This window comes from Clinocottus analis, unplaced genomic scaffold (genome assembly GCF_023055335.1).
Source record: "Clinocottus analis isolate CAN_PGR_092001 unplaced genomic scaffold, fCliAna1.0.p SCAF_23, whole genome shotgun sequence".
In the NCBI taxonomy this organism is placed as follows: domain Eukaryota; kingdom Metazoa; phylum Chordata; class Actinopteri; order Perciformes; family Cottidae; genus Clinocottus; species Clinocottus analis.
The window spans coordinates 5485044-5545067 of NW_027175965.1; the positions used below are offsets into that span (position 1 = coordinate 5485044).

General features: G+C 40.5%; 4 protein-coding genes across 6 annotated transcripts; 3 read left to right on the top strand and 1 right to left on the bottom strand.

Annotated features, from left to right (window-relative positions):
• Positions 1-5555: 5555 nt before the first annotated feature.
• si:ch211-262h13.5 (uncharacterized protein LOC571127 homolog) lies at positions 5556-11021 on the top strand. Its single transcript, XM_068590060.1, has 7 exons — positions 5556-5786; positions 6878-6988; positions 7446-7533; positions 8236-8402; positions 8840-8947; positions 9479-9565; positions 10464-11021. Exons 1-7 carry the CDS (start codon positions 5556-5558, stop codon positions 11019-11021), a joined length of 1350 nt encoding a protein of 449 aa, XP_068446161.1.
• A 2868-nt stretch (positions 11022-13889) lies between these two features.
• On the top strand, positions 13890-30212 carry LOC137793470 (G-protein-signaling modulator 2-like). The gene is made up of 15 exons (XM_068589644.1): positions 13890-14021; positions 19837-20058; positions 20230-20365; positions 20759-20898; positions 21501-21624; positions 22845-22960; positions 23806-23961; positions 24854-24962; positions 25203-25368; positions 25788-25885; positions 26360-26545; positions 27441-27603; positions 28297-28482; positions 28564-28679; positions 29318-30212. The coding sequence occupies exons 2-15, from the start codon at positions 19838-19840 to the stop codon at positions 29483-29485; spliced, it is 2085 nt and encodes a 694-aa protein (XP_068445745.1). The 5' UTR covers positions 13890-14021; position 19837; the 3' UTR covers positions 29486-30212.
• Positions 30213-30508: 296 nt separating this feature from the next.
• mcoln3b (mucolipin TRP cation channel 3b) lies at positions 30509-36620 on the bottom strand. The gene is made up of 14 exons (XM_068589645.1): positions 36573-36620; positions 34613-34836; positions 34360-34527; positions 33905-34058; positions 33713-33788; positions 33525-33621; positions 33061-33160; positions 32774-32886; positions 32159-32308; positions 31955-32056; positions 31633-31755; positions 31018-31224; positions 30731-30861; positions 30509-30548 (listed from the first exon to the last, which is right to left on the bottom strand). Exons 2-14 carry the CDS (start codon positions 34832-34834, stop codon positions 30509-30511), a joined length of 1683 nt encoding a protein of 560 aa, XP_068445746.1. The 5' UTR covers positions 34835-34836; positions 36573-36620.
• Positions 36118-52867, top strand: dnai3 (dynein axonemal intermediate chain 3). 3 transcript variants are annotated; one of them, XM_068589642.1, is made up of 23 exons: positions 36118-36239; positions 37254-37357; positions 37470-37502; positions 40037-40221; positions 40678-40782; positions 41193-41333; positions 41439-41638; positions 41911-42027; positions 42402-42598; positions 43078-43208; positions 43931-44020; positions 44193-44279; positions 45732-45851; positions 46942-47015; positions 47312-47453; positions 47583-47682; positions 49427-49551; positions 49653-49713; positions 50105-50235; positions 50472-50679; positions 51578-51669; positions 51923-52042; positions 52718-52867. In XM_068589642.1, the coding sequence occupies exons 2-23, from the start codon at positions 37276-37278 to the stop codon at positions 52829-52831; spliced, it is 2655 nt and encodes an 884-aa protein (XP_068445743.1). In that variant the 5' UTR covers positions 36118-36239; positions 37254-37275; the 3' UTR covers positions 52832-52867. The 3 variants fall into 3 exon arrangements, 2 of the variants coding, with proteins under 2 accessions (XP_068445743.1, XP_068445744.1); XM_068589643.1 differs by lacking the exon at positions 43931-44020; XR_011078223.1 differs by lacking the exons at positions 51923-52042; positions 52718-52867 and having other exon boundaries at positions 50105-50281.
• The last annotated feature ends 7157 nt before the right edge of the window (positions 52868-60024 follow it).

Sequence of the window (60024 nt, forward strand, 5' to 3'; positions counted from 1 at the left end):
TTGCCATTTTTTCAAATGAAAATGTCCCAGAATAGTGTACTGTTAACAGGCTTCTGCTGCAAGACACAAAACAGCATGAACACAGAAGAAAAGATTCAATATTTGACGAACATTAAAGAGAGGGAAAAAAAAATGCTAAGTGATTTTCAAAGACCGGGCTGGGACTAAGGTGGGTAGCGGTAAGATTAAAAGATTACTCCAAAGAAAGTGAAAGCAAAAGATAATTGAAATGGCGTAATGCCAAGGATATGCCAAGCAGCCAAGTAGACTAAAGCAGTCTGAGAAATACAATGTAAGCTATCAGATCAGTGGCTTGTTGACAGAACAGGCACAGGTACAATATCTATACTCAACAATCTGTCCAATTGCTATTCAGGTTTAGACTTGAAGATGAATTATTTATTTTTTTTAACCTAGATGCAAAAAATTGTCCGGGCAGAATTTAAATGTGTGAAAGCGTATTAAAACATCTCACCGCAGAAAAAAAACAAAGACTGCAGACGTTCAGACTTTGGAGCAGATGGACATAAAAGGAAGGAGAGGTGTAAAGTCTAGAAATATCAAAGTTTAAAAAATGGTTAGTCATCAAGAAGCTAAACACGGACAGCGAGCATGCACATACACACGTCCATGCGCACACACGTGCACATATTCTCACACATACACACACGGGCTGAGACATCCAGAGCATCCTCTGTGTGCCAGGCTCTTCCTCCAGGGTGAGTTAGTGGTGCTTTTAAGTGCCGACATCAAAGAGGCTTGTATGGGTGTATAAATAGGCTTCGGGGCTGAAAAAAGTTTTAGTTGTCACGAGTTTGATACCCAGTCGGTTAGACAAGGTTATGCATTGACTCAGTGACTTCTCCCTAACCCCTCTCTTTCTTATACGCACACGAGCACACACACACAGGAAAGAATCCACGGCTACATAGAGGGAGACAGACACGTCGACCGCCAGTAAACACATGCATTCTCACACATTCGAGCATTTACACGCCTGAAACATAACAAGTCCCGCCGAAGACCTTTTCCCAAACAGCCGCAAATAAACCGCCAAATAATGATTTCGCTTGCCGGCGTCTAGCTGGTAGTGACGTCCAGCCGGCAGTGGGTAGCAGGTGACTGGTCGTGAAACATCTTAGAGTTGGCCGAGGAGGTAGAATGAGGAGTGGGCCATGCATCACGAGGGCCAGACTCTGGAGTACCACACACGGTACTTCAATCACAGTCAGTGATTGAGCCGGTCTCTCACACTGTGCGTCATCATCCCGGCTCTGGGTCTCGATAATACACCCTGACGTGACTATGTTCCTCTGTATTTTCTGTCTGCGGCTGCAGCTCTGCTTTCACCATCATTTAATGGCCATGCAAAGCATCTGCGCTCCATGTGTTGTTCCAAGTCGCTTGTTCTCGCTCTAATTTATCTTACAGAACATCCCGTGAATGATTGGGCCCCATAAAATCAAATCGGCATCACTTCATTTGTTTTTTTTGTTTTAACGCGGAATTAAAATGAATACATGTGTGAAAGAGGGTTACTCAAAGTGACATTACCACAGAGCATAATCACCTCATTGTGCGGTCTCTTTTAGCTCATTGTTTTGGCTTTTACAGCACGTACACGTATGATTGAGTTCACTGCTCAACAACACAATGTCCTTGTTCTCAGAAAACACGTTCCGATAACACCACTGGAGAGGAAATCCAACATCTGGCCACTTAAGGCGGCCCAGTGTACTGGATGATTGTGAACGTCACAATTTGCTCCAATACCAGCATTTAGTGGTGATACAAGTAGTGTGCCCGACTGTAAATGCTTGTTTGGCGGAACAGCGGAGTGGTGGGGGGTTGAGTAACGATCCTGCCTTCATTGCGTGTGACTGATGTTTCTGTTCTGTTGCACATACATTATGCAATTGAAATAATCATGATGATATCGCAGAAGCAATATTTTTTGATTTAGTACAGGTTTAAAGTGTTGGCACTCATTCTAAACCAGGGTTTTGCAGAATTTCTTAGACATAATAGTACTGATACTCTAGATTTAAATAGAATATAATGTAAGTGTATGAAGTAAATAAGTAAGAGGAGGAAAAATAAGTTAGTATAATAATGTCACCAAACACAGATACATACAGTGATTTTTTATTATGGAAAGTAATATAAGGGAATGTAAAAAAAGAAAAACTGCAGGTTGTTGAAACGGTGCTGTTTTGAATACCTAAACCCAAAAAAACAATTTTACATTGTTTGGATCGTTAATAGTTACATTTAACATCATGACTATTACCTTAAAGTTCATCCATAAGCTATGAGATGTTAGGAAGCATCAACTGTTTTTATCCAAATAATTACAAATAAAACCATTACGTGAAGCTAAAAGTGCACTAGAGTGCAAACGGTTTGCAATGTAGTATTCTACGTGAAACTCCTTGTTGTTGATAACTCGTGTTTCAGTGCTCATGTCCTGCTCTCATTCACTTCCTGTGGCTTCCGAAAGAGAAGCTGAATCCATGACGGGGAAATTAAGAGTCTAGAGCTGACTACTTTATCCTGATGAAATGACAGGGATTTGTGACCCCTGCTGCTGAGAATGCCAATCAACTGTGAGAGCTTTGTTAACGTGAGCTCAAAGCTTGACCAATTACAGGGAAATCTAACGGGTTTAGCATCAATGTCCATGTTTTGGCCACAACAGTGTTGGAAGCAGCTTCTTCGGGGGAGAAAAAGTTTGAAACCAATTAAATGAGGGAATTATCCCTCTTCCTACTCTCTCTCCATCCAAATGTCTTCCCTTCTCTGTGCAGACTGTGACCAATAAGATAAGAAAGAAATCCCAGCAGCATCTTGTGAAAAAACAACAAAAAACAACAACAGTGAACAGAGTGAGTGAGCAAAGGGAAGACAAAGGCAAAGATAGTGTGTGTGTGTGTGTGTGTGTGTGTGTGTGTGTGTGTGTGTGTGTGTGTGTGTGTGTGTGTGTGTGTGTGTGTGTGTGTGTGTGTGTGTATGTGAATAAAAGTAAGATGGAGATAAGGAGGATGATTTAGAAAAGATAAAGGCCGGCGGCCATCTTGTAATTTCGGTCTTTTCATTCATACATATCTGTGAGAGATGGACAAAGTAATGATAAAAGGCAACATGTAAACACTCAGACTGAGAAGCCCAGGCAGAATGTGATGAGAAAGAGAAAGTGGAGAAAAAAAGGGGCTTATTTTTTTCTTAAATATGCAGTGCAGTAAAGAACCAATTCTGTTTCTATCCTCCTGGCAGGTGATGTTACACAGGAGGAGATTTCCGTCAGTATTTCCCCCAGAAATGTTTTTATTGTTGGCACGGTGGAAATATCTGTGGAACCACATTTAAAACCACGCTACACCGAAATTCCCCACTGAAAACAATACTAATGAACTTCCCTGAAACAGCATTTAGACCAGCGTGTCAGAGTGAAACTGACACTACGAGTAACTCCAATGAAACCTTTGAAAAACGCATTTAGACCACTTCAAAAAGAAACATCCTCTTCTCACCCCGGGTCCATCACTGCCTGATGTCGAACAGCAAGGAGCCCCATCGTATCTGCGCCTGGCCATCGCTACAGCGTATAGCATCTCTCCGCAGCAAGCAGAAGGGGAGATTACTCTGTGCTCGCATCAAAGGAGGTTTGTCTAACTTGGGTCTGGCGTTGTGCTGGTAGAGCGAGTCCTTAGAGCAGCCTTGTGGTTCTTATCTCTCCCCCACAGACTCCTTCTGCTTTCTGCTGCAACACAACTAGCTGCCGGTAACACTGGCGCATGCAATCATGGCTCTGCACGGTCACATGTGCACACAGACAAACACTGGTGCACATTCTCTTGTATGGGATCGCGCACAAGCTCACGTACACAAAGACACAACGTTGTGGCTGCTCTTTTTTTTTTTTTCTTCTATTAGCAGAATTTGTTCTGCTGTGTGAGTCTTTAACTCCTCCAGTGTCTGTTGAGAGCTGGACCTGGCGCAGTGAATATGTGAAATGGGTTAAATGATTATCCCCGGACAGATGCTCTAAAAGGGAACACTCATACTAGAATGTACTGTAGGTGATGATTACATTTGCAGGTATTCGGTCATCATCCAAAGTATTGAGTAAACTGAAATGTTGACCTAAAGATGCTTTCCTAAAAGGTCAAGGGAGGACTGAAGTCCTCCAAAGTTTTTACAAGTCAACCTTATGAGGACATACATGTATGTATCAAATTTCATGGCAATCCATCTAATAGTTGTCCAGATATTTCATTCAATAAATGTAAACGTGCAGTTGGAGCTAGAAGTCAAGGGAACAAGCCATTACATCATTACATCGTCTGGAAATCATGAATATATGTCAAAAAATGTTGGTGCCAATCCATCTAATAGATGTTGAGATGTTTTGCTGAATAAATGAAAACTTAGATCTGCTACAAGAATGATGGGCTGCAGGGACCAGAATGTAGCAACGATCCATCTGGTCCAGTCTACATGGAAGTGGCTGGAGCCACATACATTTATGTAATTTGTTTCACACTTCAAATTTGTGTAAAAAAAAATCTGAATCAAATTTGGCAGATAGATAAATTGTTTGTGTGTGTGTGTGTGTGTGTGTGTGTGTGTGTGTGTGTGTGTGTGTGTGTGTTTGTGTCAACTGTCGTCACAGACAATGGAACCCATCTCACTGCTCCAACAGTGTGAACCCCACCCATAAAACACGCAGTCGAGCCTGCTTAAACTGCTTTGAAATGATTTTAAAAACAATATTTACACAACATCCCATCTATAAAAAAATAATCTGTTTTCATTTTCGGATACAATACACTGATTTAGAACAGCAGAAATAATTCCCATTGCTTATTCACCGTAGTAAAGTAAATTCAGTCGGATTAATGGTCACTCTGAAGCTTAAATATTTATCTTTCAGTAAAAACAAGACACAAAACATAAATATCAGAGTTACGAGGTTCTAATACAGCAGCAAGTCTAAATAAGTAATTAAGTAGGTAACAGTGAATCATTAACCCAGTTCTGTCTGGTGGACCAACAGTTTTACCAGATTTCCCTACAGTACCGTACACCATACTAACAGTGACACCTTGTGGTGGGATGATCATATTGCAGCCACAAAATATGGCTCAATGTAATTCTTTGTTACAAGTTATCATGTAAAGAGGGACTATTGCTTGAAACTAGGCCTCTTGAACGCCCTACGTGCATCTTTACATCAGGATTAAACAGAATACCCCCAGGACTGATAACAAAAAAGCCTTTATTCATGTGTTTGTATGCATATAAAGATTATGAATTACATATCCACTCTGTTTGTCGGATAGGAAAGAGTGCTGCCCAGGTTACAGGAATCACTGGAACCATTCACAAGTCTCAGCCCTCTGACATCAAATAAACTTTGTCCTTGGCATCATTTCAACATCTCCGTCCTGTTTTCATTCCAAAAGTCACTGCAGGCACCGAACGCAAACACACGAGAACAAACGTACCTTTACACCAGATCTGTCTTTTAGCCCCTGTGTGGAACCTCTGCCACCATGACCAGATCTATCTGCGCATTATTGCTGCTATTATCTCTATCTATTCACACTCTGTGTGTGTACGGCGAGGGATTTGCACTGTCGCCTATTGAACTCGCTCCCATACCTTGTAATGACAAACCAGTGGAGAAGCTGTCCCGTCTGGCTGTCACTTATATCAACGAGGATCGCACCGACGGCTACAAGTTTGCCCTCAACCGCATTGCAAATGTCCACCTGCACGCTCAGGTCAGTACAGGGACGAATGTCCCGTAGGAAACGCTGCCTGGGGTTGTTGTAATATTCTGTCAGCCGGTGATTTGTTCATGTTTAACAAGGGGGGCTGGGGGGGGGGGCAGTGGGTTGGAAAGGTTGTTTTCCCTTCTGTTGTGGTTGTTATATCAAGACATGTCTGTGAAAAAAGGAAGTCACACACTGATAGATTTAACCAACCGTGGCCAATCTGGATGTCGGTGGGATCCCATTTGAGAAGATTTGTGTTTTGTTGTTACAAATGACTGTGCACAGTCACACTTTTAATCAAAAACCTCTCTCTTGCATTGTCACAATGTGCTGTTTCTCACTCTGGGGAAGTGATAATGAAATTAAACTCTCTTTTTAAAGGACTTATTGCGGTCCCCAGACCCTAGTTTGGAAACCGCTGAAGTACATCAAAGGCGGGAAAAAATAGCAGCAATTACATTAGTGTGCAAACACTAAAGAATGAAAACAACAATAAATAGTTGTTGTTTGCACTTTGTGAAGAATGACTCATCAGCACATGTCGCTCATGTAACAATAAAATTGAGGTACCAAATTTTATGCCATTAAATGAGAAGCCGCCCTCTTTCACGGCTCATGAAAAAAAGGCCTTTAGGATTGAAGTGAGTGTAATAAAAGTCCAGGTCATGTCGGTACAGGACGGCTGGGACAGACTTACACAACAGGCTTCATGAACTTCATGCTGTCAGTCGCTGAAGGCTGCTGCAGCCCGGCTGTGGGATGGATCAGGTTTTAAGAGTCTCGCTTTAACTTCATGACCTGGAAAGGCTGCTATTACACCTGCTCAAATGGTTGAGATGTGTTTTCAGTGCTACTGCTAAAATCAATATTGTCCAAAGTATCCTGGAGGATTACACACAGCCGCTCCCAAATGGTTCCTTAAAGATGTAACTGACCAAATGAATGTACTTGAAAGACTTGAGCCACAGATGAAGTGTGTGTAATGCTTCTATTCAAACATTGGTGCATATATAACACACTGTTAGACATTCTGAGCACACGGTGATGGTTTTGTACCTCTACTCTCTTATTGCTTGTGTTTGCATTGTGCCTGTTAGGGCCCAGCAGGCAATGTGTATTACCTGGACCTGGATGTCCTGGAGACCAAGTGTCCCATTGGCAGCCCAAAACCATGGAAACGGTGTGACGTCAGACCATTCATGGAAACAGTAGGACACACATACACACACACGCACACACGCGTACACGTGTTTGCACTTATACTGTCCTTATCAGAACTCTTGCTGACTTAATGCCGTCCCTTCACAATGCAAAAAAAAGGCAGTTTTAAGACAGACACACTGTAAAAACACCTTTATCTAGAATTCAGATTTAGATTTTGATACAAGCGTATTTCTTTTTAGCGGTCTAATTCTAACGTTAAACCTTAACACCAAGGCCTTACCGCACAAACATTCCTTTGGAGAAAGAAAACCAAACACCGCCCAAAACATACTTACTCCAAAGGTCCATAATTTAGGTTATGGCAAAGATAGAAGCACAAGAGCACACACATTTAAAGTCACTTGAATTAGAAATGTTCTAGGTATGTCACATGTTGCCAAATCTATGTTAAATCGTGTTTATTAGTACAACTGGAGTTTCTTTATATTTGATTCTTTTCAGCAAATCTCTGGCATCTGTAACACCACCATGCTCCTCACAACAGAGGGATACTCCTACCTGTACAGCTACGACTGCACTCTTGTCCCAGGTAACAATGAACGTATCAAAACGATAGTAAAAGGAGCTTTGATACCATTAAATTGTTAAAGTGGATTATCTTATTTGATGTATGACCTATTGTATGGTTTTGTATCTTAACGAATTAATGTTGCATCTCACTGATCTTACAACGACTGGTGCTGGTTTTAATTTCACTTCAAGTAATACTTTGCTCAGTGTGCGGGGCTTATCAAAAATATAAGACAACATCAATAATGACTTACTGGCACAAATGGAACAGAACTTTTGTTCATATATTACACCTGTGCATTTCCCACGATGACAAACTTCAATATCGGGTATAATAAAAATGTCTATTACTCTAAATTCAGTTTATTTTGCCCAAAATCAGATAAACACATTTGCTTCAGAGGGCTTTACAATCAGTAGACATATGACATCCTTGTCCCAAGACCTCACATCGGATCAGGAAAAACTCCCCCAAAAATAGATAAAAAACCTTTAAAGATGTATTTCTTATATGACATGAAGGGCTTGAGAACCTACACAAAAGTTTAAGTTAATTTGAATGCTTAGATCTCTGCTCAAACTGCAAATGTACTTAATACTTCTTATAAGTGCTTTTATTCATTGTCCATGCGTTTCGGCCCAACCCATTCTGCACACGATAACTTATTGTTGTAATTCAGTACGGGTGCTGTATAAAGTTCTCTGTGTCTGATCCCTTTAGATCCACCAGAGAAGCTCCAGCAGACCTGTCCGACCTGCCCCACCCTGCTCCCAGTGGACAGCCCACAGGCTGCGACTGCTGCTCAGGTCACTCTGGCGACCTACAAGAGACAGTCACCCGTGGGTGCAGGGCTGGGAGTGAAGAAGATCACCAGAGCTGCAGCGCAAGTACGACCCCGTTATTAACTCTGATTGGAACGAACAACACTCCGGGGGGGTGATTTTATTACGCAGCAATGTGTTGAATGTGACGTTTATTGGGAAAGGCCACTCAAGAAAAATCTTTGGGCATACATGAGCAGATGAAACAGTCTACCTTTGAGCCCCTGTGTGCCAGATGAGCACCTTTACTGCACAAATATCATAATGATACAAGGTTGCAAAACGTTACGGAGGGCACTTCAAGCCTTTTTGGCGAGAAAATGAGAAACTGAATAGTTCGCTTGGGGATGAAAGCTCAGAATATTGCTATTTAATTCCCCCAAGGTAACATTTTTTGGTGCTCGAAAACCAAGATGATAGCCTTTACATACAACAACTATATTACGCCTTTGTTTTTTTGTGCAATTTCCCCTCTTTTTACCATGTTATTTTCTATGTTTCAGGTTGTACCTGTGGAAGCCAGCTTTGTGGAGTACATTGTCCAAGAGTGTCCAGAGGGAGTGACAGACAGAGGCACCTGCCAGCGGCTGACGCTCGAGTCTGACACCGAGGTACTCAACACCGACAGGAAAGATAAGACATTGACTAAACACAATATAAGTATAATGCTAAATTAGTGTTACACTCTGATCCACATAGAAACCAGAGTTGCATATCATTCTAATCCTGTTAGGACACAGAAATGTTTCTTCAAAGAACAACAACCTTATCTGAAGGTGCTCCATTAATTAAAAAATGGATTTCTGTATTTACAATCTGACACTGTTTGACGCTAATTAATGTTGTTCAGAAAACTTGAATACACATCAATCAGCCAGCATATGGTTTACTATCACTGATGCAGCTCCTGGATATATTACTTGATGAAATAAATGAAATGAAATGTATTTCTAATTTTAACCATAAAAGGCTGCAGATATTGATTCTTTAATCAAACAAGCCTGACAGGACCTGTCCTCCTTTTTTTTAATTGATTATGTTGTTATTATATAGATCTTTTTTTTCTCCGTGCTCTTTCCTTTTGTTTTTTTACTTCACGTGACCCAATATCGGTAAATAAATTAATACAATGTCTCTCTCAGACTGCAGGTTTTTGTGCAGGATCTGTGCACGGAGACATGGAAGTCAATCCTGATGTCCAGGTGTCCTGTGAGATGTTCAAAGCACAGGTACAGGAAGCTGTTCAAAAATATTCACCATCAAAATCAGAAACATATAGCATTCAAGGTACAAAGTATTTGCTTTGGTGGTGCTGTGCATAACAGTCAGAAGTATGTTTTGGACCAATACATATCTGAGTGAATTAAGCCAGTGGCAATTGTAGTTTGAAAGTTGTGTGACAAAGTTACAACAAAGAGGCCAGCATGGTTAAACTCCATCCTCTCTCTACCTGCTGCTAACATATTTATAGTTTCCTGAGCTTTCATGTTCTTTCTTAACAAACACACAAAGTAAATCAAATTCTCTGGAATACTTTGACTTAATGTGAAATCTGACTCAAAGACTACCAAATACAATTATTTTTCTTTCTCTCTGGCAGCACTTTAAATATACAGGAAAACAGAGGCAGAGAGGTTTAGCACTTACAGCCCAAAAAAAAGAGCAGAACATTCAAGTGCATTAAACAATGCGAGTCAGTCAAGTGAAAATAATTCAGTAAAACGTATAATGAAGTGGCAGACCCTTCACTCTGTGGGACGAGGAACATAATAACGGAATGGATGGGAAATATTTGATGAATGTGTTATGCGGTTTTGTTTCCAGTTTTTACTGAAGCAACCTTTAAAATTATAATTCAACTTTCTGAATGATTGCCACTGGCCATATAATTACTCTGTCATATCTGGTGTTGTGTCTTCAAATGTATGTTGTGCTTGTGTGTGTTTGAACTGATGTGTGAGATTTAAAATTGGATGTTTCTGTGCTATAATTACATTGTCTTCTCACTCCTTTTGCAAGCTGTGATGTGTCAAGTAATACTGCCTGACTCAGACTCGTTTTCGCAGCCAACAAGGGCGGGTTTGTTAAAAATATCAGTTGAGTGGGATCTCATCTCTTCGTCTACAGAATGTGGACTTCCTCAGGCCGGTGCGGCCTCAAGGTCACGACCTCCCCGAGGACCCGGCGATCCCAACCTTCCCGACTCTGATCGACGACCCGGGGAATGATCCTCTGCCTGTTCCCTCTGACCCTACACCACCCCCTACTGTTCAACCAGAGCTTTTTGACCCCACGCCCATTCTTCCTGAGCTTTTTGACCCCACGCCCATTCTTCCCGAGCTTTTTGACCCCACGTCAATTCGACCGGCGCCGTTTGACCCCCCTGTCGTGGTTAACCCCTTTCACCCCTCAACCTCATCTTCCAGTGAGTCTGATGAACATCTAGTGAACCAGCAACGGCGGCCACCAGGTGCCGATCCTTTTTCTTCATCCTCTGAAGAGATCGGCGGCCCTGTGGCAAGGCGACCACCCTTTAACTTCCGCTACCAGAAGCGTGACCGCAAGAAACGACAGGCCTTGGTGGAGACTTCCCCCTCTCACAACCCCACCTTCCTGTCTGATTTCCCCAGTGGGCCCTCTCCTTTCCGCTCCTGTCCTGGTCCGGCTCGATACACTACAGTTTAACTAGTGCTGCCAGTGAGGGGGTGGACCGTTAAACTGCTCCACTCCCTCTTGCTGAAGGCTTGTAATAATTTGTACTAATGAGAGGAATACCATCTCTTTTCATTGGTCATTAAATTACTTCTCTGCTGCTGCTGTAATATTGCTCCCAAAGCAGCCAAGGCTTCAACCATATGTATTTGAAAAAGGCTATTTGAATAACTATTTGAATAAATCTTGGTTTTAATCTTCTGTCAACTGCTTGATGAACTTACATACTTTAGTTAACGGTCTGATAATACCTGTAGGGTTTCTATTTTAGTGATAAAATGACCATGAAATTTTGGAGCAGCATTTCTTAGAAGCTGAAACAATAAGTTGATTATTTGTGTTAGGAAGACCAGGACCACGGGAGGTTGGACCCAAAAGCAGACACGAGAGACCAGGATGTGGTTGCAAAAAACAAATGATACACTGGCACGAGACAGAGGGTAGACACAGACTAAATACACAGGGGAATGAGACACAGGTGGAAACAATGAGGGCGGGGCTTGCAATCACACATGAGGCTGGCACACGAGGGGGGAGGAGTCTGAAACGAGAGACAGAGTGAGTGACAGCCAACACAACAAACATTGAACACAAAACTACCCAGGTCTGGGCGTAACAATTTGATTGAAAGAACATATATTTGTGTCACAAACTGTGACAGTCATGTGTTAAATTGATTCATTTAATTTAGTTACAGCACTAAAATATTTAGGTGAAATTTATTCTTACGACCCATGTCCTGAATTTACATTACATTATGCCCTGACAATGAATATGTTTTTATAATTTTTCTTAATCTACGGGACACAAAAAGTGAACTACTGTTGCGAAACAAGGCAAAAAATAATAAAGATGATAATAAGAGAAGACAAAAATTTCTGTAAGACAAGCAAAGTGTATTGTGAAGGGGTGCACAAGTATTATGAGGGAGTTCAAACATATTTCAATGATGTGAAAAAATACATTCACTGGAAAAAAAAACAATATCATGGCTGTTCTACAATGATACATGATCTGCTGACATAAAATGTCTGAAAAGGTTCTTGAAAGGTAAGACATTATCATATACAGTGCTATCTTTAATCGCATAGAATTTAATTCATGCATGTGACGATTCAGTTATGACCTTCAGCTGCCGAGAATCTGAGCAAAATTGCTAATTTCTACAGGTATTTTTTTGTGGAATGTTTCAGCTTTGAAAGGAACATATTCTTCACAATCGAATTCTCATCATCATTGGCAAATGCTCAAAGGTATAACATTGTACAGACAACAGAGGAAAAGTCAGGCTTCCTTAGGATTCTTGAGCAAAATGCCGATGCTTTGTCAGATAGCATTGAGGCAAAAGAAAAGTGCAAACATCTAAGGAAAGTTTGAAAAGCCTGCAGCCACCCAAAAAATGTCTTTGTTTACCCAGAAACAAGAGCTATTGGAAGGAGCAGACGGACACAGACGAGACAAGCAGTGGAGAGGCAATAAGTCGGCCGGTGTGTGGCTGGAGTGTCACTCAGTCTGATCATTAATAAACAAAGCACCCCTGTGTTTCTCAGGAACTTGCCCTCTAAAAGAAAAAAACACTCTCCAAACATAAGCAGACAGAGCACAGTGCAAAGCAATGACAAATACAGAGATGAGACCTATTTATCAGGACATGAAACATATAGCCAAGATAGAGCAAAGCCCACAGGTCAAGAAGCAGCAGTCTGTCTTCATTTAAAGGAAAGTGGAAACTCTTTTGGGGACAGCAGAGCACACAATTTTGACAGAGATGACAGGGCGGTTTGAAAGATGAGTGAAAAAGGCGAAAATAACTATCTTGAAAAAAAGTGAAAGGATGTGACACTGCTGTTGTGCTGCCCAGACATCTATTCACAGACCACACTTTCATGCCAAAGCCCTGATGAGATAATGCTCAGGTTTTTTATAACCACAGACAGGCAAATTAACATTGAGTAAATTTATAATTCCAATTAACATTGGTCAAGTCAGGAGAGGAAATGTGGCTTGTAGATGAGGATAAATAAGTGTGTGTGCGTGTGTGTGTGTGACAGTTGTGGGTTGTGGACTCTTGAAATGTGCTTCCATGGGGTGAATTGAGCAGTGTAAAAAGTGTATAATGGAAAACAAACAAGAAACGTTGGGATTAATAGTTAATTATTGATCTTGGACAAAATCAATATGGTCAACTCAGTAGCTGGTATCAACCTTTTGATGTCATAATATCTTACTCAACATATTGTTTTTAACATAGTATTTTAACAGATTCAACTGATACCTTATTAAATATATGTATATAACTTGCCTCTGTTGGGTGCTTTTGTAGATCAAAGTTTTAGAGTTTGGCACTGAGGCTTTTATTTTGACATTTTAACAATTTTAACCTCTAAAATTTTAGTTTACAAGCGTTTCTCAAAATGTCCCTCATCAAGATACATACACTCATATGGCAAGGTCAGCTGTTTAATTAATCAAGGGGCTGGAGCTATATTTTGGAAACACAAGCCACTTTGTGCGACAGAGGGCGGGAGAGACCTTCAAATCTGTCACGTCTTACAACTTGCTGCTGTATTATTCCCGGTATTTTCCACATGTTGCTGTATAAAAGATAACTTAAAGTCACCAATAAGTGGTTAAAAATCCCCCCAACCTCTAAACGCCACATATAAAGCGTATTTGTCACATATTTGATCGATCGATTGTTTTTAAGTAGCAATGATGTCAACATTTCCAATGGAACCTGAAGGCACCAAACGTGAATCCTAATTGGAGTCAGATTTGCAGCGCGAGGAGTGGCTTGTTCAACTTCTGCTTCCCAGGCAGCGGAGTCATCTTCCTAGTAGTTGCTCGAGCGACTAGTTCAGTAAACAGCTGCGCGAAGACGTTCGTTCAGACGATTTTGGTGGAAATATTTGGTTGAAATATTTTCTGAAGCTAAAGCCATGTGTGTGAAGTGTTCGCGTGCTTCAGTTTGAGGTAGGTGAAATGAATACCTGCAAAGTTTTTTTTTTTTTGGTGTCAGTCATGTTGTCGCGCTCCCCTTTTCTCGTTAAAGCGTTAACACGTCAACGTGAGGTCACGTTCCTATCTGCGTATAACTTTTATTTTATTAAGTTTTTCTTTGGTTGTGTATTTATGTTAGCAGACCAAAACGTCTCCACACTCTGCAAAGTTTTCTGCCGTTTAACGGGTCAGGCGAGCGTGTGCTGGCATGTTCCTGCTAAACGACTCATTTTCAGCTTTCTACTATGTCATTTCCCAAACAGTCATCATCATAAAAGATGTGTCACCGTGAGACATAATGCTAACTGGTAATAAGTTGAGCAACTTGCAAGCTTATGTATTTTTCCTCTAACAAAACAACATGTAACGACATAACCTGCTAGTTTTAGGTCACAACATTGCAAGTATTAACTTAAATGTGCTCTCTAAAATAACTGAGTAACTTTTTAAAAGTTATTTTCAATGTTAATTCTTCTTTCATTTCTTGATGAAGCACACACAGTCATTCCATAAAGGCTATTATGACAGAGTAAAAGCCGTCAGTGAGGGTGTTGCAGCAGAGTTTTTATTAATTTATGGAATTTTACTTCGCTTGTGACCTCTTTTCCCACGCAGGGTTAGGGTTGAGTCTCTAATGATAGTTCCTTTTTAAATGAAGCTTTGTTTAAAAGAAAATATGGTTTGCACTTTCGAGAGCATCCCTTAATTTAACAAGGATCATTTGGATGTCTGCATATTGAAATGGTTATGGTTTATCTCTAGCATATGTGACTATATGACGACACAGAGCTTCCCAAGAGTTGTTTTTCCTTTCAGTAATTTTCAATTGTAGCTTAAAACTAAACATCTAAAGATAATCAAGTAACAGCATTTATAATGTGATTTAGACTTTTAAAAAACACTGCAACGAACAGCTCTCACTTCATTTGCAAAATACCTACAGATCATTCCTCTCAGCAATTCAGATATCTAAACTAGCAATAGTCTTAACTTAACAGATGTATTATCCCACAACATTGACCTAAAGATACATTCACATAGATCAAATTAAAAGTGAAAGGGTTTGAAAGTGGTACTTTCTCTTACTGTTTTGTTTTTACAACAGGGGGATCTCAGTTCCTGCTGAATTTGTTTGTTTAGAGAAGCTATTGTACAATACTTAGTGGTTGGAGGCCTTGCAAATGAACTGTGGAAATGCAACAGCAGCTTGGCCCAGTGTTGTTGATATTCTTGTTTCATCATTATTTCCGGCAGCTTTACCCTGTGTTTACCAGGGGATTGTCAAGGACAGCTGCCAGCATATGATACCTTTCTTTTACTTTCCTCTGATAGCTACCTAGTACCCACAACACCACAGGAAAAAAACAATGTAAAACATGCAGACAGGTCAAAAAGTTAAAATATTACAAAGGACTTTGAACATGGTGAGTTTCCAGACTTTGTGGTTGATGCGCCAGTAACTGCTGAACCCTTGGGGTGTTCATGCACTATGGTGTCTAGAGTTTACAGGATGATGCAACCAACAAAAATGATGAAGTCAGCTTGAGGTCTTTGGGTGAAAGCGCGTCAGTCAGTGAATGAGATCATAGAACAGTAGACGCATTCAAGCCAATTGGGAGGCAAACAACTCCAGTACACCTCAGTGCAACAGTATGTGCAAAAAGATCAAAACAAAAAGCTCACAGTGAGCATATGATCATCGAAATAGGAGGTGTGGGGAATAGATAGACTCCGTTTGTGGGAGTTTGGTACACAGGATTAATCCCTTCTGCACTGGTTTGAAGGTGTGTGTGTTTTATTTACACTCATTCGGCACCATATAGCAGGTTGAATATCACTGTGCCGGTTTATCTGATAATGTGTACATTATTTGCCATTGTCTAAAATAGCTGAAAACTGACAAGGGCTGCAACTTATGAATATTTATCATTGATTAGTCTGTACATGTTTTTTTCTCAATTTATCTTTAATAATTTGTTCTTCAAAATGTCAGGTGTTTTATAAAAGTAAATATTTTTTGGTCTATATAAGAGACTAAGAAAACCTTCAAATATTCACATTTTAGGAAGAAAAATCAAGTATTTTTTAATTAATTTTTTTGCAAAGAAGTTTACGGAAATAATTAATTACTCAAACTGCTGCCAATACATTTTCTGTTACTTATAATGTCTGCTCTAGAACAAACAGCTTCTACGTTTACGACAACTTAAGCATCAACGAATGAATTTAAACCATAGAGCATTGTTTAATGCAAATGCTTTTCCATTTGTATCCACGCAAAAAGACTCGTATTGAATGAATGAAATAAGATGTTTCTGGTGGAAAGACATGATGGTGTGTGTCAGTGGATGTTTACTCTGGCTTCGAAGCTCAAGTTTCAAGATAAGAGGCGGGACAAAGATAGTATTGTATGACAGTTAAAGTCTTGCGTTGTCTTTTGCAAACCATGCGCGGCAGTTTTCAGCCTTTCCCAGAGACGAGTCTTTGTCAGTCTCCAGATTTTTTAAATCTCCTTAGCGTCACAGTTGACTGGGATCCATCATGTGGTTCAGTCTGGCTCTTGTTGGGACTTCCAGGCTGACTGTCATGTGTGGCGGCGTTTCTCTGCCCTGTGTGCAGGACAGGGAGCATTTACTCCATGTACGCCAGAGGTATGCTGCATATTCAGTGTCACATTAACTGTATCTTTGTGTACTTTCTGAACATGAGATGAATGCTATACTATCTTTTTTCATTGCTGGCTATTTAAAGACAGTTACATATGTTTGTGCTTCATAGTCTGTGATTAAAAAGTCTTTAACTTTGATGATTGACCTCATAGTATTAGATTTGAAACGTTTAGTTAATTCATCAATTTCATCCAACATATCATTAATTAGATTTTTTTTCAAAATATTTTTTCAACCAAAACCTGGTTACAGCTGCTTGTACGAGCAATTGATTGGAACAAATCATTGGCAGTTTAATCCATAATACAAAAATATTTTTTATTTGCAGCCCAAATTAATTAAAACAAAATAGCAGTCAATATCTTTATTTTAATCTGCTTGTGCTTGATTTATTTATGGGTATATTTACAGATTTGTTTGTCCACATAGCTGTGAGGTGGATAGAAACAACAGTTTTTCTGTGGCAGTAACGCGACACCTTATTAGCAATCTGATGAAGGATGCTGAGCAGACCACAGGAGGTCTTTACTAACCTGAATGTAAATATTTCATGGCATGACTGAAGCAATTGTGAGATCAGCACCTGATTGCAGGCTACATTGTCATTGTAGGGTAGAGTTGACATATATTAACAGTACATAAGTATATGCACCAATTTGATATCAGGTATTCATATAATGTATCAGGTAACATGCAACAATGCTTTGAAGGGATTGGTGGGATTTGCCCCAAGATTTCATTGAGAATGATTGATTGAAATCCAACAACAATTAATGCATCTCATTAAAATGGATGCAACATTATTTTTGACCGGTCGACAGGAACATTCCTGTCCATTCTGCCTGCGGCTGAATGCTCTTTTGTGTTAAGCAACTATCCCTCCGGGTTCACTGGAGCCACTTAAAGTAGCTATAATTACCACTGAGATCCGGCCTAATTGGAAGTGACACACACCATCAGGTGGCTTAGAGATGCAGGTTACCAGTGGCTAAGTCATAGAGGAATACGACAATCAGCTAAACCATTCTCTCTTTGTTCTTTTCTGCTTGCGGACAATTTATTGTTAATCTGTGCTCTCAAAAACAAAAGGTTTCTAGCCCCAGCTCCGGACCATTAAGGTCAATGTGAACGCTGAGCGGATTAAGTCCTTTGTTTTGCTGTTACCACGGGTTAGCACGGCGCTTTGACAGACAGGAACAGATCCAAGGGAGCCCCGTTTTCATTATTTTTATGAAATTGGTACACCGTAGCTGTGTGCGTTATGTGTTTGCACGTGAAGAAAGAGAAGGTAAATGGTCTTGTGCAGAAAGAGCTGTGTTTGCTCCAGAAAGTGATCGGGAAACTTGAAATGTCCGTCGTGTCAAACTGTCTTAAGTGCATCAGAATGGGCAGAGGTAACAGGTACGTGGGCTTAAGGATTGCTATGTCTCTTTGCATTGACTCAAGGTAATGAATTGTTCTGTTGTCTGGAAGCATGGTAATTTAGACTACGAAATGAGTGACTTGTGTGCAGCCACAATTGGCAATTTCTACATAAGGTGACAGGGTAAGAAATAAATAACTCATGCAGGAAATGCAACATAGTTTTTCTTGTTTGTTTAGGCCGGCAGACCTTAACAACAGTAACCATTAATTTCCTAAAGAATTTAGTTTAGGGGTCAGGAGACAGACTGGGAGGAAGTGCGGTCTGTCTAGGAGCCCTGACTTTGGGTCTCTCAGGGGGCTCATAGTCCACATGGAAGGAGAGTACTCTCGCTACCCTTTGAGAGCTAGCTGTCTAACCCATTCTTGTTTTGATGAGTGTTAAGATATCGAAAAACAAGTCAAAGTCATAAACCTGTAATTAGTCAAATGGGAATTGATGCTGACAAATGTAATTTTGTTTCGTCGATTTTAATCTTTGTACGCTTACTGTAAAAGAAAAGCGATTTCATTTAGTTTCTAAACATACAACTCTTAACTCAACTCAAATGAAGTGAATGATGGTTGTCTTGTGGACCCATACATGACTGGATTTGTTTTACAATCCTATGATGCAATCCTGTTTCTTTTTTTTTCACACCGACAGTTTGATGTTGACTAAAACGGGTGATCTTGTTTTTTTCGACGGGTGTGGAAACTATTTAATGGTAGTCATTATCACAGACACATAAGAGTTGACTTTGTGTTCATAGTTTAATGTAACCATCTTCATTCCTGGGTAATTTCAGAGATTTTAGGCCAACTAAAGACAGTAAATGCTTCGTTCTATTTTGGATTTAACGTTCTTGTCTGTGACGTCACATGGTCTGGTTTTCTGCTTAACATTTGCTGTTTGTGTATCTATATAGTTATTGAAGGCAATATAGAAATTGGCAATAAGAGGTCAATTCATTAATAAGTTGATTGACATAACAAAAAATAACGAAGGCTTTAATAATTGTTGTTATCCTTATAAGTTGTCAGACAAGCATTTGGTGGTTCTTGTCTCTCAAACATGGAAGATTTGCTGACCTACTTTGACATTTTAATGTGATGTAAAGTATTATTGAATATCTTTGGGGTTTGAACCCCTGCCAACCAGCCAGAATTCTGGCTCCCTCAAACCGGTTAGATTATTCCTCTCGCTTTAACAAAGCAGTCCGAATCTCAACTGTTACCTGCATAAAATACACCTGTCCAAAGAATCAATCAATCAGATTCTCACCTTTTTGGACAGACCAAATTATACAGCAAACAAAGGAGTGGCTCAAGAAGAAGCACATTAAAGTCAGGGAGCGGCCTAGCCAATTATCCGGACCTTATCCGGATTTGGAGGGGATCTGCAAATAGGAGTGGACCAAAATCCCTCCTGAGATTTGCACAAACCCTGGTGACAGACTACAAGAAACGTCACACCCTTGCAATGGTTTCTCCACCAAAAACTGAGTCATTTTTTTGCTCAGGGATCAAATACTTTAACACAATCCAATGAAAAACAATACATAACTTTTATATGATGTGATTTTCTGGATTAGTTGTTAGTTGGATTAGTAGCTATAATTTAGCTACTGATCCTTATGTAGTATCAAGTATTTTAGAAATGTCTTTTGGACACAGAGTTCAAGTTTGTGTCTCACGTAGTTCCCACTTCCCTGCAGGATGGAGGCATCATGTCTGGACCTGGCTCTGGAAGGCGAGCGGCTCTGTAAGTCTGGTGACTATCGTGTCGGTGTGTCCTTCTTTGAGTCTGCGATCCAGGTTGGAACAGAGGATCTTCAAATCCTTAGTGCCATCTACAGCCAGCTGGGCAATGCTTACTTTCACCTACAAGAGTATAACAAAGCCCTGGAGTACCATCGCCATGACCTCACACTTACTAGGTAAACAGTTTCACTTCCTTAATAATTGTTTTATGGAGGACCAACGTGAGACATTTAGGATTAAAGCTCTCTAACGATACTCTCTAACAACTTTCAAACAATATATAACAACACTGCAACATTTTAAAATCGCCATTTCCATGATTTTCTTCTCCTTTTTTGAAATCCTAGAACAATTGGGGATGAACTTGGTGAGGCAAAAGCCAGCGGCAACCTTGGGAACACATTAAAGCTTTTAGGACGGTATGACGAAGCGGTGGTTTGTTGTCAAAGACATTTGGAGATCACCAGAGCCATGTATGACAAGGTGGGCCCTATTTTTGTGGAATTTTAAAACTACACGGAAGTGATTTTAAGTCGCGGCTGAAACATTTCGTTAGTCCTTTTATCTTAATGAACTGACGCTAGATGGCTGTTCTGTAATTAAAAGGGTCAGTCAATGTCTAAAATGCCTGCTTGTTTTGATTAGAATGAATGGATCCAAATTGGTTTTTAATCAATACCACATGACTTGCTCGGCAGCCACAGAATAGTTTTGGTGTGCACGATGACGGCGACGCGCCTGCACAGCAACATCTAGAATAGTTTGCCAGCCCGCATGCAAACACAAGCAGGTCTGGTGTCAGTGTATTTTAAGTATGTAATTACAGCACTGGTCACTCTTGTTTCCGTCTGTGAAAATCTGGTGTGCGTGCTGTAGGTTGGGCAGGCTCGGGCGCTGTATAATTTCGGGAACGTTTACCACGCCAAGGGCAAGAGCATCTGCTGGACTGGAGCCGAGCCAGGAGAGTTCCCAGAGGAGGCCAGGATCGCCCTGAGGAAAGCTGCACAGTACTATGAGTGAGTCGGTATCGCCAAACCCTGGGTATTTGTTGTTTTGCATTTATTTTGAAAGTCCTGAGGAATGACTTCATTTCTCAGACCGAGACCTCAACTGCAGAGTCACAGGTTTGATCCCCACAATAAACGGTGTTAGTTTTTGTTTTTGTCATGACCAACATCTGACGCAACCCACATGAGATTACAAGAATTGTTTTTTTTTTTTTTTTTTTCAAATCATGTATCTTTGAGTAATACAGAAACAAAAGATTGAAAAAGTTACAAAATAAATGTCTATGTTCTTGAATAACAGGGGAACATTCCAGATAAACTGCATTGAGAAGAACTACAGTTTTTCCTGATGAAGTGCTTTCTTTTCCTTATCTCTCAGTTTTCCTCGAGTAAATGGCTAATTTGAATGTTTCATGTGTGAACAGTCAACTCGATCTTTGTGCATTATCCATAAACATACTTTCAGCTGGGCAAATAATGCATTTTAAATAAATGTAAATAATTTTTAGGACCATATTTTATTATCAGCCCAACTGCTCTGCTTTTTGTAAATTCATTAGCCAAATTCTTTCTTTGATGATGATTTTATTTTAAAAAAAATTTTCACACAGAGCAAACCTGTGCCTGGTGAAGGACTTAAGCGATCAGGCAGCCCAAGGTCGTACCCATGGTAACCTGGGAAACACTTACTATCTTCTGGGTGACTTTGAAAAAGCAGCAGATGCACACGAAAAGGTTGGTGGCAAATGTGTGTCTTCAGTGTCTGCTACACATGCCATGCATTCGTAACATTAGTTGATATTGGACACATTGTGTGAAAGGAGCAGTGTGTGACTTGCCTCTAGTGCGGAGGTTGCAGAATGCAAGCAACAACCTCATCTGTCTTTCCAAGCATGTTGCAGAAATATGTTGCCATTCAGGTTGGGAAAGGTATCGCTGGGACTTTACTAAGAGCTGCTCTTATCAATACTCTGTTCTTCATGACGAAATAATTGCTTTTAGTAACAACCAAACTCAGAATAGGATTATTAGTTATTTATGATAAGGACATAACTAAATATTGTTTCCAGCGCAGTGACGGTCGTGTTCACAACAAAGTCACGATCTGAAGTCACTAATAACTGAAAGCAAATCAAAAATGTCAATAAAATAAATAACATCCCTGAGTGAAGTTATTCAATGCTAATAATGAAGAACACAGACATCAGATAGTGTCAGTCAATCCTCTCTGTGTCCTCTGTGGATTAATTGCCTGCAGGTACGCTGGTAGAGAGAAGGCTGCTTTCTCTCAGCCAACAGTTTGTTTCGGCCGATCGTGCGTTCTGTGCTTGTGTAAACAGCGGTGGTGGGTGAGAGGCTGCAGCTCGAGTGATTTAATTAAGTGTTGCTTTTGTTTCCACGTTAATGCGATAAAGTATTGGCTTTCTACTCATGAATGAAACCGTAAGGAGTGTCATCGTTATCTAGTAATCATTACTTCACCCAGTTCCCTTAACTGTCTCCACCGCAGGTTGCATGTGTATGTGTATGCCTTGTGTGCATGTGCGTGCAGTTGGATGAGCTCAGCCCCGACAGACAGCAGAGGAGATACACGCAGCAACAAGATAATATATTACACCAAAACAGTAAAAAGCAATGTTGGTTAAATCTGTCCCGTGGCCATCCCTACCTTCACGTAACGTAAAATTACAAAAGGTTGTCAGTGCTGTAGAAACGCGTCGGTGCAACATGGTAGACATGGATAGCTTAATGGTTCTTTGTTTCAGGTCATATATGCTAAGGAATACGTAGTTATGCATTTTATATTACATCCATGACAATTACAGTTTTCTAAAGTTGTTATTCACATTCCTTTTTTTCCACCCACCTCCATAATTGTAAAGGATTTGTCCATCTTGATTTCCTCAATGTTTTCTTTTTGTCTGAGTAAAGTGCACCCTCTTGTATGTTGGCAGCGGCTGCTCATCGCCAAAGAGTTTGGGGATAAGTCTGCTGAGAGGAGGGCCCACTGTAACCTTGGCAATGCTCACATATTCCTCAGCCAGTTTGAAGTGGCGGCTGGTCATTACAAGTGAGTAAGCAAGTGAGGCTGGCGGCCTTTCTCACATTGTAATGCTCTTTGACGGATATCTCTGTATGTCTCCATCATACACGGACAAATTGTGCACTGATGACATTAATCATTTTCACACAGTCCTGATCCTGAAATACTTTTTCTTCTTTGTTCTGTAAATGTTTAAGCGACAAAAGCAAGAGGATGTAAGAATGGGTTTTCTTTAAAACGCTTTTTTTAATGTCCTATTTAGCATTTATAAACAGTTTATGGCCATTTTAAGAATGGGTTTTAATTCATCAGCGGGTATGGGCACAGTAGAAGTTAACATTGCTGACAAATACCGTAAACTAATTAACACTTAATGACTTATGTTTATTTGAATGGTCGATGCACATTAATAATTAACATGAGCCACCAGATTCAGATTCATTTTTATCTGCAGTCGCTGGCAGGTTGATGGTATTAAAACAAAACCCACAAGAGTACATAAGCACAGACTCATAAATATGTAAGCACAAATAAATGCACACAAGTGCAGAACCATAAGCACAATTAAAAGTGTATAAGCACATGAGGAAATAACAATATCCTTAAATCTGCTTACAAGTGTTATGGTTTTGGTTCTATAAAGAAGACAATGTTTTGTTTACAACAAAGTCTTGTCGAACAGCCACAGACTTGTACAGACATGTTGTTGTTCAGCAGCCATAGTTTATTACATTCCAAAGTTTTAATCCAGTATTTTCTTGATATAGAGGATCTTGGACAATTGCAACAAAGAAAGTAGCAGATGACTATCATTCTCCTGCTCCCACCCTACACATTCCTTGACCGCCTTTCCTCTTCTGTTTCGCCCCCAGGAGGACTCTGCAGCTGGCCAGGCTTTTGAAGGACAAAGCCGTGGAGGCCCAGGCCTGTTACAGTCTGGGCAACACCTACACACTATTGCAAGACTACGAGAGAGCCATTGATTACCACCTCAAACATCTGGTCATTGCTCAGGACCTCAATGACAGGTATTGGCAATTAAAGCCATTTGTTGTCAGCTTTCTGCCAAACTGTCTTCGAAGTGTAATGAAAATGAACAGTTTCAAAGTGGGTGGCCTCTGAACTAATTACCTGCCACAATTTGGGGGTATTACTGCCAACACCCATGAAGCTACAATTAAATGGCAACACACTAAAAAAGCAACACACTAAAAAAGCAGAGAAAGTCACACAGAAACAGCACTTGGCGTCTCTCTTATGGGTTTTAATGTGACTAACACATAACAGCTAGAAAAGATGCAAATGGAACTTTTATGAAGCACTCTTTACTCTTTTTATAGGTTGCATTTTAAATTGGCTTCTTACGTAAAAATGCTGATCAAAATATGTGCCAGCATGACAACTTGTTTTCCTTCACCATACAGATGAAGTCAGTGTTTATAGGCTTTTCTACTATAACATCTCCAGGAACAAAGCAAAGCTGTTCTTGTTATTGTGGGAGGCTGTGTCTATTTTTATAGTTTGAGGAAAAGAAACCAAGATTTATGCTAAAATAAACTTGCACAGCTACATTGTCATTTAAGCTATATATAATGTCTAAAATGAATGTAATAGGAGAGACATAGAGATAGCTATCCAAATTATGTGCATATTGGTTTTGAAAATGTCTATTTATTCGTACAAATATTCATCCCATAAATAGAAACTTATTTGTGAAAAAAGTAATGGAGAATTTTTGTAGCCTCTGTGAAATGTGTGCACATACGTGATATTGAATTTACTCAATATCAACATGTTGAATTCAAGCTGTACCAACTCATGTTAAGATTAGGTTTTTGGGATTGTACTGTATGAAAGTTGCCTTTCCTGTTTTTGTGTAATCTCAGCGAAAGTTGATCAACCTGTTTGTGTCTGCTGCAGAGTTGGTGAAGGAAGAGCATACTGGAGTTTGGGAAATGCTCACACTGCCCTGGGGAATCATCAACAAGCCATGTACTTTGCAGAGAAACATCTGGAGATCGCCAAAGAGGTGACTGTTTACTGTTTACCTACTCCCTAAGGGTGTAATCAGTAGCTACCATCAGGCCACACCCCCCTCTAGTGGTTGCATGGGGAACAGCAATGAGTAGTGTATTTTTCCCAAGCAGTGTTTGTTTGTCTACATTCATGAAGGAATTTTACAAACAAACATACTGAAAAGCCGGTATAAAAAATATTCTATTTTGTCTTATTTTGGAGTCATATGGTTACAATAGCTTTGATGTTGCAGACTGGAGACAAAAGTGGCGAGGTGACAGCCAGGATGAACTTGTCGGACCTACGGCTGGTCGTAGGGCTGAAGTCCAACTCCAACATTCACTCCAACATCTTCCGCAACACCAACACTAATAGCTCTGCTCTGCCAGTCAGCTACCAGGGTTACGCCAGCCTTCAAGGTACATTTGCACGCTTCAAAAAAAAGCATGTAATTTTCAGGAGATTTTGACGATTCCATTTTGAGACGGTATTGCATTACTTGTGAATCTGTGAAATTGCATTTTTAGATGCATGATTTACATGAACTGTAAAATAATCTTTATGCACAAATTTAGATGTGTAAAATGACAGAAAATTAAATGTTTCCAATCTCCAGGAGAGGCCATTTTTTTATTGTGAGTCTTGTTACTGTGTTGTTTTTTTTACCTCTAGCCATGCTATGGATGCACTCACATGTGTACTCAGGTGATGTGGGACACAGTCCTACATGAACGTAAACTCCACAGTGCACTTTAAATACAATGTTCCTGTAGTTGCAGAAGTTGTGTTTAAATATTAAGTGGCCACACTATTGAATTGTGTATCTTTTTTTTGTCAGGAGTCAAGTCCTCAACAAGGATACTCGGCAGTGCAGAGAACCTGAAACTGAGTCCAAGTCCTGACAAGAAACAAACTGGAGATTCATCTGCTCATCCAGTATGTATGACATTAGCTAATATATACATTTCTTAACTTAAAATAGATAAAATTGTCCAACTGTAAGTTCCACTCTGTTTGTTATTATAGATTGAAGTTATTTTAGTTTTTAGATAATCTACGCGGCAAATAATATGGTTATTTTTTTCAACTAGCTGCTGTTGTGACAATGAGAGTGCACTAAAGCGAAGGTTGTAGTTTTCCTGAATTTGGAGCTGCGCAACTGTCTTGGTTTTAATTGCAAGATTAATAACCAAGTCAGCCTTGTGCTTCTGCTTTAGGCAGAAACATGTGGGCCAACATGAGAAGAGACTTCTGTTCTTGTCATGTAAAACATAATACATTTCCCTTTTTCCCCAATAACCTGTTCACCCAACCCACAGTGTGAACATGGTTAAACAGTAAACCTCTGACATGAATCTGTCAGTGATGTTCAATTACAATTGTCAATCTCGATGCACTTTGAATGTACAGGACTGGGAAGAGGACGTATTCCCTGGATCTTCAAAAAACCACACAATCAAGGCTTCTACGAAGCTCTTCCTCTTCCATCGGCTGAAAAGCAAGAAGCAGAAGAACCCCAAATCCTCTCCTAAAGACCAGGATGAAAACCGCACCGAGCACTCTGCTCCCGAGCTGGAAGCGCCGGTGTCCCCGAAGGTGTTTCTAAATATACTAGACTGTCGTGCTCACTCATAACATCCGTGGAACCCACAAGATGAGCAATGATGATTCACACTCGAGACAAAGTTAAATGTGAAACGTGTAACCTATGACACAGCCTCACTTCCTAAGAGTTTTTTCCACATAGGGTGTTATGAGGAAATGTTTCTGTGTTGCAATGGCAGATTGTTTTGGGCTCATCTGTTCCAAAACAATATCAGACTTCAGTTTGTGTGGATAAAACAGACAAGTTTAGTCAATTTAAAATTTGATAGCCAATGAAAACGCCTTTTTTGTATTACAAACTAGAGTGGTGTAAGAAATGACTTCTTTCTGTCCACACACACAGGAATTATCATATTCACTCATCCTCCAGCATAACTATTTGGTTTTCTGTTTTTTTTCATCTCTTTGTATTGCACAGACTACAACTTGCATTTTCTTGTGCAACCCTGTTTTGCAGAATGCTAAAATAAGAAAGCCCAGCTTTCACTTGTTTTGAATTTAATTGAAAATCTTCCCAAAGGTCTAACACAAAGTGGAGTAAATCATTTCAGATCAGAGCAGTCCATCTGTTTAATTAATAACTAAAGGGCACTTTTCCTCTAAAATCTCTCAACTGTCAGAAAAAAGTGAGTAGGGGCCTGGCACAATTTCCAAGTATTTCCCTAAAATCAACTATTTCGAAGCATCCGACGAGAAAATTGTTTTAACCAAAACTAAAAGTGAAGTGTCTTCTGTAACAGGAGTTGAGAGGTGGCTCACGATGTTCATGCTGTTAATCCTTTCCTTTTCTTTCAATTGTTTTCATTAAACGCCTGCTGACCTGATCGGAATAATAATCTAAAGTCTTGTTCTCAAATTAAATCAACTTATTTTTTTTGCACTCTAGCCTGGATCTCGGGACACTATCGGAGAGGATGGCTTTTTCGACCTCCTCTCTCGTTTCCAGGGCAACAGAATGGACGACCAAAGGTGCTCCCTGCTGGATGGCCAGAGCTCCCCCGCTGCTCGCCCCTCTCCCTCCTCCACCCCACCTGTAGCTGAAAGGAAATGTGAGTCAGCCCCTTGTGTTCACACCATATGTAATAGTAGCTATTACAAGCTGTTACAAGCTATTTTCTTATTAAGCTATAAGTTTGTCCTTCTTTAAAGGCAAGCCGATTAGTCTTCATATTTAGAGTCCGCCCTGGTGGCGAGTCAGTTATGGTGTGAATGCAGCGTGTGTCCTTCACGTAGTAAATATTGTGCCATCCTTTGTGTTGTTTGTGTCAAAGATGACTTAAAGTAATAAGCCACCCAAAATCGATGCTTTAAGTATCAAACACTGTGTTTATTGCCATGAAGTGTTTTGTAAAAGGTGTGTGGTGTCATCCTTCACTGAGCATTGCAGCTTCTGTAGACCTTTTTTACCCATCTTGAAAATAGGTATTGATGAACTCTTCTTGTAGTAGCCGTGAATTCAAGCTCATCACAGCATTCATGGAACAGTTTTTACAGCCAACCGTAAAAAGCAAGTATACGAGGGTGCCTCAAGGATAGATTTTGGTTGGAGCGTTGCTTTAAATTTCATCGAATAACATCTCATCCTTCTAGAATTTAATGTCTGTGGTCGTCTTTTTTTTCTACAAATCAGAATAAAATGCTGGTTAGCAGAGTAAACATGCACAACTCACAGCTACCGATTGTAACGCACCGTCACCATTTATAACAAATTCCACCCAGATAATAATCACCTCTGTTTCTAGCTGTTTTGGAGTGCGAAACACCGTTGCAGGATCCTGGTCATTTCCTGGAGCTGCTGGCCAGCTCCCAGGCCCGTCGTCTGGACGACCAGCGAGTCAGCCTGAGCCATTTTCCTGGCTTACGTCTCAGCACATCCAACCCGCCTCGTACACCCTCCACCTCCAGCACAGATCAACTCCCCCCTCAAGGTGACAAAGTATTGCAGGTTTTTTGTCCTCTCCATCAGAACCACTACTCAGTCCGTGGCTAATGCTCATTTCTCGTCCCAGCCCCGATCTCCAGTACAGATTCATCTCACATACCCTCCCTGTACAGTCGCCTCGAGGCCAGTGCTGAGCAGCCTGAAGGGGATGATGTCTTCTTCGATATGCTAGTAAAGTGCCAGGTGGGGGAAAATAAATCCAGTATGTTGCCTCCTGCTCAACCATGCAGCATTTAGTTTTCCACAGTCAATACTCTAATAAATGTTAAAAGATCTCCTGAAAAGAACATAGTTTGGTCATTTGAGGGAAAAAAACAAATAAATATAAACGTTATTCTCTAAGCATGTTTAATGATATGCTTCTCTGTGGACAGGTTTCATATGTGTGCACTGATAAAATCATAAATTTAGTATCAAATTATATGGTTCTTCACTGGAAACGTCTTGGAGATGATAGGCTTGAGCTATATCCTTTACAGACACTTTTTTTGAAAGTCTCAGAGGCTCTCTTGGAGAAAGTTCAGTACAGTTATTCTATTTTCTTTTCTTTCATTTACAGAGTGGGGAGGTGTATACAAGGTTCATTTAAACATTTCAGCACTGGACACAAACACGATGGTGCCTTTTTTAGTATTTATTGCTCACATCCAAATAGGCAGATTTATTTCCTCTCAAACATTTGCAGTTATACATTGTAGTTACATATATGGACCTTATTTAGTAGAGCGTTCCACTGTCAGTGATGTCCATGTGGCTCCTCGTGCTCCTGATATGCATCAGCTCCTACAATAGCACTCATTGCCGTCTCTCGTCTGCTTTAGGGCTCCCGACTGAACGACCAGAGGTGTGCTGCACCACCTTCAAAAACTAAGGGACCGACTGTTCCAGATGAAGATTTTTTCAGTCTCATCCAGCGTTCCCAGTCCAACAGGATGGAGGAGCAGCGAGTCGTGCCACCGCCTGGCGTAGCCCAATCCAAACCAGACTGACTCCAGGAGTGAAAAATCACGGAGTTATTTTTTATTATTTTTTTATCAAGTTTTTTTTTTGAAACCATAATACTTGTGCAAGGCTCCAATAGACACTATAAGGAATCAAGGCCTCAAACATTACAACACTGCGACTTTTAACGTAGGAATGTAGGCGTTCAAGACGTATGGACTTGTTTTAAGAAGTCTGACGGCATCTCTGGGTACCTTGTTTGATTAAAACACCCAGCCTGGGATGCCACAGAGACCTCTACGGGTGGCGTCTGCATCAATCCATGCACACAAACTGGGTTGTGTTGTTTGGACTAAAGGACATAAGCCAAGCTGAAGGGATTTCTGCTTTATGATGATGGACAAGAAATACATTATATGAACCGATCTCAAGCAAATTGGAATCCATACTTTGTGACTCTAAGGCTTAAGAGCAGTACATCTTGACTTGATCTCTTCAAGAACAACTCAACATTTTCTCTAGGGAAATAAAGGTCCAGTCCACCGCTACTACAGCAGTAGTGACTATTTAAGCCATTTATGGTAACTATTGGCCTCCCAATATAGCTTCTCAAGACTTGTACGAGTGGAGTTATTATTGGCATCACCAGAAATGTAATTTTTTTTAAAAAACTTTTTGCAACATTACAATGAATTAATTAATGTGAGGAGAAAGAAAAAAGTAATTTTAGCTTTTGTATTGGAACCTTCTCTTGACGATCGAGAAATAAAATCTGTTGAGTTTACAGTTCACTCATTTATTCACCCTTGATTTATCTTCAGTGTAATAACATTGGGTTCCTTCGAAATGACATGCTTCAAATGTGAGTGTCACAATCTTGTTTTACCATCTGCATATGAGTATAAATAAGTGCATTTAAAAGTGCTCTGTGCGTGATAAACACGAGCTCTGTCTTTTCAGCACTGAAAGACTCGATCAAACCAGAGATATAATGTTAAAAGTAGTATTAAAAAAAAAAAGGCTATACTTTTTAAAATATTACTTTTTTTTTATAGCTACATTAACGCCTGCTATGCATCGGACGTCAGCCCCTCGTGAAGCTGCCGGCACCTGAAAGGAGAAAATAGCTCATCTTAGATTCAGTTATGTCCACCAACTACATGAAGTATTAAAGTACTTTGGCACACTGCGCTCACATCCAAGTTTATATAATGCTGATGAGAGACATCCAAAATGGTTGACGTAACAATTTTAGACTATGAAATGGCCGGTGTGAGCTGCATTATACCTACCTGGTAATGCAGCAGTTCAAGAAGCAGTCTTTCGTCTCTTCAAGTCGGTACATTCCAGAATTGGGCAAATCTTTACAGACTGATATGAATTTTTGCAGCTCTGATGTCGGGATTCCACTCTGCTGCTGCTGCTGAATGAGGAGCAAAAAGTGACAGTTAATAGTTTGCTATAGCGGCTGCAAATCCAATCTTACTCTTCTCCAAACAACCAGCATACAAAGTATCCTCAACATTAAAAAGGTAGGGGAAATAATAGTGGGTTACAAATATCTACGAGTAAACCTCACCTTAATAGTGTCATAGGTGTCTGTGATGAGAGTGATGAAAAGGCTGAGGATCATGTAGATGAAGAGCGAAACGAAGCTGTAGAGGTAGACTCTGCTGAAGATCCACACCAGGCTGCTCTTCTGCTTCATGTTCTTAAAGGTGGGGTACATGTCGTCTCCGTTGATGAGGGAGAACAGGCACTCTGACACCGTATTCAAGGTCCGAAACTAAAACAAAAAGGTCCGAGAGAAGGAAGGGTGTTACTTGAATCTGTCTGGTAAGATGAACCACTGATGGAAGAAGTACCCATCTATTTTAAGTGGGATAGTCCATTTTTTATAATTATGTTATTGGATTATAATCAATGATTCATTCGTATCTGAATTACTTTACTGTTGCAGCTGGTATACGGTGCTAATTTGAACAAACTTATGTACTGCTGCGTAGCTTGTAATATAAGGGTATAAAATATTGTACAAGTATCTCAATAGTACTTAAGTAAATGCACTAGGTTACATTCCACCACTGTGATTAACTACTGAAATTTGAAGATTTAGAATTGAGAATATTTTCTAGTTTCCCTTGTGAAAACATACAGCCGACCCTTTGCTTTCCATTCTGTAAATTATCCTTACCTTCTCATGGTACGGGCCCAGCACAATCCAACCACAGAAGCAGTAACTCAGGTAGATTATTCCAGCGCAGCAGATGAAACGGATTACATTTGGGAACGCTGCCCTCAGTGTCAGGATGAGAATCTGAAAATGACCACAGACAACAGCGGATAGTAAAAAAATCGGAAAAGTATCTGGAATGCCACACACAAGACTGGAGCTAATATTGTACGGGATGCTCTATTGTAAACAATGCGGCATTGGTATTGTTGAACTATTGCATTACATGTTACATACATAAAAAACAAATTAACATGTTATGAATGAATGATCTGGGTCCTACATTATACTTCCTAAAGTAGCCCATGTAGCGGATGACCCCGATCCAGACAAACATGGTACCGGTCCCAAGGAAGATGCTGCAGACATCGTAACTCGTGAGGACCTGAAAGAAAAAGTGGATCTCTGAAATACGACAAATGGACTGTGTAGACGGCTTCTAATATTCCTATGATGTAATAGTCATACTGTATTTAGAATACCTTACCTTTGTCTGGATCTCTATCTTGAGAATGGAGCCGATGATGCTCAATGTGTCGCTAACGATGATGAGGATGTACCAACCATTCAAAAACTCCAACTTGTCCGACCACGGGACTTGATTACTGAAAATGTTCTTGCAGTATTGTGTGTACTCCTGTTTACAACACAATGACATACAGATAGTTGTACTGTTAATATCTGGAATAAGGTTTTCAGTAGATATTTGCATTACCAATTTTTTACGCTACATTAAATGAAGAGTGTAAGTACATGTATTTAAATAAGGCATAGAAGCCCACAATGAATCAAAGAGTCATAAACATTTATTATACAATTGATCATAAAGTTGGTATATTATGCAATGAAAACGTATTGAAAAAAATGTTATGGTATACTAAGTCATTAAAAATGATGAATAATATATTCTGTAATAAAAAGGCTCAAATCCCCTCTGAATTATTAATTTGAAAAAAAAGGAGTGACTAAAATCCTAATGAATGAAAGAAACATGAATACCTTAATCATGAAGATCAAAATAAAATACAGTCCTATAATGAAGAGATATGCATCATATCTTACATATGAGCAATTAAAGTAGAAATCAGTTCAATTAACTTACAAACTGCAGTTGAATCCCATTGATCACTGAGCGTGTGCAGAGGGCAAAGGAGGCGACGCACGTTACAATGATGAGGCAGTCAAACAGCACAGTCAGGTAAATGGTTCTGGCAGCTGAGGGAACAGAGAGATTACAATCACTCTCACCTGAGAACGACGAGCTTCTTCAAACTAATTTCAGGAGTGGCGAAGCCTCGGGCTTAGAGAGCAGCCGTAACGAGACCCAGGACATGAGCTGAAAGCAAGACGATTCATTTGTACACACCGGACTCAGCTCAGCAAACTTACACGCTCCATTTACTTTCCAGTCTCGGCATTCATTGATGTCGACATCGTTTTCCAGGTCAACCTTTATCCTGCCGCTGTGCGCTTTGTTGTCGAAAGTTATCTGTTAACCCGAGTCATGTTTGAGGGAGGAAAGACAATTTTAGAGAAAGGACGACATCCTTAAAGTCAAACCTAACAGCGGAGCATTCACTTTTAAGGTCATGAAGTTTAACATTGTACTGTACATAGAAGGAAAAATGCCTTCATTTGAAGACTGCTCAGATCTGTGTCCTTGGGTAGCTTCATCAAATAAACACAAGTTCCACTGACTCTTTTCATCTTCACTATTAGCATCACAAGGAATCATTGTCGCCGTTATGGCGGCAATGAAGTGGTCAGATGCTTCAAATCATTGCTTTTAAAGACAAAGTCTGGTGTGATCCACTGGTGTTTATTGAGCCACGAACACAAGTCAAATGACTCACAGTAACAGTAAAGTCGTAGCAGTCCGGCAGCTCTCGATGTCTCACGGTCTGTAAATTGATGGCTTTCAGAACAAACGTGATCTTGACGGAAAGCATCCTGGAAGACGGAGCAGATGCATTAACTGAGGCCTTTCACGTCCTGTATAAAACCGTGAGGAGAAGATTTGAATTAAATGCCATGCGCAAACCTTTTGAAATGCAGTTGGAAATGTGGAAGTGCCCCCTGCAATGTTGGATGATACATCGGATACACTTTAAAGCAATCTGTTGGATGCCACAACAAAAAGAATAAAGACAAATTAAAAAAAAGCAAAAACTAAAATTTTAAAACCTGGTTTAGTATTCTGTTGTCCCATGCAGAACTCAGGCATCATACATACCCGTTTGCACCTCTGTATCAATTTCAAAGGTGCCGTTTCCCGAGAAGATGGTACCGTTTCTGTAGAACTCTTGACAGACTAACATGGGGTTGTAGGAAGTACCATTTTTCTCATATTGGTGATTGCCTACTGTGATGTTGTGCAGATGTCCATACTAGAAATGAACAGTAAACACATTTACCACAGTTCAAGGTTAGATTCATGCAATCAAAATCTACAAAACTCAATGACAGAACATGAACAAAGTTCAATCCCATGACGAGTTACATCTTGTCATGGGTGCTTGTTAACACATAGAGGCAGTTATATAATGCCAATAATGATTAACAATAACACAAAAGCAAAAGCAGAATGTGTCACTTGGATCAAAATGAACTGAAGCGCCAACAAATGCAATCATGCCTTCTTAGTGTTCCTCACAAGGAAGAAAACAAAATGAAAGCCATGTCAGTTACCTGTTCCAGGATGTAATCGATGTGATCATAAACCTCAGCCTGTCTGTAGACAGCGTAGGTATCCATGCCTCCATCAACATAATCTTTCAAGAAGAGGTGCTTGAACGTCATCAGATTTTCCTCCTTGAATGTGACAACCATCTGGTTGCTCAACCCAAAGGACACCAACTAAGATGGGGGCGCACAAGTGTTATCAGGATGATGAAGCAGCAACACAATTTGCTTATGTGCAGGTCATGTCTGAGCTTTTTACCTGGATGGTAATAATGGCAATTTTGATGATTTGCAAGATGAGTTTCCATGGTTTTCGGCCGCGAGCGTGGTACTTCTCACAGGGGTTCATGAAGTAATATTTGATCTTCCTCCTGAGACACTCCACATTGTCCAGTTCTTCCAGACACTGATGATCATGGTCTGCCCAAGGAGGGGAGCCATTTTCCTCATGCACATCATACAAGTCACTTGAATCCTCCATATCTACAATTAATAAGACATGGATGATTTACAGTCAATACAAACTTACATTACAATATCAAGATCAATTTAATGTAAGGAAAAAATGCTCAATATATAATTCTTTTATTTCAGACTTCTGAGTCCATATAGCAACAAACAGAACAACAACAATATATAAAATACAATACAATACGAGGACACATGTATAATCATTAATCATATATATGATTGATCCTTTTGTTTTTCCTTTATAGGTTTGGACCTCAACCGAAAAGTGTGGCACCAATAATCAAAAACAACAGTCAACTTCACAAGAAGCTTGAGCAAAGACAGGGTTTAGTTTATATGCACATCTGTAAAATGTAATACAATTACCATGCTATAAATCATTTATGTTTTAAGATTATCATGTTAATTTGTCTATTTTCACTGTTTTGTGACAGATTGTGACTCAACTAATTTATTGAGACCTCAGTGCTATAGTGTTAGACTTCCTCAAAGAGTATGTTTGCAGTCTATTTCAAAACCTAAAGGGAAAAACACGTCACTTCCTACAATTTGCAATCCAACACCCTTGCCCTCCAAACTATGGCCTCAACAAACGGTTGAACGCTGGATAATATTAATTAAAAAAATGAACATTGAGCATAACTACATTTACGGGTACATATTTAGGTTATTCTTCCTCGGTTTTCCAATGAGGAAAATATAAGCTCTAACCGCCCTTAGTTCTACTCTAGTTGTCTTTTCCCTCATTGCCAATAGATGTTCAAGCTGTCTGAATAAGGAATAAGGAAATGAAGTCAGGTGTACCTGCATTGCTGAACAAAACAACAACAGCTCAGATTCTTGAACCTGATCGGCTTCCAGCTCAGGCAATCTATTAAATATGCATTACTAGTCGTGTTGACGTTCAGATTACATTCAGTAGAATAGATCATAACCAAGATCCAACAGTGAACTAGGAAACACATTCAACTTAAACTAAGCCGATAAAGTCTTACATTACTTACCTATGTCGCGCAGCAGGTAAATCAGCCTATTGCTCACCTGTCAATTGTGCTGTGTCCTGAATTACTCGGTATAATAACAATCATACATGAGGATTCTCAAATTATTGTTTTACTGTGAGAATCATGACTGAAGTAAACTTATGAAACTGAGGGTATGTTTTCTTGTGGTCAAATTCCTCACGCAACGAATTGGCTCAGGTAACTTCTTACGGCACTGCAACGTCATTTTACTGCAAGGATCTGATTGGCTCTTGGATATGTCAGTCAATATCCCCCTCCCTCCCAACGAACACGCACGCACGCACGCACGCACGCACACGCCTGTAACCACTGGAAACCAAACATCACGACCGATGAGCGAAGAGGAAAACGTGTGGATAGGAGTTCAAGCTACAAAAGGTTTCACAATCGGTAAACGACATGTTTATTATTCATCATTTAGTTTAATTAGTTGATAAACGGTCCATGTGACGTTCAGGAGCTACATGTCCAGTGGGATTTACGGTAACAGCCAAGATGAAACTGACTCGCAATAAATAAACACTCTTCAGCCACAGTCTCCGTTACCTACTGGTAACGGTGCCCTTGCTAAGCTAAAGCTAGCTGGTTAGCAAGCAAGCAAATGATGCTCCACTAACCTTAAAGTTATTAAGTTAAGTCTTCTTATAGCTGCAATATGATACTGTCACTAAAACAACTGTGGAGTTATACATTCAATCTTAATTAATAAAAACAGACCCTTACATTTGTAAAGTAAACGTACAACGCAGACTTGTTCAGACTGAGCCCAGCTCTCCCCATGTGTATGGCCATGATATTTTACTGTACAGTTTTGGAGAAAATTGACTTTAAAGTCAGCTTCCATGTAATAATGATATTCATAACTTCACAATTTCCAATATTCAAAGGGCTATAAAAACATATCTTTACATTTGTAAAGTAAACTTACAAGCAGGCTTGTTCATGCTGACCTCTGTCATGCGCATGTACATGACCGTGAGAGTTTACTGTACAGTTTTGGAGAAAAGTGACTTTAAAGGCAGCAGAGTGGTACAGTAGGTGTAAGTGCAAACACATCAGCAACTGATGTACGCTATAAACATATATATCAGCCGGAGGACATGGTTCAATGTTGTTATCACAACTCAAGTACATTTTGAGAGCCTCCTCATATTCTCGGATGCTTATTTAAGTCAAAGTCCAAATGACAATTCTCTTTCCCTCCAGAAGAGGTCGCCGCATGCTTTGATAATAATGTTTGTGGCGAGACACTCTTCTGCCACTATGTAACCTGTGTGAGAATTGAAACGTTTACTCTGACAGCGGGTGAATCAATTATAAATATCTATCCATAAAAGTAAAGAGTTTGGTGTTTGGAGGAGAAAGATAACATTGTGTTGTATGAAACTTTCTTTCTCTCCATAGTGGAAGTATTCTAAGAGCAAAGATGCCACCCAAGAAAAAAAGTGCATCACCCAAGAGAAAAAAAAGTGGAACAGGCAGTGCAGCCAAGAAGGGGAAAAAAAAAGGTGAGTGTCTGAATACTAATATAGTATTAATGTGTTTGAACATATGCATGTTTGTATCAGGACGATCAAATGGAGAAACGTGGTGAACTGACTGTTACTATTCCCCATTTAGGAAAAACGACACCTACAAAAGTGGAAAATACTGGTGAGAGAAAGTTATTTACTTTTTTCATTTGTGTATTTACCCAATCCTGATCTGTTACGTAGTTGAGACGATTAAAAAATGCCTTTCTTTATTTCAGTGTTTACTTAAAACACAATGCATTCACATTATCAACTTGAAAAAAAGGTAATAATTTAATTAAAATGGGGGGCATAGTTTTTACTCTGCTCTGTATAGATGTACAGAACTCAGAGTTTGCAAATCCTGAAGGGAATTTGAATGATTATATTAACTAAATCACGTAAATCTCACATGGCTTTAAAATACAGATCACTAAAGCCTTACATTTCGTTTATGTATTTCAAATTGATCAATTTGTATTTGATTATCTAAATGTATCTGCTAGGACAGGGTGCTTTGAATGAACACTATATACCATTTATTCAGATTCTTCTTGGGTTATGGAGGTCACCTAATTCTGACTTTGAAGTAGAGATCTAACAAGCAAGGCCGAACCTAAAAATCACACTTGTCTTTGAGGAGTTAAATTCCTCTGAAGGGATCTTAAGTGTACTGTTGCATCGCCTTTGGACATGCTCTCCACTCCGCTGTGGGTCCCATTGTCGTGGTCGAGTTCACCGTCAGCATACCGGCCCTGAAGACATGCTTTTGATTAAATGCCTCAGCAAATGTATCTTTTTACTACAAATTAGATCACTGGATCTTGTAGGAGTTAAAATCGATGGTGCTAAGATTGGTTCTGTTCTTTTTAATTCATTCATTAATATCACCCATTTCCATTTTTTACAGCCTGCAATATAAATTCAAGCCTGTTAGATGTCCTTTATTGAACACATCCTAAATAGTTTTACTCTTATCATAACTTGACCCTTTTGCTTGTCTTTACCTCTGAACCGGTTTCCCAAGGACATTGATGAAATAAGTGATAGGTAATCTTAAATCCCTATTGTTCAGATGTAAAATAGTATCCCCAGAGATAAAAAAAACAAACTGCTATATTTACAGTGCACTGTGATACATTACACATATCTTACAGTATGCACTCATGAACGCTAGCTGTGAGTGGATTATGCAAGTGAAAAGAAGCCAGACACATTTCAATATCTCTATTTAGCATTGCCAACACATGTGGTTTAATTGCATTCTTTAGGGTTAAGCAACATTGAACATAACACTCTCTTTGTCTCTTAAGCAAATATTTCCCATGAATTCGAGTGCCATTATAGTTGACACTTAACTGTGTGAACTGAAGGGTGTTAGTTTCCACTACAATGATTTGGCGTGAGGCCTATATGTTGTGAGTGGGAAAGGGTGACACACCCAGCTGGGAAGTGGTTTCTCAAGCTGTACTTTAGCATTCCCCGCATCCCTTCAGAAACCCTGTGGACAGACTTTGAAACTATCATTATGCAGAGCCCTGTTTACTGTAGTATGCACCGGACTGAGCACGGACTTAGACGTGGAGAAGCCTGTGTCGTTTGTTTACGAAGAAAAAGTGTAGTTGTGTTGGTGCAGCACTACGCTTTTACATTGTAGCAATCCTGGTTAAATGTCTGTCACTGAGCAGATTATGTCTCCAGTTGCTGCAGTATTGATCTGCCTCTCACATACACACAATGTGTGCAAGTTGTTCACAAGGATAACATTTCATCCATTTGTTGGGTGGTCCTCCCCGCAGGGCAGGTGAAGGATCAGAGGCGTTGTTGTGCGCTGGATCGGAAAAGATGGGGCAAGAATCTGAGTCACAGTCCGTAGCCAGTGGGGACTTTAAAGCCTATCTAGTGTGTGAATCTCGCTTGATAAGAGACGTTTGGGCTCATAGTTACATCCCTACTCATCATGCTTGGATCACTGTTCTCTACAGCTTCATCTCTGCGAAGTGCAGTGTACATTACTCTTCTTGTTCCTGTACTGTATGCCGTTTTTTTTAAACCTTTTTCCTCCATTTTACGTTCAACGTTCTGAAACTGTTAGAGGAAAAACTTGTATATGATCAGAAATAAGCAGTTGATATTTTTGTTTTAACTGGTCTATTTTTGCCACTTTCATCTGTAAGGATTATTTTCATGTGACGAGAGGAAGATAGCTCCTTGATGTGCAGATGATGACAGCAATTTGTTTTGTACAGTCTGCAGAATAGTCCATGACAATTAAACACATATTATCATTGTCAACACCATGCCGCGTCTAATGTCCTCGTTTCTGACAAAAACACCTTGACTCATGATCAGATTGAACCTAAAGATAGACTTTCATGAGGCTTTATACTTTATACTGTTACCTATTACACTATACAGCTGTCAGGAGAGAAGGAAGATAATACGAATGATATGTTTCCTTACATTTAGATCAATAGTGCTTTGCCCAAATTACTTTAAATGTGTAAAAGTATGAATAAAAGTAAAAAGTCTCAAAACATCAAATCACACCAAGTGACCAACTAGTGATGCCACTATTGAGTAATTTGCCCAATCCAAAATCAGTTTGTGATTTTGCATCCGATGTTCCTAATGTCCTGTCTTCACTTGTATAATTTCTCTTACTCTCTCACCAAGGTCATCCTGATGATATCTTCCCCCTGGTCCTGACATCAGCCACCCAGGAGCGCTTTGGTTGCCGCGCTGATGAGGACGTCACAGAGAAGAGCCCTCACAAGCTGCTGAAAAAAGACGACATAATACAGGACCTTAAGACAAGAGCCGCGGTGTCCGATTTCAGCCCCGTGAAGCAAATTGTGCTGGTGAGGCTGATCCAATGTCGTAGAGATCACTCCGACAATACCCCCAAGACACTGTGATGATACTACAGACCCCAAGTTAAAGGCTGTGGGAACAGTTTAACCTCATTCCCCCTCTTTCTGAGCAAAATTAATGATATGAAAACCACCACCTCATGCTTTCAGCATTCTACACACCACTCAAAAAAATTAAAAAATACTCAAACTTTAGACTTAATGAGACCTGTCAGCTTTCTTATTTGGGACTAAGCCAAGGTCTTACCGGGTGATGTACGTGGTTCTCTTTTTTCTTAATTTATAAAGTCAACAAAAGCAGTCCTCAAGTCTGACATCCACATCTCACTCTGTCATCTACTATCTCAAAATCAATTAAAATACTACACAAAATTAATTATTTATACAGACGCGCTGTCATGAAATAGCTGAATGTTATGAATTCTACGTTCTTTCATCTGACAGGACTACCCAGACGATGAGCTCTTGCTGGTTTTTGACACTGACTTCGTCTATGGCCAGTGTTTCTACCTGGTTCTGACACCAGAAGCTAAGGAAAGGATCTCCAACGTAGGTCGACATAGTTTTGGTTTTGGTAACAATCTTCACTTTGTTCTGTTGTTGTTACCCATATTCCATCTATACTTGGTGTTTGCAATATGTCGCATTAAGGTTGCTTCACTAACTACATAATATGACTAATTATGAAACTTAATGTGCCATGTGTCATTGAGCTTGCAGTGTGGCACCAATATATTATTTACATTTTAATTTTGGTTAAATGCTGTCAGCAGGAATGTTCACTCTTATTTCCTTTCCTTTCATATTGGAAGTATGTAACCTATTTTATCACTCACTCTATCAGTAACGGCTGGTTACAGAGTCCAATTAGTGTGACTATGTGGGCAGATTTCATGTTTGACAATACAAATGTTTGTGTGTTTCTTCTTTTTACTGTATCATGTTGTAATGCTCTTTAGATTCTGCCGCCACAAGAGCCTGATACATCAGAAGCGTTTGATGAAGAAGCCATTTGTAAAACCCCAGAATCAAAGCCATGGATATCTCTCGGCAGTGAGCATGAAATAGATGAACAATCTGTCAAAGAGACGAGAGAAAAGGTGCTGCAGTATATATAAAACCCATCACATATGACATCTAAATTTTTCCCATTCACCCTCGTCCTTTCGTTAAGCCTCTCTATTCTATCTCTGTTTTCTCATCAGCTGTGTTTCAAGTTCTCCAAAGTGAGGAGGAAGTTTGGACTGCCAGTCAGTTTTTCTGACCGCAACACTGCAGATGCTAAGGATGGCCACATAGAGTGTGCTTCCAACCATGACAGCAGATTCAGCATCAAACAGATGCAGAGGGACTGCGGGATTCAGGCTGTTTCCAGACTGCAGAGCAGCAGTGCTCAGACACAGTGGTATGCCAGCAAATCAGTACACATAACACAGACTTGTTCCACAGGGGGGATGCACTTACAAGTCCTCAATGCTCTCATCAAATAGGATATTAACACTGAATGTGATATTAAATACTTTGTAAGACAATATTCTTCTGCAATGAATGCATATACTCTTAAATCCGACATGTTTATGAAATGTTTATTCGACATGTACCATTTTCTCTCTTTATTATGTTAATAGTAAGTCCACCTCCATTAGCATATTGTACAGTTATTTGTCCGTTTTACAGGAAGCTGCCGAGGAATGTCTTTACTCAGTACACACCGATAGAGTACAGTTATGAAGAAAAAGAGAAAATTCTCCAGTGTGAGGATTTGAAGAATTTTTGCAACTCAGTGACCCCGAGGTAAGATGACATATTCCTGAAATTCATGGTGTCTTCTGTCTGCTGCCTCAGGGAGTATGTATTGTACAAGAAGACTGATCGTCAATCCTAACCTCATAAATTACTGTATCAGCCTCAGGGTTCTCAAACCCATCCAGCATTAGAATATATATATATATTGTATATATAAAGTAAAATATGTTTAAGAGACCCATTCACTAAGTTCTGATCTTATACTTTTTACTCTCAACCCTCTTTTATGTCCAGGTAAGAATTAACACAACATATTAGAAAAGTGTATACTGCAACTATGAAGAGATTTAACGGAGGAAAACTCAACATAAGGGAAAGTTTTGCCAGATTTTGACATAATTCTATGTTGTTTGCTTTTGCAGATTTTTGCAAGCCCTTCAGCAGGAGAGAATCACAAATGTGTTCTTTGATGACTGGGATGCTCTGGGGAAAGCAGCTGAAGACAGTGACTGGTCCCGGAAGGTTTCCGAAGGTTTGATGCTTTATCAGGCCTTCACTGACCAGAACTACACCAAGGACAAGAAAATCAGCAGCGTTAATTGGCACCCGACCTTCTACGGTAAAGTGAAATAATCTCAGTCAGTGAAAAGATGTGTCCAGTAGATTTGAACAGTAGAAATGCTCTCACACACAAATATTCACCAAAAATACTTTATCGCATGAACTCTTTCAATATTTAGCAAATCTTGGTTGAAAATGTCTATCGGGTTGAACAAGTACGACAAAGATAATGTTGATGGCAGCAAATATAACAATAATAAATGGCAATGACTCTGCATTTTGTCACTGACAAGTATTTGTATTCCATCCATTGTAAAAGCATAACTGTTCCCTCACTGCTGCTTTGTATTGTTACCCAGCTGTCCTCACCCATTGCTTCCATCAATAACAATAGCAGTGTCAAAACTATGATCACTGAACATAGTAATATTCATAAGGGGATCAGAGAAGTCCACCAGTTTCTCAATCAGTAAAGTTGAACCCTATTTAAAGTCAAGTTTAGTTGATACACTATGTTGTGTTTCTTTGATGTGACAGGTGTGATAGCTGTGGCTTTGACAGACCTCAACCCAGAAAAAAAAGAGGAGCAATTGAACAAGTCCGCAACGCTTGTCTTCAAAGCTTCTCTCATTCTCTTCTATAGCTTCTCCGACCCCTCTGTTCCCCAGGTATGGAAACTAGTATTGTTGTTTGAGTGAATATGGAGAGTGTAGAAGCTGGAAAAGAGATTAAAGAGACCATATTGATTTGTCAGCATTCAAGCTAATTTGCGCCTCCTCCTATCTGTTTGAGAAAACACTTTGATCCGAAAATGGCTGAAAGGATTCGCTTACTGCCATTTAGTTTTTTTCATTTGCTTTAGCAAAATTTGAGAGGCTCTATTGATTTGACAGAGGCACTAAATCAATGGAACTGAGCTTCTAAATCACTCAATAGTAATATGAGTTCTGCATGACGTATGCCTTCACTGGTGCATGCGTCATGCTTTGGTTTCACGGTCTGCTGGATCAGTGATCAAAGGGTCAAAAGGTGCCGTGGAGAGGAAACCAGAGACATTTTACATTTGAAATAATATTGTTTTTGTGTGTGGGGGGAGTAAAGTGCTGTAGTTCAGTCTTGCAGTTCATTTTAAACTCCAGGAGATTTAAACATGATGCAGAAAAATGACTTCTCTGTAAAACCATCCTGCCCCTCCTGGGTCTTTTTCCCCCCTTTTTTCCCTGATGAAATGGAATCTGATGTGTGCACTTTGGTTTTGTGGATTAAAAGCTGAACTTTGCATGGCGAGACTAGAATAAATAAATACCCAGGATGGCAGGCACCCAATACATGTCTAGTTTGAAATATAATATTCCTGCCCTGTGTATGTGGGTTTCTGTGTTGTTTGCAGTTGCTGCTGGAGTGCCCAGATGACATTTTTGCCTTTGACTTTTGCCCCACTGATCCAAATATTATCGTTGGTGGATGCATAAATGGCCAGGTGCTGACTTTAACTTTACCCTGCATCTCTCGTTTGCTGCATCTGCTGCATTTTATGCCTTGTACTATTTTTTTGTAGCTTACCACTTTTCTATGCGCCTCATTTCATTATCAAATTCTTCTTCTTAATCAATTCCAATGGCGTGTTTCTGCTGTTGTTGCTGTTTTCTCAGGTCGTGCTGTGGGACATTTCTGCTCACGTCGCGCTCTTACAGGGAACACAGCCCATTAAAAAGGTTCCTGGCAGCACTGATTTGTTCGTAAGTACCCTTATCCTTCCTCTAATGTGCACATTGTTGATACAGTAACACGTGGTGTTCTGTGTCTGTGTTGGTGTATTACATGTTGTATCAGTTACCGTAATTCTTTGGCTCGTGATGTTAGCTTGGTTTATTCAAGTAGGGGTTCTCAATGTATCAAAGCATGCATCATATTTGCTGTAAAGACAGACTGTGCTGTATGACAGAGTGAGATGATGATACGTTGACTCCTGAGTTCTCCCCTCATCCTCACTCTTTCATTAGATGGGAATGGAGTGGCCTAATGGTCCTTTTCAAGCCAGCCACAGCTGTCAAAACTAGTTCTACAACCCTACTAATGCCAGGAGTAAATTGCAAAGAAAGTTATATAATCAAATGACTCCATTGCCAAAGGAAAAAACAGCCTAGAAGGCCTCGACAAACACCACAGTCAAATTGAAGCGACCTAACTCAATACAAAAAACTCGTGACTGAAGACTCAAACTTCAAAGTTGGCTTCACTTGTGGCTTAACATCATAGTAAACTAATATGTTCATGGCATAGCTGCCCTGTTTAGATGACATTATGCAGAATAATAAAGAGAGGGAGGTAATAATATGTGACAAAAAACAGGGCTCAAATGTATCCCACAATATTGCAATTACATAAACTGCTTCATAACCTGTTGAGAGATCCACAGAACAAATATTGAAGCAGTCTTGTCCCCGTAGAACATCTTCTACTCGGTTGCTGTATTTAAACAGACATAGATGCCCTCATCATCCAACCCCCATTTTCTTTGTGTGCTTTTATTGCCTCTATAGTGGAACAGCTGTCTCATCCCTGTCCTCACTACATCCTTCTCTTTTGCTTTCCCCTCTGCCACCCTTCGTACCTTTGTCTATTCTCTTTGTCCTTGTTTGCTCTTCATTCCCCAGAGTCAACAGCATCAGATCACATACTCCAGCTGTTACGCACGCCTTCTATCCTCCACCATAGTTTGCCTCATAGAAGATAACACACAAGCAAATCAGATCACTCCTCTCCCTTGTGTTTGCAATGCAAACATTGGCAGTTGTAGCTACTAAAAAGCTTTTATTTCCATGTTGAGTGCTGTGAAAGCTGCACTACGCCAGCACCTGTTGCTAGCTTATCAGATAAAAAAAAGAATTATAATCCTACTGTATAGATTTCTGTTCTGTTCACACCCTTTAAATCTGCAGGTGCACCGCAGTGTTATTGAAATAAATCCCTTTACACATTATGTGCATGTTTCAAGCTTGAAGGCACAATATTGTAACTTATATTTTGTAAGAATACATCATTAAAGTGTACTTCGTTTGAATATTGTTCTGGACCATTTTAGGATTGGCTGTTTACCGCCGTATGAAGTCTTCATATTCAGATGGAGATGTCAAAGCTCACTGGACTCACTGTACATGCTGTGCCTTTTGTGTTTGACCTTCCACCAGGACCTCGAAGACAACAAAGAGATTAAGACTCCTGTTGTGCGCTTCTGTGCAGTGTCTGCCTTGGAGAGCAGCCACAAAGCACCAATTACTGATGTCCAGTGGCTGCCACCAACATTTGAGGTACACAGAGCTGAAGGCCAGAGGGGTTGGAGGGAGGAGTAACAACTGCAAATCTGACATTAAATAGTCCGAACACTGTTCACGTAAAGAGTTAATTGACATTTTCCATCAGGAGTGCATTCGGTAGTTGCTGGGACTTTCTTCTCGTCACTATTTCATTTGGCCTATCTTGATTTGTAAAAGGTGTTTTGTGTGACTACACAGAAAAACATTCTTTAATGTTTTTTCTTTATCTCAAGCCTCTTTTATCATACCTAAAGTAAACATTGTGGCATACTTAAGGTGACTAGAGCACATTTCAATCCTTCACATCACGACTCTCAAATAATAAAACAATAAACACTTAAGTATCTTATTGATGTAATGATTTATACATCTACATCTTGAATATTAACATATATTGTATCTGGTTAAAAGCCACTTGAATGTAAATAAGTCTAACAGGAGGTAACAGTGGATAGTCAGGGCAGAAAAAAGGCTATGGAGCAGTTAAGGAAATTGCACAGTTCAACAGGAAAGGAATGTAAGAAAGACACTGTGCCACTGACACAAAATATTGCTTTTTTATATCAGAATTTATACCAAGATGTTTTTTGTTCTTATACTGATAAACACTCCTGTTTTTATTATTCTGCAGAACTGCTGCAAGCCTAATACTGGCCCAGCATCTAACATTGATCTGAAGGGATATTTGCCGCAGTGATACTATGGTGTTTGGTCTGCAAGCCAGCATTAAGTATTGTAGTGATAACTGTGAAAGATAATGGTAGCAGCCATAAAATATACAATAACACATAGATTCACTACATTATAATAGTCCATGGAACACGTGGCATGTGGCTTAGTGTTCCTAAAATCTTGTTTTTCATTAAACAATGGCGACATAATAATTCTGGTGCCCCAGTAGTGCGTAACCCCCGTGTCTATATAGCTAGTTGTGATTTATCATGGCGACCACTGGCACTCATCTGGATAAGTGTAATAAGGCAATCTTCAAAGTGCACCCGAGCATATTTTTTCATACATTAATAACTTTTTACTAAACCTTGACAGGCATTTGTTAATTGTGCGACTCACTCTCTTTCATTAGGTGACCAAGACGGGCTTACCAGTGGAGAACAAGTCCAATATTTCGACACAGGTTGTCACCTGCTCCCCTGACTGGTAGGTCTGACAGAAAAAGTCTTGATTTAAAATGCTTAATTAATGAAATGATTGCAGGTCAGATTACAGGTCCCACTAGTCTTTCTTTCTCTACTACGCACTGCTTGCAGTTATTGGCAGCCACCACATTTAGAGAAGATGCTTCTTCATACATTTAGTTAGAGAAAGACAAAGCCCACAGGTCTACAACAGTCTGCGTCAATCAATATTCACGTTGTGTGTGTTTAATTATCAAAAAAGGTTATTTATTTTCAAAACTATGTTTATTTTTCACTTGTTTCCCTCTCCCTGTAAAGTGCTATATCGTTCTGGGATGTGCGAGGGCCCAAAGTGAGCCTGTCAGCATCAGACAGGAAGCAGAATGTGGATCAGAAGACGCCCTACAGTGTCCCCGACACTTTCAAGCACCTGGACCGCACATGGAAGCCTCTGTTCAGGGTACTGCCGGGTTTAAGGGGGCTCATTTAAAGTATTTTAGTGTGTGGGTGCTTGCTATTTCAAAATATGTGTTGTATCTGTCAGTATCGTCAAACGTCAAAAGTTTTCTTCTTCTCTGCCATGTGTCAGGTTTCCCTGCCAAAAATTGAGACTAGTGGAGAATACGCTTCTCTGAAATTCAGCATGGAACATTACACCTGTACGACTAATAATGCAGCCCAGACCACAGGTGAGAGACTTTACCCTTCAGGCTGGCGAGATGTGTTTGTTCCTGTCTGTTGCACTGTCTCGCCCTTCTACCATCAGTCACACAAATCAGCCGTACTCAATTACAACACTTTGTACAATACATAAGTGCTATTGTTGGACGCAAGGCACATCTTTTGAGTGTGTTGTAATAACTCTCTCACACACGCATGCCATCAAAAACACAAATGTACACTTACAACAGCAAGAAAATGTATAAAAATGCTGCATTGCTCCTTTCTTGTACTAACAAAAATGCAGAAGCTATCTTTTAAGTAGTCCTATTTTTCTTTGTGCATGAAAAAAGTGACAAGCAATGAACATTACTACATAATATTCCATGTCTAATAATTCTCAAAAGTATGCGCATGGCTGCCAGTCTATTTTTTTTTTTTTACAGTGGTGGGTTTGATCTTTAGTTCGACTCTGGATGGTTGAGCACAGTGATCAGTAGGGTAGGGTTTACTCAGCCCTCGGGTAGTCACATTCTCTGTCTGTCTCCCTCTTCTCTGCTCCGGTTTCATAGCACTTTATTAAGTGATACTTCCAAAACAAGGCCCTCATAGTTGCAGAGCATTAGCTTCGCTGACTGTCAGCTCTTTGCAATATGCTGCTGCGGCTCCTTTAGGGCCAGAAGACGATCGTGTGTGTCCTGGCTGGTCAAGAAGAGACCGGTCTTTGTCTCGCTGAAGGTCTGCCTCTATAAACACAGCTTTGGTGGCTGACGGTTATAGATGTAATATGTTCACTAACTGAGGCAATAAATCAGTTGCAGCCCTCGGGCAGTCTTTTTTATTAAGCTTTTAAATAATCTCTGTGTGATTAATATGTAGCTACTTCAAAGGTTGGACTTATATATATAGTCTACACTGTCCACCCCTGAGCTCTATGTTCAGCTAGTTTGATTTTTGCCTTTTGTTATCTCTGATGCTGCAGTCGCTCGCACTTACAGCAGTAGCCGCTGTAGAAAAGCTGCACCCTGCCCTGCAACAGCACCACATGATTTTTTTTCCGAGCAACCCCTCGCGGGGATTAAGCAACAGTTGACCAGCGGTGCGGTGTGGGGAAAGGGAAACAATGTCTACATCTGTTGCTGTGCAAGATCGTCCGTCTCACATCTTTACACACATCTTAACTGGGGGGGAAAGTGGATTTAGAAGATGTGTGATTGGGTAATCGGATCTGACCTTCAAGATCTAATCTAACAGAGTGAAGCTGAGACTTGATTGGGAGCCGCCCGCTGATAAAGGGGTGTGAACGGATAGTCCTGTACTGTCCCTGACAGACAGTTGGGCTTTTGTGACGGAAAAGGCTTCTTCCATCACGGCCAGTCCTGCCTTTTTCAAACCCTCCCACCCTTTTCCCTTACTGTCTCCCTTCTTGCCGTAATCCTCGCTCCCACCTCCACCTCCTTTGTCTCCCACTCCCCTTATATCCCCTCTTACCGACCCCATTCACCTCAGCCATACCCCGCCCCACCTCCTTCTCCTTTGTCCTTCTGTCGTCTTGTTCATGGTCAGATTACAGAGCAATGTCGCCCTTCAATCTCTCGTTTCCTCACTTATAAATAGATTTTGTTAATGTTCCTCCTGTTCTTTTCCTGATAAGTCGCTTGCGTTTAGCCTATTGTTTGTTTGCTTATTGTTGTGTTTCCTTTTGGTTAGGGATTGTTTTTGCTCGCAAACAAAACCCAGACTTACTTTGCTTTCTACACTCTTCACTGATAGAAGCGGCTAATGAAAATGATGATAGCTCAGCGGTCGTCCCAGACAACAGCTCGCACATAGGGACCTCCGCTAAAACACTCACTCCTCTGGATGATGTCAATACCAAACTCTTTATTGGAACAGAGGTAAACAAAACAACAACAAAAATATGAAAAAGTGTGCCATTTTTTTCTTCTTCGTGTTTTACTTTTTAACATGTTCCATGATGTGTATGTTTCACTCCCAGGTAGGGGAGATTATTTACACTGACTGGAAAATGATGAAGGACGACCCTGGACGGCTGCAAAGTGAGTATTCTAGTTTTACTCTTATTAAAGTCAGTTTAGAGAAACATAAATTCATCAACTGTATCAACTGGTTGTTTAAGCAGTTTAATATTATCCACAATAGTAATTGTATCCTCAAATTCCTGAGACAAATTAAGCCATTGGCAATAATAGATTTAATCCTAAAAACAATTCTGGCCAAATTATAAAAGTTCAGTAAATTTCCACGACTACTGTAATTAAACTCTTTGGTTTGGAAGCCTTTCTGAATGTACTTATCGTGGACATAGAGGACACAGGGGACACACAGGGTTAATTGCTCCTTGTATTGCATTGCCCCGTTGCTTCTGTGGGAGAAAATTACTGGCAAATATAATGTGAGCCTTCAATGTCTGTCCCTCCTCTCTCTCAGGTGCAAAGTCCCTCCACTGTTTTTCCATCCATAAGCGGCAGGTGAATACGGTGCAGCGGTCGCCCTTCTTCAAAGACATTATTTTGACAATAGGATGCTGGAACTTTGCCATCTGGAGGGAGGGAGCCATGGTAACAGCACCCGTCACTTCAATTACCGGAGCAGATAATGCAACCAGTAAAAATCATACCCATATATTTGATTGAATTACAATGAAAATGGAATGAACACCAAATATCAAAGTTATCCTAGACTTTAAATGCGATCAATACCATATAATAAAATACAATACCGATTGTATACATATATCAGACCATGATTGTTGCATTTTAAATCCATTGACGTCTTGTACTCCTTGTACATCCAGGACGGCCCCATCATCCTGTCACCGAGCTCGGATCGGGTGTGCACTGTGGGATGCTGGTCCCCGAACCGACCAGCTGTCTTCTTCATTGGGAAAGAGGACGGCAGCATTGATGTGTGGAACCTCCTGGAAAAGATTATTGAACCTGTGCAGGTCAACGCACACATCACCAATAGCAAGATTACCTGCATCAAACCCTGGACAGCTTCCCGTGAGTTCTTCGCCTCTTTGGTGCACAATAGAGTAGTGAATATACACATATGGCTTTACTGGTTTTATTATGTTTTGATTCTAACTTGTAAATGCATCTGTACTTGTGATAGCGCTTTTCTATTATTCTGACCACTCAAAGCGCTTTGACATGACATGACATCATTCACCCATTCACACACTGATGGGAGGAGCCACCTGCCCATCAGGACTAACTAACACTCACACACATTCACACGCAGTGGGCACAGCCACAGGAGCAATTTTGGTGTTAAGTGTCTTGCCTAAAGACACATCAACATGGGCTAGTGAACCAAGGGGATCGAACCGCCGATCCTCTGATTGAGGGACGACCCTGCTCACCACTGGTACCTCACCCAAAGTAATCAATCAAACTTTATTTGTATAGCCTCTTTAATATAGAAACAAAAACATAATAAATAATGGCCACAAAATATGATGCTCCCCATTGACATCAGGACATCAGAAAGTCTCTACATCTTGTGTTGCAAACTTAAAACACATCTTTTTCGACTACACTTTGAATAAGGAAGGTAGCGCTGTAGTAGCACTTTCTAGATAGCACTTTGTAGTCAGACTTTATTGAATAAATTGTACTTTCCTGATTCTTGTTGTCCTGACTGTACTCACGGTTGAATGCACTTATTGTAAGTCACCTTGGATAAAAGTGTCAGCTAAATGAAATGTAATGTAATTATACTATACTCTCTGCATACATGGAAACTCTCTTGCTGCTGCTACTACTTAGATATGGACTGAGCCAACCTCTCTGTCTGTGTTATTTATATTTGTTACAGCCTTAGTGATAAGTTCCTTGTTGTTAAATTATCTTTTTGAACCATGAAGCTCATTTACTGGACATTGTTTGTATATTACAGCCAAGCAGCACTTCCTGGCTGTGACTGATGACCTTGGAACGCTCCGTGTTTTTGAAATCCCAAAGTTACTCTACATTCCCTCCAAGAATGAGGTAAGACTCCTATGTACTCACTTTATAGAAGATTATGAGTTGTCTATTTACTTATTATTTAGCAAAAATAAAACCGAATGTACCACTGATCAAGGTTAACATTGAGATAACATCCCCAACACTGCAGCAGGCACAGTTCAGGTCATTGTCACAATAATTGGGATTGTGGTTTGTTGTGTTATTAGTCAAGAGATTGTTTGAATTTGAATTTGAAGCTTGCCAGCAAGTGTCTCACTCTTTTATCTGTATGTAGAGTTTGAATGTCAAGAAATACTTGATGGAGGTGGAGGAACACAGGATGCAGGATCTTTTAAAGACTGAGGAACTGTGGAAAAAAACAAAACAGGAAGCTGAAGAACTCACAAAGAGGAAGGTGAGTTGTAGAGTCTGACTGTAGACAGAAATAACAGGCTTTGTGCTCTCCCAACCAATTATATTAGCCTCAATTGACACCTTGCGTCTTCTGCTTCAGTCTAACCTCACTGACACTTGGATCACCGAACAGTCTGAATATACAGTGATACCTAATGTTTTGTATTCCCCCAATTAAAAGTGTGTACGCCAGTTCTAAGTGGATGATGGTAACGCTGTAATATTGTGTCGTGTAGTTATTGACAGCGCGTTTCTCACAGTGTGTCCGCTAACAATAGAAGCTAAATGTTCTAATGCTCTGACCTCAGGGTTCTCTGACCTCTTACTACTCAAACTGAACAAATGTACATGTGAACAATGAAATGATGAGACTAATGTTGTCTTCATTGTAAGTGTTTTTTCAGGCCATTCCTGAAGCCACACAAGTTTTGACATAAGGAGAAGGTGTCTTCTTCTTTTAGGCTGGAAGATGTTGTTGAACTTAATTTTAAAATGAATGTTCAATATTTGCCTGAGTTAAACATCAAGGGGTTTGAATTCAGAGGCCAAATGTATTTGAGTGCAGCTTCATAGCGTGTTACCGAGGTTGAACCTTAACATTTCTGCTTCATAGAGAGGGAATGTTTAGATCTTTGGTTTAGGAGAAGTCTAATTCTTCTCTGATGTTTGTCTCTAGGACGATGACAAGCCATTGAAATCTGTGCAGAATGAAGATCCCCGGATGCTGGAAGAAACCATCCTGAGGAGCATTGGCCTGTGGCCAACTACTGCTGACACACAAGAAGCCTGAATCACACACATCTGCAAAATAAATATACATTTTTTATGACATTTTCACTTTTTCTACATACATACATTTGATAGCCGCAACAATTCTTTTTTTAATTATAACTCTCTATGTTTATGTTATATTTAAATTGTTTTTGTTTGCGTCTTTGTTGCAGTATTCACAACATGTGTCATTACTGCTAACGTCTGAATGTATTTTTAATATATATAGATATATATATATGATCTGTTTGTGAAACATGAGAACATGTAAATTGAGTCTGCGATCGACATTCAGATCATTTTTTGGTCAGTGCTTCAGAGTCAAACATGGATTGTTTTCATCAAACCCCCATCCGAGCTCTAGTCGCAAGGTAATGCCATCCGTTTGCCCCTCGGCCCCACCGCTCCCTGAGGATACAGTCTGGAAAACCTCAAGTCTGACCTTGGCAGGAAGTCATTTCATGGCTTTTTAATTTCATGATACGTATTTGTTGTTGTTGTTGTTGAAAGCTTCAATAATACAGAAATCAATGTTTTACGGCTCATCTCGTGTGTTGATAGAGACATGTTTTATAAAAGTGCACTGTCCTCCCTCCGGTTCTGAGAGTAATTACACAAACACTGTTGGCGTATGCTTTAGACGTAGGTTGGAGATCAGGCTGGGGGTGAGGGCGGCCCCTTAGGGTCAGATCCCCGGCGCTGGGAATTGAGCTGAATTTGTGTTTCTACAGCTCCACTTACTGCAGGTCTGTCTCCCTGACTGACTGTGTAACGTGGAAGGACTCATTTGTAGTGACGAATTACCTTTTTTTGCTAATTGTTTCTTTGTTTGGTCCAGTCTCACCTCATCTACGATGCTTTCATCCCCCCGAGCAGCCAGCTGTTTTCAGCAAGAAAGCTCTAAAGAAACCATGTACACTACTTGCTCAGCTCCAAATGATGAGACGAAGTTAGCAACTACGGCTAGAGAACATTGTGGAACATTTAACAGTTGAGACAGTAGTTTCCTTTCAGAGTCGGCTGAGACGGTGGAAACAGTTAGAAATAAATAATCAGACTCTAAATTGATGTGCTTGTTGCTCTCTATCAGCTTAGTGGTTCAGCATAACTTGTTATGGTCATGATTCTATATAGTTGTTGGAGAGCAGCTCGTCAGCAGCTATCGGCAACTGATGGACGGCAGAACAGGCCGTCTGTCTGCAGAGGGCTGCACCTGAATGAGTGACCTTGAACGTTGTCAAGGAACAAGAGAGCAGTGAAGTAACTGTTCACACAAATAAGTAGCCCTGCAGCTAAAAAAAAAAACATTATTTTTGTTTCAATTTTCACCACAAGAAGTGAGACTTTTACTTTTGCCACATTGTTCACAACATTTCTCAGAAGGCTGCTTTCTTTCGCCGTATCCTGCAACAAGTACCTCTCCATCTCTCTGGACTCTATTAGTTTCGCTTCTTCATGGGGATCAAATAAGCACGCTTCAGAGTGCTGGGTCCATCTCGGGTCAAGAGCAGCCCAGAAAACCCATAGTCACAATCTGCATAGGGAAGAAAAAAAAAGCTGTAAGGACAGAAGGAGGGGGGTTACTGCATAATATAAGGCAGCTGTCTTTTGCCCGGTTTTCACATGGCGTCTGAGATGCCTAAAAAAGGAAAGGGAGAGGATTGACAGAACAGATGAACAACTTCCATGCATATGTTTGAACGCTGCGTGAGAAGGGGAAGGAGAGAGTGAAAAAAAAAGAGAAGATGCTAAGAGATGGAAAACAGAGTTGTTCCCTCTCGAGAGGCAGGAGCTGTGGTCGACTTCAATCTAGCCATGACTCATTCACGTGGACGGTCCTGTCACGGAGCGGAGGGGGTGCAGGAGGGTGAAGAATGGGCTGACGTGAGGGCGCACAGAGGCAGGCGTCCATATGGCCCCTGAGGCACCAACAAGGCCAGGGTGACAAAAGAGGCTTCTGCTCTCCAGTCGTCCCCTCAAACCTCTCTGGGAATTTCTGTTTTGCAGTCCCTCTCCTCTGCGGAGCCTCTCACTTTCTCCCAGGCCAGCTAAGGAATGTGCTTTCTAAAAACCAACACACACACACACACACACACACACACACAAAGGGAGTGTCCTCACCTTCTCTGGTTAGTTATTATTGTAATGGCTGATGCATATAATGTTGTGCAATTGAGTAAGCTTGCTTGCAACTTAAACACCTGTGGCATTTAAAGTTCCTCATACATATGCAGATAAAGCTCTGCTGCTGCGTTGCACTCCCTCTTCTTTAATGTTTTGGACAATGGGCGACAGCACGACCATAAACCCTGTGACCCCCACCCTCCCAGCAACGAAGGGTGTTCGTGATGATGTCAGATTTTCCACAGTTGATTTCTTCATCCAAATCCACGAGATTACCGAAAACACAAAAATAAATCTTTGATTAAGAGGGGGGTCTATATGGGATGGGTTGTCAGCAGTCCAATTTTTTTTTTTTTTATCACCAGTTCTTTCAGGTTTTCAAGTCAAATCCTGGGAAACAATGTGAGCAGATGCTGGGCAGGAAGGGCTGTAAATCTGGCCTGGCGAATTAAGCCATTGCCTTGGCATTGTTCTGGCTGGCCTCTTAGCTGCTCCTGCTGGGGAGGGTGTGAGGTGGGATTGGGTGGAGCGAGGGTCTGCTGTCTAAATCTTCCAACAAGGGGGCACCCTGCACATGACATTTCACACATCCAAGTTGGGCCCCAGCTGCAGACGAAGAGACACAAGTCACACAAACGCACAACGTCACAGGTGGTTCACCTCTGAGGAAATTATAACCTCAAAGCATCCGCTGAGTTGCTAAAAGTGATTCCCAGGTAAATCATCAGGCTATGTTTGAATCGCCGCAAACTGTAAAAGCCATTTCTGTGTTGGTAGGTTTCATTAGTTGACCCTTGACCTCGTAAAAGATCAGGTGACCAGGGCACTGCTGTGGAATGTTCCCTCTTGACTTCTTTTCATTTTCTAATTTCAAAGCTCTCTCAACAGTTTGGATTCTTGTCATTTTCACCAGCCCCGGCCCAATGTGTGTGTTTGTGTGTGCGTGTGTGTGTGTGTGTGTGTGTGTGTGTTTACTTACTAGCTTTTTTTAACTACCGCTACAGTATCTGACAGTGTTCATCAGCAGAATAATTTGAGCAACTCTGAGAAATTCTATCCACAATGCAATGAAATGCTTGAAAGCGCAAAACAAAAGCTAGCTTTTTGTACGTAGCTATATATGTGTACTTTCTCAAGAGATTGTTTCTATATATAAAGGCAAAAATGTACTGAAGACAGTGGAGAGCAGTTGAGAGCTCTGAAAAGCTAGTAAGTCAAGACTTCATGCTCATGACAGTTCTGATGTCCCTCACTATATTTGTGACTACAGTTTAGTAAGGCTTTGTTATTGTTCTTGTAAATATTTCCACTTTTAGTCATTATTATACTGTCTTGTTTACATGTTCTTTTCTAAAGTACCTGAGTTATTCTGAGTTTGTACTTCCTCCCCGACAGGAAAGTCTCACTCAAGCATGCTGTGCCGAGCAGCGTGAAGGACTGATGTTCTGCCGCTTGATCTACTTCAAAAGAAGGCACTTTAGTGTGAAAATATCCACAATATTTCTACCAGAGGAATTCAGGTTCAGATGTACATTGAGAAGTTTTTCATATGATTTTTTTTTGGCATAAATCCAAACCCAGGATGGTGTCTTCAGAGTGGGATCTGTCATCTGAACTATTAGTCCCATCAGAGCAAACACATGGGAAAACCTTAAGGTCTTTCCTTTGGAAACTTCAAAGTATTTTTCAACATTCTGTTTTCAGTGACGGCAACAGACATGAACAGACCGGGATGCTCACAAAATACAACTCAATACAAATTATTGTGTCTTTTGAGAGGGAGTTTTTGCTCACGGGAATAGTTCCACATATTGGGAAGTCTTCTTGCTTTCTTCCTAGAAGATCAATACCACTCATGTATCTGTGAAGCTACCACCAGCAGCTGGTTAGCTTAGCTTAGCAAAAAGACTAGAAACAGGGAACGGAAGTTGTCCGACACAATCCCTGTGTCATTTTAACACTTCAGATGTTATATGTTTTACAGAAAGTGTAAATTAGTGAGTGTCAGAAATGCGAGCAGGTGAATATAGCCAGCTTTGGACAGAGCTAGGCTAGCTGTTTCCTCCTTTTGCAGTCTTTGTGCAAAGCTATGCTAACCTGCCGCTGGCTGTAGCTTTATATTGATCCTATGGTCATCCCTCAAGAGCAATGTTGATTTTCTCGTCTACCTCTCGGCAAGAATCCAAATATTAGTAGTAGTACCCTTAAATGTGAAACTATTGCTTAAGAAAAGAGGCTATGACAGCTAGTGGTCCGCATCAAGGAGACTTCTCAAGCAGCAGGCAAACTAAGTTTTACTACTGACAGCTGAAGAGTGCTCTGCTGACAGGAGGCAGGCGATAGCGCACAGTAAAATACCAACTGTGTCACTCCATTTCCCCTGCAGAGAACAAAGTTATCAGCGTGCCTCATTTCAGCATGATGTTACAAGCCGGTTGGAGGATGAATCACTACAAAAGGTGTACCACCTGCAAGTTTATCAAACCGTGGAGGCCCAAATCTTCGCATTGAGCCTGACCACAGCTGCTGTCAAGGCTTCTTTTCAGTCTCACCTTTCACATTTTTCTCTCCTATCAAGCGGGGCAAACCTTCACCCTCATCCTGTCCTCACGCTGAAAGGAGATTGCTCTCGTCTGGAGGAGCAGGAGGGGGAGAGGTGATGAGCAGCTTACCTCTTGGAGGGATTAGCCTTATTAAAATGAAATAGTCTAGTCCTGACTGACAGAGCAATGGAGGTGGAGGAGGGAAGAGGCAGAGAGGACAGAGGAGAAGGCCTACGTTGTGTGAGGCCCGGCCCCTGAGGATCTGAAGCACCGCTCCTCTGTGTTCTCCTTCCCTCCATTCTTCACTTTCACCTCTCGCTCTCTCCTCATCTTATCCCCCCTTTTCCTCTGGTCCTCTCTCTCATCATCACCGCGGTCCAGAACAGGCGGATCTGTCAGCGGTGCGTCAAGAGATCTGCCCCGAGGCCCTCAGATGAGCTGCCAAGTACAAGGGCCGGACCGTAGGGGAACAAAAGACGCCCCCCCCCAAAAAACCATCAGAAAGGCTGGGACCTTGGTTAAATGTGTTTAATAGCCCTACTATTGAAGGGCACTGCATGTATGGAATGTGTGCCCAGGATCACAGGTTCCCAGCAATTACCCGGGCTTAGCTCGCCCATGTTCATAAGGAGTGAATGGGGTAGTATGTGTAGGAGAACAGGTCCAATGAAGGATGTGCCAAAAGGATTGAACGCGTTGAGTATGACTTTGTCATGTGTACCTAATGACATGTACACTGTGGTAATCCTCTTTATACATTTAAAGCCACGCTTGAATCAGAAGACCAGAGTGCACACCATGGTTGTGTCATGTGCCGAGACTCATTAGGACACAATATAAGTGTCTTGTCGGCCTGAGCACAGGATACATGTATTCCTCTGGAGACAACAAAGGAAGTGTTCAACCACTGAACAACTAAGGTTTTAAATGTTGAGTATCTCTCCGCAACAATCTTATCTTTTACACTTTGTCATCTTCTGGATGTGAAATGGATCTCATGTGATTCTTGTCTGAAGAACCCTCTTGTTCGGTGCGAGTGTTCGGTTGCTTTGAGACTGTTCACCTTGGCTACACACACCTGATACCACTTCTTGGTAAACTTGGAGCTTAGATTGTAAACACTTCCACATGTGTTATTGAATATTTCCATGGGAAATACAGTAAGGGTCAAAGCAAAGTAGAGATACTGTTTGAATTTGGCACTGTTGTTGTTTCCATAGGATGTGATTACTGCAGCCGACTGCATGTTGCTTGCCTGCAATACTGTAGTTCAACCAAATCAATCTGGATCCATCAGTGATGTTAGTTTTATAGGATCAACTACTTTACTTTAAAGCCACGTGGATTTGAAATGTCTGCCCCGTTGTCTGATCTTGGATCACACGGCTCTACACTGAGAACAAAATGAAACAAAGACAGTGTGTTTTTGTGGTTGGCTGGTTGACTTGCAGCCATGATACTGACTCAAAGAAGGTCAGCAGAGATTAAGGGAGCAGGGGAGCGAATAAGGAGTAGGGGAGAAAAGGTCTGGTTTCACATGCAGGTGGCTGTCAAGGATGTTTACCTGAAGACACCCATATCTCGTGTAGCTCCCGGATTAGAAATGAACAAAAGTTTAGTTCAGTTCACTTCAGACAGACGGCCTGATATCAAGTGGCTACCCTGACTATCCAAACAGGCGCCGCTGTTATTATGTCTACCTCTGTCTCCATATGGGATTTCACTCTTGCTTTTATTGGAACTGGAAGAAGTACTTTTAAAATAGGCACCTGAGTCCTTTTTTTTACCCAGATATTTAAAGATGGAATTCAAAATGTAAGAAACAAAGAAGCCACGTTTTTTTTTTTAAATCCTTTTTTGTCATCGAAAGACACAAAATATGTTCTTACTCGTAGGGACATTATTCTCTGTTTGAAATTATATACATTTAAAACAATCACTTAAATATTTGGCTCGGTCGCCTACAAAATTCCAGTGTAATTGTTTATGAGGGTTTATTGCCGGTAGATGTTTTTTCTTGACTATGAAACAGTTCTTTAAGGTGCAGACAGGTATGTGTACATTCTGTACCCTTGAGCCTTCTCATACCTGTTCAAGGCGGTCGTAAAAATGTGATATGAACCTACGCTAGTGACATCAAACAAGGCTGAAAACCATTTAGTGCTGAAAGGCCCATGGCTGCTCTGACTTCTCACACTCGCTGCCAAAGATATGTATCACCTCAGGTGGAGCCGCTCGGGCGCAGTTTTTATGATCCTGATTCTAGATCTTATTTTGTAAAAAAAATACTTCAAATGACATTTAACTGTTTCTACACACACACACACACTGCTTTGGAGCCTACCCCGTGGTACATGTTGTTCTAAGTTTAGGTTTTATTATCTCACGAGTGCTCCTGGTCATGTTGTTTTGTTTTCTTTTTCTTGGAGCCACAGTGAAAGTGCAACCTTCACTGGACGGCTAAATGCAGCTGCATTCTGGGAATGTCCCTGAAGCTGGAAGTCCTTCTGGGAGATTCCCACAAGTCAACAAGGGCAATTCCCCG

Coding starts and splice junctions, on each gene's coding strand:
- si:ch211-262h13.5 (XM_068590060.1), top strand. CDS start 5,556: ATGACCAGATCTATCTGCGCATTATTGCTGCTATTATCTCTATCTATT. Junction 6,989..7,445: donor TCAGACCATTCATGGAAACA/GTAGGACACACA, acceptor GATTCTTTTCAG/CAAATCTCTGGCATCTGTAA. Junction 8,403..8,839: donor TCACCAGAGCTGCAGCGCAA/GTACGACCCCGT, acceptor TCTATGTTTCAG/GTTGTACCTGTGGAAGCCAG.
- LOC137793470 (XM_068589644.1), top strand. CDS start 19,838: ATGGAGGCATCATGTCTGGACCTGGCTCTGGAAGGCGAGCGGCTCTGT. Junction 20,366..20,758: donor CCAGAGCCATGTATGACAAG/GTGGGCCCTATT, acceptor TGCGTGCTGTAG/GTTGGGCAGGCTCGGGCGCT. Junction 28,680..29,317: donor ATATGCTAGTAAAGTGCCAG/GTGGGGGAAAAT, acceptor CGTCTGCTTTAG/GGCTCCCGACTGAACGACCA.
- mcoln3b (XM_068589645.1), bottom strand. CDS start 34,834: ATGGAGGATTCAAGTGACTTGTATGATGTGCATGAGGAAAATGGCTCC. Junction 33,789..33,904: donor TGATACAGAGGTGCAAACGG/GTATGTATGATG, acceptor GGCATCCAACAG/ATTGCTTTAAAGTGTATCCG. Junction 32,057..32,158: donor AGATAGAGATCCAGACAAAG/GTAAGGTATTCT, acceptor TTTTTCTTTCAG/GTCCTCACGAGTTACGATGT.
- dnai3 (XM_068589642.1), top strand. CDS start 37,276: ATGCCACCCAAGAAAAAAAGTGCATCACCCAAGAGAAAAAAAAGTGGA. Junction 44,021..44,192: donor GTGGATGCATAAATGGCCAG/GTGCTGACTTTA, acceptor CTGTTTTCTCAG/GTCGTGCTGTGGGACATTTC. Junction 51,670..51,922: donor ACATTCCCTCCAAGAATGAG/GTAAGACTCCTA, acceptor ATCTGTATGTAG/AGTTTGAATGTCAAGAAATA.